Source organism: Loxodonta africana, chromosome 14 (genome assembly GCF_030014295.1).
Source record: "Loxodonta africana isolate mLoxAfr1 chromosome 14, mLoxAfr1.hap2, whole genome shotgun sequence".
NCBI lineage: Eukaryota > Metazoa > Chordata > Mammalia > Proboscidea > Elephantidae > Loxodonta > Loxodonta africana.
In genome coordinates, this window is record NC_087355.1 from 26,775,120 (window position 1) to 26,847,208 (window position 72,089).

A 72,089-nucleotide genomic window follows, 5' to 3' on the forward strand; every position below is an offset into this window, starting at 1 on the left:
CTTAGTCTAAAATTATAATTCTGATTATTATAAAGGCAGCTTCATAATTCTAAAGAATTCTAATGTAATGTAACTAGGCTAATAATTAATTAGTACCAGTTTGAAAATGATGCCTGATACAGTTTGAATTATAGAGCTCTTCCTAGGCCGGGTATAAGTATTAAGTATAATATAAGGAAAAGCGGTCTGAGTTTTGGATCAGACATACTGGGCTCACGTTTGTAACGCGGAAGTTGGAGTAACCCTCTTTAAGTGACTTACCGTCTTTGATTCAGCTCTTTCGTCTGTGATTGGCACTAGAATGACTTCTGTGAAGACCAAATCAGGTGGCAGATGATTTGCAGAGCATGCCTGTTTTTCACCAAATGTCGTATCTTCTCCTTTCTACTTTACTAATAAAATTTCTGGACTTAACCAGCCACACAGGCACCTAGGCCAAACCTCTTGCAGCTACATGTGGCCATGTTACTATATTCTATATTCAATGGGAAATCTACAGTTAAAATTTTTAAAAGCTTCCAGGTCTTGTCATAATAGAAATAGAGTAACATCCCTTCTCTTGTCCCTATTTTTTGCTGACAAGGAATTCAGATCTTGGACTATAAAGTGGGAGCTCTGGGTTGAGGACAAGAGCAACAAGACAGGAACTTATACCTCAGCCTCTAAGGAGACACCATAGCCACTTGGAGTATCTTGTATGTCAACACTTCTCAAATGTTAACATGCATCTTGAGAAAACTCAGATATTCATTCAGAAAATCCTGGTGGGACTTAAAATACTACGTTTCCAATAACCACCCAGGAAATTCTTCTGTTGCTGGTCTGAGGACTAAGTTGACTACCAAAAAAATGTACAGATCTTAGTCATGTATGAGAGAGCTATGTGATTACATGTGAGAGAGAGAAACTTCTATCTTGCCTAAATCATTGCTATTTTGGTCTCAGTTATAGTGGAGAATTTAGGTATCAAAATTTACCCATTGCCACTGAGTCGATTCCGACTCATAGTGACCTTGTACCACAGAGTAGAACTGCCATGCAGGTTTCCGAGGCTGTAATCTTTAAGGGAACAGATTATCACACCTTTCACCCAAGGAGTGGCTGGTGGGTTCGAACTGCTGACCTTTCAGTTAGAAGCTGAACACTTAACCACTGAGCCACCATGGCTCCTTGAGATTTTAGATACTATGTAATAAAATGTGTAAATGTCTTCATGTAGTGCCTGTTTGAGAAGCCCCCAATAAGTGATTTATATACCTGTTTTAGCCCTACTGAAATAGAAAAATAATGCTTTGAATATTTATTTTTTGAAAAATTGTAGAATTTTCTATCAAATGATCCAAAAACTATTTTCCAATCAGGAAATACTCTCTTCTTGTACAGATATGCCTGTACACACAAGCATATACATATATTAAAATATTTTATATATATATATGTATGTGTATTTTTGTATGTTGTTATATTAAGTAGTATTCTCTAATATTTAGCTGGCAGTCTGTAATTATATTTATTCCTACCATAAGTGATGTGTGAGCCACAATCAAGAGTTGAAAAATTCCTCAGAGATTAGATCTGAAGCATAGCCATTATGAATTGCCCATGCATTGAAATTTAACCTCCTATCCCCATGGAAAACTCAAGGAATTAGTATTCAGTATTATTGGATCAGAATTTAAATACATGATTTAACCATAGCTTTAATGCAATTTAGATTGTAAATTATAAGATATCATGAGCCCCAATTATACTACATAAATAATGGATAGGAGGAATAAAGGTAGAGAAAATTATTATACCAGTAATTTTAAAAGATCTAATTTGATATAACCAGAAAAAAATAGTCCTTAAAGCAACCTTGCCTATACTGCTAAATGGATTGAGATTTAAAAAAAAAAGGGGGGCCTTCTAAGTAAAATTACTCTCTGTAGGTCCATAAATGCTCCATAATTATCCAGCGAAATTATTTATAAAAATTATTATAAATTATTTTCTAGCTGGTTAATTAAGATGAAATTATATTTCAGTGACTATTGCTAAGCCATCGGGAGATAAAGGAATAATGTAGACATTATTTGTAAGGTAAACATGTATTGAGATATCTGTGTTCAGTGATCAAAAATAAGTCATTTGAATTATTAAACTTATCAGTGGACACAGTGATACAAAGCTGAGAAATAAAGGTACGTAATTGTTTAGTGTGGCGTAATAAGTAAATGCTTATCTTTGGCAATGCTAAAAGAAAGAAGAACGAGCTAAAAAGAATTAAATTTCATAATTATTCGCATAAGAAAAAATGGCTGCATACATATTTTTCCAATGTTAAGCAACTAATGAAAAATTGTGTTAAATGATGCAATAAGAGACATTACAGTGTTAGTCGGAATCCCATTACTTCTAGCCTCCATTTTCTCTCTTTTCTGCCTCTCCTTTTCATATGTCAACTCACTATAATCTGACTTTTGCCCACACTATCGTAGCAAAATCATTCATTCAAAAGACACAAATAATCCCAAATCTAATGAAAAATATTTAGTTCTATTTGACTTTCTACAACATACTCTTCTCAAAATTTCTTCCTCCCTGAGCTTTTGCAATACCACTCTATCTACTTCTCTAACTGCCCTTTGCAATTCTCCTTCCTACATTGATCTTCCTCGGTCTATCCCTTAAACACTACTGGTTCACTTTCTCATCCCCCTTTCTTCTCACTTGGCTTCTACGGTTTTCAGATCCTTTTGGTTCACTGACTACTTTGAGAATCTGATGAACTATTACCCCTCTCCCTGAAGAAAAATAAACATACACCAAATTTTAAGTGCAATTTCAATAGATGCATAGATCCCCCACGAACTATATGTAAGAAGTCTGTGATGAAGGCAGGCTACTCTATAAATGCTCTGGACTTTCAGGAGTGTGTACATGTGACAAATAGCTCTTTTCTAGTTCAGTCCAATAGCTCCAACCATAGCTCCAGTTTTCAATGAGATGGCTCCTTTAGAATGTCAGGCTGATGCCTCAAATTAAGCAAATGCTCGTAAATTAATTTGGCATAGTCTCCCACTAAAATCTCTATCTCAGTTGATTGCTTAATGTACACTAAGAAATACTTTCGTCCTTGACAAGTTACTAAGTCACTAGATGTGGTTTGCTGGTTTTTGTTTCTCTAAGATATTATTTACTTTTGTTTCCAGCTGTCATAACTACTACAACCTCTGTCCAGGCTCTATTCATCTTCTAAATTATTAAAATAATATCTAGTGTCTCCTTATGGTAGCCTCTCTCCTCAAGTGCACTGGGTTTGATCAGTTTAACTTGCTTAACAAGCTTCAATGGCTCTCCATTCTCCACAGGATAAAAAGGAAAAGAAAAGAAAGATGGAAGGAAGGAAGAAAGGAAGGGAGGGAAGGAGGAAAAAAGAAAAGAGGAAAATAATGCATGCTTTTTTTTTTTTTTAGGCATCTAGTTAATGTCCTAGGCATAGCACCACCTATTTTACATAACTTACTTTTTTGATAATAAGTAGTAGAGTGAGGATTTAACTTAAATCTCTGTATAAAAGATGGTTCTCTTTTCATTGAATCTCACCCACCCAGACTCACTGCTGTTGAGTTAATTTCGACTCATAGTGACCCTGAATCTCAAAGCCTCAGTAAATTCTGACCCCATCATGATATACACGAACCTTTAGAACCTGATTACCTCCTCAACAGTCATTACTACTTCCTTTAGTTCTTGCCCTTTTCCCCTATAAAAAGGCAGATACTTCCTTTCCCTACTTCCATTGCAGATTGATAGAGGCAATCATGTGATTCAGTTTTGGACAAAGACATCAGCAAGAATCTTCTGGGCAGAAATTTCCTCCATGATAAAGAAAGAGAGGTATGTGAAAAAAACCCACTTGGCTCTCTTCCTCACCCTTCTGCCTTGTTTGCTATTGGAACACACTGTCTGAAGCTTCAGCATCCACCATTTTACCACAAGATGACCAGTTCTAAAATGGAAATCAACAGTCTTTCATGGTGGAGGGGGAAATAGGAAGTGCTTGGATTGTTGGTGATGTCAGCAAACCTCTGAACTACCTCTACTGTTTGAGCAAATAAGCATTTTTATGGTTTAAATCTGTTAGTGGTTTTCTTATTACTTGTAGCGTAAACGATAGCAAATGATATACTGCTATTCCAATCTCAACTATCTTAACTTTTTCCAGGGTTGTGCAAACGGTTTGTGTGTGCTCGTCTATTAACCTAAAGGCTGGTGGTTCAAACCCACCCAACGATGACTCGGAAGAACGGCCTGAAAGTCTGTTTCCACAAATACTACAGCCAAGAAAACCCTACCCACAACCCACTGCCATCGAGTCGATTCCGACTCATAGCGACCCTATAGGACAGAGTGGAGCTGTTTTACTCTGTAACACATGGAGTTGCCATGTGTTGCAATTGACTTAATGGCAATGTTTTATTTATTTTCCCAGTGTACCATATCTGCAAACAAAATTAAACAGCATTTTCCAAACATGATAAACATTTCCATACCTATAATAACTTGTAGGATAACTTCCTGTCCTGATCCCCACTTATATTTCTAAATTACCCAATCCCAGTTCCTGTTTAATAACTGGTAAGATTTCACCACTTTCAAATCGTTCTATACATTACTGGAGCTTTCTATGTTACCACGGTCCATTTGGACAGTTTTTTGGGATGATGAGGGCACTTAGACAATTTGTGTTTGTTTACGTAACTATCAACCCTCTTAGATTCTGTCTCCTTGGGGTTGAGAATTTTATTTTTTCCCCTGTCTTAACAAGTGCCCACACTTAGAGTTCTAGAAGTGCTAGAGGAACACATGAATTCAAAACGTAAGTAGTTCTTTGCATTTCATCACAGCCTTTTCTGTATGTTTTCCATTATTTTGTTTTGGAAAGCTCAAAATTATTTCAGAGGAATTTTCTGGGATATTTTCTAGGGCAATCCATTTCCAATGGGCTCAAATATGAACCTATCACATTAAAAATGGATGCATTTAAGAAAAAATTCCTCTTCTCTGAAATAAGAGGGCATCTTTGGGCTCTGACTCTTCATGGAGAATATCAGCTGTCATCTCCTTAAACGGGCTTCGCCTAAAGCTACAAGACAAGGCTTTTCATAGCATATGGTATTTCACCTCTCACAAGACTTACCATTTATCACTACATTATAATAAAAAAAAAAAACCCAAAAATATTGCCATCAAGTCCATTCCAACTCATAGCGACCCTGTAGAACAGAGCAGAGCTGCCCCATAGGGTTTCCAAGGTGTTCCTGGTGGCTGTGAACTGACAACTTTTTGGTTAGCAGCTGAACACCTAACCATAACAGCTATTTAATTTGTCTCCCTCGCTAGATTTTATGTTCTCTGAGGGCAAAGACTTGGTCTTATTCACTCTGGTATCACTCATACTTAGCACGAAGTCTGGATAATATTTGCTAAATTAAGAACTGCTTTCTTTCAATTTTATTCTTAAATTATAATATCAAAATATATCATCTCTACAAGTTAAAACCCATTGCCAGTGAATACACTCCAACTCATAGTAAGATTATAGGACAGAGTAGAACTGCCTCATAGGGTTTCCAAGGCTGTACTCTTTATGGAAGCAGACTGCTACATCTTTCTCCCCCATGCCAAGTTGCTGGTGGGTTCAAACCTTCAACCTTTCAATTAGCAGCCAAGCAACTAACTACCACGCCACCAGTGCTCCTTCTCTATAAGTTATTTTTAAACCTAAAACGAAATGCACCTGTGTAAAATTCTATTGTTGCATCTACTGAATAAATTTTGAGAAAAAGTTTAATTTTTATAATATCCCAGAGTTTTGTAACTAATTCACTACTGATACCTTTTAAAATGACTACAGAGGCATAGTTGCAATGTGGTCATTCACCCAGGAAAAGGTAGCTTATACAAGACAGGACAACCTGCTCTGGATACTGTACCCTACTTCCATAAGACGTTAAGCCCCCGCCAATTTCTATTTTCTCTTCTCAGAGATTGCAAACCTCATCTCCCCAGGGTTTACAATCCCTGCCGGTCTATAAACCAGCAGGTATAAATTCTGCTTCTAATTTGCAATTACTGGGTCCACATCCCACCGAGATAGATAAGGCATTATTGAGATTGCCTTAATTTAATTAGTGGACATGTTTCTGTCTAAATATAAAAGAATACAGTTTACAATATAATGCTTTGAAGCCTCAAAGTTGCTTTTTAGGTCACTTTTTTTTTTTTTTTTTGTGACCATTGTTCTGTGATTCTCTTGCTGGGTCTATGTTATCCCATAGCTTATTACCACTAACATTAATAACACTCAATTCTATGCATGTATTTCAAGAAAATTTGTTTTTCGCTAAAGAAAACAAGGATAGCAGCTTGTAAAATGGAGACAGGCTGTCAGATCTTGAATTTTTATCCCTTCTCTGTGAACAGTCCCTATTATTAATGTATATTATTACTTCAAGTATGTCAGAAACTGAGACAAACAGTCGGAGGCAGGAATTTCTCCCTAATTCACTCTGCCTAGCCAGCAAAATGTAACGCAAAATTATTCAGGGGAAAAATACAATTTTCTGTCATCTCTGTCATACACTGATAACAAAGCTACAGGCTAATATGTTTTGATATTTTTGTCACTCGTTTATCATGTGACCTTCCATGCTGTCATCAATACAGCTGAGGGACAGAGCAGATACCCTGAAATAAGGGTGTGGAGAAGTCAAATTGTGTCTCTAACAACCAACGGTCAGTCACAGCAGTTTATGCTTTTCTCCAACACAGCCCTGACTAAAGAAGCAGAATTGTTATTAAAATTTGATATTACTGTCTAGGCTCTGCCACCTAGAATTTGCAACTTTTAGCAATGATGGGAATACTGGAGGGTTAATAAATTTCCCTTTGAATTATGATATTAATGCAATACAACATGCCTGTTCAGATATTCAGAGCATATATATGAAAAAATATGTCCTAGACATTTGAACATTGACGATTAGTCATACTCTGATTTGGTAAATCCAGGGAGCGCATTAAAATATTATCGTTGAAATTGCCCTGCATGTGTTCAGCAAAAACTGTTGATATTTTTAAAATATGGATAAACCAAAATAATTTGTGGTACTGGAGATTGTATTATGGACACCAGAAAGTTTAATACATCTGGTGTTTTCTTTGACGATAAATGATACCTGGTTTAAATTTGCATCCAGCCTAGCACTCTTTCTGACAATCCTCTAGTTTTTATGTTGCCCGTAGAGGTTGGACTGTTCAAATTTCAATATAAAACTAATTTATACTTGACATTAATGGTTAAGAAATGTTTTATATAGTACATCAAGACAGGGAAAGAACTTTACAGGGTTATACTAAAATCAAATTATGTCTGAATACTGCTGTTATGTGCAAAAAAAAGAAAAATCCTTGCCCAATCTAAGCTATTTGCTGTAGAAAACTCTATGTTTTTAGTGTTTGTTATTAAGGCAACCATTTTGTTTTTGTACATTATATAGGATTATGATAATATGAAGGCAAAGTATTAACATTTTAAAGTATGCACATCTATAAAGGTGATGTAAAAAAATAGGGTTTTGTTATAAAATTATGAATACTAGCCTAAATATTCCTTTATTAAACAAAACAAAAAAATTCATATGATTCTGTCGCTAAAGAATATTTTTAAATACAAATAAATCAGAAAATGACCTTTTCATAAGAAAGAAAAAACAAGTAACGATGACAGTTTTATATACGAGAATTGTTAAGCAGGTCCCAGAGAGACTGTGAACTTATATAGCGAATTCTTAAATCCTATTAAAATATGTATTATGTAAGTTACAGAGCATATTTTTAGTCTCGAAATCAGCACTTATTTATTAATTAGGTAAAACCACTCAATTTTTTTTTTCTAGTGTGGTGGTTTAAATTTTCTTTGGAATTCTTATTTTATATTTATCTTAATATTTGGCAAAATAACACAAGCTTTATACCTCAAAGTAGCTTTATATGTAAAAATCATATTCTACTTGTAATTTGATATCATTTCATCAGAAATCTTTTATTGCATACTTAACTGAATAATGTGATTTAGCTGTGCGCATACCTATGTAAATACACTCATAATCACAAACAAATATAAAAAGTTTTAGTAAAATAATATATGAGTGCATCAACGTGAATGAATAGAAAATTTCAGAAAAATGTTACTTTGATAGCTTATGGAATATATTTCACTGTATGACTTCTAATGCACTTCATTAACAAATACAAACTATGTAAGTAATTATATGAAAAATTATACCATTTGATTTATGGAAGATGGCACATAGATGTATTTTAATATATTGTTCTAGCCTCCCTTTGTATCCTTTCATTATACTGTACTCAAGCAAGGATTTGCTGAGAGGAACTTTCATATGACTCCTCTGTCAGGAAAAATAACTTAGACATGGGAGAAGAGCTCCAATCAGAGGGTCAGAGTGGATTCAGTGTCTGCCTGGTTCATCCCCTGAATCCCATGAACAGATTATTCACCAAAGTGAATTTTACAAAATTCCATTTTTCATTTATATCACAGGAGGGCAAGAAGCTGATTACAAGAAGAAGGTGAAATAGGTTGGAGGAAAGAAAATGAATATGAGCGTCTTTCCTCTCAGAAGGCAAATATCCTGCCTATGGAGCACAGACACCGACACCGGAAGAAGTTGTGTTGGGTCATTCCAAAGCGGAATCCAAAGAGCTCAGCCTCTTAGGAGTGCAAACTTAATATGTACATAAATGCTTGCCTAATTACCATTTAAGGCAGTTTATGGAAATACACTGTCATTAGCATAATTTAAAGGAGTTATTATTCTTCATTGCACGTGAATCTTCATTGCATATGAAACTATTATACTGATTATTTGTAGAATTTAACAAAATTTATATATGTATTTTTTCTTTCTGCAGTTGGGGGTAGAGGATCGATGGTGGGGTACAAAGATAAATAGAACAGGACCCTAAGTTAAGCCAAGGCTCCTACATACAGCTTCAATGGAAAATGTGCTCTGCTTTCATTGTATTTGTGACATTCCTTTAAAGCTATGGAATTAAGGCATATGTTTTTCAATTCTATGATAGTATGAAACAGTGATTTCAGGTCTGGTATTCCTGTTTGCATGTAAATAAAGCAAGAGTCACAAACAAAGCCAGCAACCTCACATACTTGCCTTCAGTGGTAAAGGATGGAAAGCCTGCCAGCTACCAATCAGCAAGTGGTTGCTATGGTTACAAGGTCAGGAAATATGCCTTTTCCCCAGTTGTCCAAGGCTTGCACATGTCACTTTTGAAACTATGAATTTTATATACAGGTCAGGAGATGCATACCAAAGAAATAAACAGTGAACTGGACCATAATGACAGCTAACGTTCAAACGTCCTTGGATTTTTTAAATATCTCTCCAAACACATTCTGTTATTTTGAATGGATTGGGTTTTGTTTGTTTGTTTATTACATGTATTTTTGAACAGTTTTTTTTCTGTAATGAAATTTTGTATGGTAGCTTCAGATTATTTCTCATTATTGTAAGCATGCATCAATAGCTTGTTTCAGAAGACTGCTATTTTTTTCTCTTCCTAAAATGGTTTTAAATGACAGCACCGGCATGTTATAAAAACATAACGCCATAGAGCTTGTGAACACAGAATAAAAACTGCTCTCTGGAATAATTAATATTGTTATGTTTATCTCTAAACAACATAGTGCTTAAGCTACTAAGAAGTGCACAAGGTTCTTTTTTTAAAAGACAAATGTTTCTTGCCCACAATGGCAAATTTGTGAGTGCTTAAGAAATGTGCTATTTAAAGACAAATTGTAAATTAGCAAATTATGAAAAAATAATCATGTTTGCGAATCAATGAAAAATTTGTTGGGTAAATTAGTTGCAGAGCCCTCAAGGAAATTAGTGCTTTGCCACATATAAAGCAGGTCAAGGTAATTTAGTAATAATTATTCCAGTTGTTGGCATTATTTTTGTTTGGTTTTCCTGCTATGAAAATTTGTTATAAATCTTTTATTTATATTAAATTGATATTTATATTTAAATAATTATTAAATGTAGACTTTTCTTTTTATTTATAGAAATGATCATTATTATTTCCTTACTTTAAAATATGTGCCATTTCCTGAATGGTAGGCAAAGAAAAAAAAAAGAGAAAGGAAATGTATTTCGAGTGAAACAATGCAATATTATTTACAAAGTGCTAGATAGTTATTTCAAGACATATCTGCTTGGTAGAAATGCTTTACTTGTGTAAGTACACATCTTTATACAGAAAACCCTTATTTCTATGGGACTTGAAGTGATGCCTATTCATTTAACTAATGTGTGCCATTTAAATAATAAGGTACAGTCTGGCATATATCATACATATTATAAATGACTATCAGGTATACGTGATTAAATAGAATTAAAATGATCATATGCAACTTTACAACAGATATTTTTCTTTTTATAATAAAATTACTAATTTTGTACATCTTTTCAATTTGAAGTACATTTTAAATTGTATTAACTGATGCTAAAGCCTAAAAATGGCCCCAAAATACCATGAAAAACAGTATTGGCCATTTTTCTTTCTGGATTGCTGCTTTTGTTCAAATAAACATTTTCTGCCTGTCCTCTCTCTTTCTCTCTCTGGGTCAGGAAAGATTAGTCCTTACCTTGATAACAATCCTTCCTATTTTTTTTTTTTTTTAACAGAAAGCAGAATTCAAATGAGAAACTAAGTACATTTCTTTTCAACAGGCAATTTACCCCATGATGAGATATGCTTTCACTTATTTTTCTTTGACATTCTAGCATCTAGTAGCACAGCAGGTATCTGGAGGTTAGGCTTCAAATAAAGGATAACTACGTTCTTACATTAATAGATGCCATTGTATGACTATGTCATATTATTGTAGCATTTAGTTCCTTTAATTGTGCTTTTAAAAAATTATACATGTTAAGCTGATACAGACAAAGCCAGGGAAATATCCAAATCAATTCTGTTACCATTATAGTTCTATTCGTATACATCTGCTTACATATACGCTTAGCTGTTTTCCAGGTAAATGACTCTTTGGAATTATAATATATTTAGGACCATTTTATTTAAACTTAGTATTTTTTTTTTTTTTTTAGTATATAGTAAAGCTCAAGGTATTTAAATTTCACTGAATGGACGATCTGTTCATTATATTTTTCTCATGGGTACAGAAAAATACACTTGAAAATATAAAGTATTTCTCAATATTAGAGAGGTTGCTGTCTGGAAGAAGAATATAAAGAGTTGTTTGCCAAAAATACCATTTGGAGTGGATGTAGTTTACATGGTGATGTTAATGCTTGTTGGTTTGCTTGTTTCCTTCCTTCTCTTAGTTTCTCTAGGAGACTGCTTCTTGCTGTCTTATGAGCCTTTTCCCCTCTTTTTGGTGACCTTTCTGTATGGCCAAATGAGTCCAGGGTCTATGTCTTGTGGCCTGTGTGCAACCTTGCCCATTAGCCAGTCCGCAAACCTTTGATGTGAACTATCAGCCCTACGATTTCTGTGGTTCATTCATTTTTGTGTTTCTCTAACGATCTCTGCCCCTGCTCTGAATCCTGCCTTTATTGTAGACAGAACTGACAACAGGCAGCCTTGCCTTTCATTTCCTTGATGTACTTTGTACTATGGTATGGCTTTTGTTAGTATTGATGCAAACATTACCATAAACCACCACCTAGGGACTAGAAACAATTGACTAACTGTTTTCAAATCCAATACACTTAAGTTGATCAGACACAAAGTTTAAGTACAGTTAGCTATAACAGCACCAATTCTGTGTGGTCTCAGTCTCTCCAGACTACAAAATAAAGGTCAGTGGGATGCGGATGCTTATGTCAAGGCAGCCTGCAATGAAATTTATTCAAGAGATGAATATTGGACCAAGAGCTCATTCCTTCACTTCTTCAACATGAGAAATACCAATTCTGTTTCCTGTTCTATTTTAAATGATTTTCTCTTTGTCTAGTTCAAAGCTCATTCTTAATAAGAAAAATGGGCTGGCATATAGAGAAAGCAACTCTTTTAAAAACAAGTTCAGATTTTTTAAGAAATGTGCATTTCAATTTGACTGATGTTCAAATTTTTTGCTTAGATTCTAAATTAAAGGCTCACTATCGTTGAACTTGTTATAATTACTGACGCCATGGTATGCAGAAGAATTACAAAGTTAGTTGTTTTGCAAATGCACAACTGTGCCTGACCTTTTTTGTGCTAGGAGCAGAGCCAGGGTCATTTGCTTTTTGAGCTTTGTGAGATCCTAGATTCAAGGCTTTGTAAAAAGGACTATTCAGATTCAGTTTCCCGTATGATGCTTCAAAGATGTCAGCTAAGTCTTTGAAGTTTCTTCCTAAAATAATCAACTGAGAATTAAAAATAAAAAGACTGGAAAAATGGAGTAGTCTTGAGGCACCTAATATTTCTCAACCTGTCTCTTTGTACATTGAACATAAAATATTTTTTATTGAATGCCTAATTACCTTCCTAAGTATTCTAAATGCATTTCAGGTTCCATATATGAAATGTCAGTACATATTTTAGAGATATGTGTTAAAATAATAATATTTCTTTGAAATAAGGTTTTGAGTGAAGCATAACATGAAAGGTTTTTTTATAAGGACACAGATTGAAGGGATTGCGATTTTGAATACAACCCCCTGATGATGTCACATAGCAGTGTGAGGTAAGATCTCTGTGCTTTCTAGTCTATAGATAGCTATACTCTTACATCTTCTATCCTATTTAAAGGAAACCCTGGTGGCCTAGTGGTTAACCAAAAGGTGCTAACCAAAAGGTCAGCGGTTCGAATTCACCAGGCCCTCCTTGGAAACCATATGAGACAGTTCTACTCTGTCCTATAGGGTCGCTATGAGTCAGAATCGACTCCAGGGTAGTTGGTTTTATCTTACTTAAAAATATAAAAGAACGCTAAGGCTTCCAGTAATTTAAAGGTAGTTATTGTGCAACTAAGGAGCCCTGGTGGCATCGTGGTTAAAGCACTCGACCATTACCAAAACATCGTCAGTTGAAACCCACCAGCCACTCCGCGTGAGAAAGGTGTGATATTCAGCTTCCCTAAAGGTTTACAGCCTTGGAAACTCTATGGGGGCAGTTCTACCCTGTTCTACAGGGTCACTATGAGTGGGAATCCACTCGGATGACAGTGGATTTGTTCTTTTTGTTTGTATGCTTGTTTGTTTGATATGGCACAACTGCTATTAAAGGAAGCTTCAAAGCTTACAATGGAAAATTAAATTGGATTATGATACTATGTTGTTGTTGTTGATAGGTGCCATCGAGCTAGTTTTGACTCCTAGTGACCCTATGTACAACAGAAGGAAACACTGCCTGCTCCTGTGTTATCCTCACAATTGTTGTTATGCTTGAGCCCATTGTTGCAACCACTGTGTCAGTTCATTTCATCGAGGGTCTTCCTCAACTATGCCTGACCTTGTTTCTATCTATGTCAAAAGATTTTTCTATGCTACATATGCATTTATTCATAATACATATATATATTATGCATAATTCATAATATATATTTAAATAACGTTTTAATAGTTTTGTGCATTTAATTTTAATACATCCTGTATTTGAGACATTTTTCTGGTGTAATTTTTCTTTTTTTAACTAAAGAATAAGTCACTTGGAATTACTATTCTTTGAAATTGTATTTATTGCATTTACATTACAACTAAATTGGTTGAAGCTCGCTCAGTTATTCTTCAGCAGACAGCTTCACCAAGTTCAATTCATATCACATGGATACGAGAGAGCCAAAGTGATTTAAGTTATGAGTTCACTATGTTATACCCTTCTTGACATCATTTTATTTTTTAACCATCTTCCAATGGACCGTATAAGATATATAGGGGTTGATGGTTTAGGTGACTGAATTTATGTACACAATCTTGTGCTGAATTGCCAAATAATTGTATTCTTAAAATAGATTTGGTAGATTAAGTGCAATTGTCAGCCAGCTGAAAATGTTTACTTAAGAGTCCCATAATATGCACAAATGCTCAAAATATCATTGTCTGTGATTAATAATCTGATGTGGCTAAACTATAATTAAAGGCCTTAAGAACAAATAGCTATGTTAATGCGTTGTAGTTAAATATTGCAGGATCAGACGTGATAAAATGTATTGTTTTCTTTCGTGATTATAGTGACAGTGGTAAGAATTTTAACTAATTTCACAAATGGATCAACGTAAAAATATTTTAGTTCAATCATGCATTCAATCTATCTGTTTAATATATAATTTGCAAGTGATTACTTGATTAGCATGATTCACTCACTAAATGCTTAGAAAATTAAGAGTGCTGCATTCAGGGAGAGAATGGTCTTTAGAGTGTTTTTTATAAGAATAAGTACTTGGGGTACTTGAAACAAGCCCTAGTCTACCTGTTTTTTTTTTTTTTCAGAAAAGCTTTTATTAAGGATTATATTTTTTCCTTCCACAAAACCTTTAGATACCTTTAAACCACTAAATATATATATATTTAGTTTTGTGATAGTATGATAATTCATGAAATGTTTCCTAAGACAATAAATGACAGTTTATTTAAATTATTTACTTTTTTAGAGATTATTTTGTGACCAAAATTAGCCATATCTTTAATATTGTGTTTTAAGTTATCAACTTATCTTTTAAAGGGATAATAACCTGGAGGAGGAATGAAAGTACCATTTTGTATTACGCATGTAGGCCCCACTTGCAAATGTTTCTTGCTAGTCTGTAATATTACATCTCTTCAAAAATGTGATGAAGTTGTTTATCTGAGGTTTAAAGTATTTTTGGTGAGGTATGCTGATTTTTATGTCAGCAAGTACCCCACAGATTGTTTCATCAGAATTCCAAGCCACAACCACTGGAGGAAACATTGGAGGATAGTTAAAAAGCCATAAATGGAAGAAAGAAGATGCTCTTAGGTGTGAAGTGGACACATATACTTTCATTCAAACCCTCTTGCATCAAGTAATGACCATGGGTCAAGTTCAGGAGGTCTGCAGAGAACTGGATGAGCTGGGAGTTAGACAAACAGGAAAAGGCTTTTGGTTATTATTTTACTAACAAGCAGAAGTCAGCATTTAAGATATTTTGTGTGTGTGTGTTTGTGTGTGTGTGTGCTGATGAAGTGATTGCTTAAGCAGAAACAAAAAAGATGAAATATCCTTTGAGATACATGAAAACATTACCACTCCTTTAGTTTGACTTTGTCTTTGTAACTTTGAGATTTTAAACTATTTCGTTTCCTACTCAGAATCTAAACTCTATAGTAAGAGTACACCTACAACAATAATTTTGATTTTTATATAACAGTGAGTCCATTTTAAATAATATTTGACTGGCAAGCAAGAATCAGAATTTGTCACCATATGTTTCAAACTAAGAAAGCATGGTAGAGTTTTTCTTCTATCACCGACACTTCTATCATTCTCTCTCTCGTGTAATCGTAATGAAATTGCATTTTGTTCCCACTTCCTTCTCAGGTAAATATATACCAACAATTCTTACACTAATTTGTAATATTGGCAACATTTTTCAGACTTTCACTTAGAGTTCATTAAGCAAAAATTAATTTTTAAAAAAGTAGCTAAAATACAAAGAAAACTTCTAATTCAATCTATTAAATAAAATGTAATTTCTGTGTATTTACACTTTATGAAGGACAAAACTCAGAGAGTGGTGTTGAGTTGTTCAAGTCATGCAGTGACCCCAGATACTTAGCTCAGGATTTCTAGCCGGAGCACATGACATATCACTTAATCACACAAAATAAATAGAATAAAGAAAGCATGTTTTTAAGACATGTGTTATAAAACCTTTATAAGTTATTAGGTTGTAATCTTTTGGAAGATTAAACATAGTAATTAGTAAAAAGTTGGTAGTCAGTAATTTTAAAGGCAGCCAATAAATAATCGTATTTATATTGTAAATGATTAAGTGATTTTTCAGACCATAATCAGAACGGAATTCTAATCACATTTTTAGTTGAGAATCGTTGTTAATCTTACTGCCTTGATAATATCCTCTCTCCTTCCACTTGTAATACTTAAAGAGAAGAGGCTTTCAAATGTTTTAGATTAGGCTTAGTGAAAACATTTCTCAAGGTAGCCTTGGAAAGACATCTGCATTAGGGCATTCCAGAAAAATATTTATATTGAATACATGACAGTATTAAAGTTCATCACGGCACTTTGGCAGCTGCTCCAGATGCTACCCAATCTAGGGTTTTAAGATTTCAAATAAGAGCTTATGGGCAGTTGTCAAGGTAATTTCTTTTCCAAGAATTTATTTGGGCAATTTCATTACTCCAGTCACTGCAGCTAAGGTCTCTTTCTTAGCCTGAGCATAATTTCTTTCAAATTTAGTCACAGTGTGTGACAAAAACCAAGTAGTGATTTCACTGACATCTGAAAATCTATTTGATACCAAAGACATAGTTTGAGAAGTACTCACTGCACAAGGCCTGATTAAAAGTAAAAAACGGCCAAATATACTATCACTTTTACCCCACACTCTTTTTCTTTTTTTTTGGCACTGGCAAAATCTTTATTTTTCGTTTTACTTTTCCTTGATTACTTAGAAATGTAGTAAAGCTTTTTTATTTTCCCTGGTGCATTTTGCTCTGCTGCTGTTTAAAATGGCCGTTAGGAACTCTTTGTAGAAAAAGCTTTAGGAATAATATGTATTTGTGTGTATAATTACACTTGCATGTGTGTGCCTGGATATTGAACTGCTTCTAAAAAATGTAGAGTATTTCATTTCACAATTACACATGCTGTATACAGATGTCTTAGCACTTCTTGGTATTTTTCCAGTAGAATGTGCTACTGTAATAAAACAGAAATTTCCTGTATTTATGGAGGAGAAAAAGCTGAGGAGGTCCATGGATGTTTAAAGCCACATGTAGACAGACTAGATCAAAACGCTTATCAGTGTTATCATCTTAAAAATGAAGGATGGTAATAGTGGGTCTTCAGTTTAAAAGAAGTACAGTAAAACTGAGAAACTATAATTTGACAAAACCACCTGAGTTACTTGGTGGCTGTGTCTAAAGAGCCAAACTGGAGAGTCATGCAATTGCTGCAGTAATTAAGTCCCCAAGAGCCCAAAACACATTTTGCCTAGATAATCCGGGTAATTCTGACTCAAGTGCCTAAGTGCCTCACTTTAAGATTACCTGGTGTTCTAGAAATCCAAACTTGTGGAACAGCTAAATCAGAGAACAATTCTCTTGTTACAAAAAGATTTATCCTAGCGATTCTCTTATTGTCAAGGAGGATGGAGCACTACGAGAATGAGGAAGATTCTTTGTTTATAAACTCTCGGATTTACTCATACCTGTTGGCCCATCTGCTAGAAGTGAGCACAGAGTTAATGGAACAACAGGCTTAATTTCTGATCCCCTTTATTTTTGCACTCCAGAGCACTGCCTAAGGAGTCAAACGGACCTAGTTCTGTTCCCAGCATCTTCACTGAAAAAAAAAAAACAGCTGTTAAATCTTGGAAAAGTTGCTAATCTCTTTAAGTCTTGTTTTACTCGTGTATTAAAAAAGTACCGCGATAACGTGTACTTTATGTGATTGTTGAGACTAACAACAGAAAAAAAAAATTTTTTTTTTTTTCAGGCTATGCCAAAAACCATACCTGTTGCGGTCGAGTTGATTCTGACTCATATTGATCCTACAGGACAGAATAGAAGTGGCCCATAGAGTTTCCATGGAGCAGCTGGTGGATTTGGAGTACTGATCTTTTGGTTAGCAGCTGAGCTCTTAATCACTGTACCACAAAGGAAAAGCTGCTGATTGCTGAGCCCTATCTGCTTTACAGAAAACCCTGGTGGCACAGTGGCTAAAGCTACAGCTGCTAACCAATAGGCTGGCAGTTCAAACACACCAAGCGCTCCTTGGAAGCCCTAGGGGGCAGTTCAACTATGTCCTTTGGGGTCACTATGAGTCAAAATCTACTCGATGGCAATTTTTTTTTTAATCTGCTGTACACTCCCCACTTGAGGGCAACCTATGTTAGAAAGACACTCCCAAATGAGATCAACTGCATGACTTTGCAAATGGCCATTTTCAAATCTTGTTTTATCCATGATAACTTATTTCTGAAGGTACAATAAGTAGATAGAAAACTATTATTCATTCAGTCCTTGGAAGATTATTTCATAAGTATCTACTCTGTGTTAGTTATTGCACTAGATACTGACCTGTAATAGAAAGATGGTCCTCAGGTCCTCACCTTCAAGAGTGTGCACTCTGGCAGGGAAGACAGATATTTTATTTCAAAAAATAAAAAAAAAGTGGTGTCTTAATGACCCAACTTTTAAAAAACATTCCCAGGATAAAGATAATTTCCCTCTAGAGATTTCTTAGTAATTCTGGATATGTATCCATATACAAATTTCCTAATTTATAATTTTACCTGAATTTTTAAACTGGTAGCAAAGATATCCAAGAAAGCCACGATCTAAATTATTTAAATCAATCTAGATCTCATATCCACACAGGGCAAATATTCTTGATTGGAACAGGACAAATCCACCAGGCGCTCCTTGGAAACCTTATGGGGCAGTTCTACTCTGTCCTATAGGGTCGCTACGAGTCGGAATCAACTCCATGGCAACAGTTTGGTTTTGGTTTAATCCACTGTGAGACCTGGGTAGCTATTTACTGAGATTCCACAATTGATCACATTATTGGGAATGCTAGATCTTCAGGGAGAATGACCCTCCTTTCAATTACCTCCTCCTAGTGTTTTTTTTTTGTTTTTTTTTTTTAGTGTTAGTGTGATTAGTCACTTCTGTACCTGAAAATGGAAAACGAAATGAGCTAAATCATGAGAAAACTCACCAGGTATCATATCAGAGATACCACTACAAACGAACACAACAAAAGAAAAGGGTTTTAGATTTTTTCCTTCTGCTGCTGTGGTAAAAACAATATTTCTGGCCTAGATCATTCATGTTTCACACCAGAAGGCAAGAATCCAATAGCGGCTGACTGGCTTTCAGTGAATCCAGAAGAGTGACAGACATTTGGTTAAGTCCGGGCTTTCAGATTTCAAACCTTATACCTCTAGAGACTCTATAATTAAGGATAACAAATGTCTATGAATATACACATAAACATATATAAGAGTTCTTATTTGTGAAAATAGGTACTTTTAACATTAATATGCACTAAATCCATAATTAATTCATTATTTTTTTCCCTCAAACCCACTGGTAGAGGGTTATAACAAGTTCAATAGCTAGTCCAATAACTAGTTAAGTAATATTATTTTAATTAAATAATTTATCTATCAATAATAATACTTAATTCATTACTTAATCAGTATATTTAAAGAAATGCAAATCTCCCTAGGATTTAACCAAAAGGATCTCATAATATAGTAGATTTAGCCAATGCAGACAACCATTTCACATATAAATGTTGGACAGTGTATTATTAGAAGAATAGCTGACACTTATGAAATACTTACTATATGCCAGGCATACTTTCAAATACTTCACATGTATTAGCTCATTTAATCCTGTCAATAACCATACGAGGTAATAATGTATTAGTGGAGGATAGAATAAGAAGGATAGAATAAGTCAAACCTAAAAGTCACAGTGGTTCAACATAGTATTTATTTCTCACCCCTATCATGACCTATTACAGTCCAGATAGTCTTTATCTATACAGCAACAGTGGGACTCAGGTTCCTTCTATTTGAAGATGTTGTCATCTTGAATATGTCACCTTCAAGTCATGGTGGCATGGGAAGAGAATAGGGAGGACTATAAAAGGGAGATTTTTATGTTTTTTTTTTTTTTTGCAATGGAAATCATATACATCACTTCTATCCACATTTTATTAGCCAGAACTCAGTCTCAGCCCAACTTCAAGCTGTCTGGCAAATGAATATGGCAAGTAACAATAACAAAAATGTAAATATAGTGAGCATAGATTTGGTCTTTACTAAAATCTGCCCTCCTGATCATCAGTTGTTAATTTTCTGTTTTTCCCTGAGGGAGACAAGGTTCCAGACAGTCCTCACATCCAGCAAAAAGTCCCTTATCTCCAAGTGACGCCTAGTCTCTGTCTGGATGTGGCTCCTAGTCCAGGTACTCTAACTACAGAGGCAAAGTATCATCTCCACCCTGCCCCCGCACCCTCCACCGTGGAGTTAGTTGCCATGGAGTTGGCTCTGACTTATGGTGACCCCACGCACAACTGAACAAACGCTGGCATGGACTCAAGCATAACAATGATAGTAAAAATGGCCCAGGACCAGGCAACATTTTGTTTCCCTCAACATACGTATACCCAGTATACAATGGTATTTCAGGGGTGGGATAACCACAATGATTAAACCTTTTCAGCAAAGGAGGAATGGAAGACATGCAGTAGACATTTGTCTAAAGCAATTTTGAAATCTTGTTTGTCAGACATTGGGCAGGCTTCCAACCCTGTCAGAATATGAAGTTCCTTGATTAGGCCCTTCCTCTGCTCTTCTGGAAGATCCTCTTGTTATTTTGCTTCATAGCTTCTGAATCTGCCCTGTGAAAGGCTATTTTAAGGCTACCCTGCCTGAATGGGAAGACCAAACTCTTAATTTGATCTTTACTGCAAACTTGAGTCTTAATGGAATTTTGTAACTCAAAGTCTTTCTCAATTTTATCTCCTACTGATTCAGATCTAGAAGCAGCCTGCTTTTCACAACCTTTAAGACCCTATATTTCAAAACTCTATTTCTCTTCATTTTTGCTGTCAAACTTGCCACTTTTTGTTGTTGTTATTGTTGTTAGGTGCCATGGAGTCAGTTCCAACTCATAGCGACACTATATACAACAGAACACAATGGTGCCCTGTCCTGCATCATCCTCACAATCATTTCTACATTTGAGCCCATTGTTGCAGCCACCATACCAGTCCATCTTGTTGAGGGTCTACCTCTTTTTTGCCTACCCTTTACTTTACCAAGCATGATGTCCTTCTCCAGGGACTGGTCCGTCCTGATAACATGTCCAAAGTAAGTGAGATGAAGTCTTACCATCCTTGCTTCTAAGGAGCATTCTGGCTGTACTTCTTCCAAGAAAGATTTGTTCAATCTTTTGGCAGTCCACGGTATATGCAATATTCTTACCAACACCATAATTCGAATGCATCAATTCTTATTTGGTCTTCCTTATTCATGTCCAGCTTTTGCATGCATATGAGGTAATTGAAAATATCATGGCTTGAGTCAGGCACACCTTAGTCCTCAAAGTGGCATGTTTGCTTTCTAACACTTTAAAAGAGGTCTTTGCAGCAGAAGTGCCCAATGCAATGTGTCATGTGATTTCATGACTGCTGCCAGTTTTTACCTGAGCTCATTTCTGTTTTGGAATATCTTGCCAAACACAGATGAAAGTAGACGATAAATACTAACATTTTTTATTCGTTACAATCACTTCCCCTCAAGCTGCCTTTCAGATTATCGTAGACAAGATTCTCCCAAATGTTTTGTTACCACATAACATGAATTACTATATTTCTGACCTCAGATATTTGTTTTCTTTTTGGTTGTCATCTAACTGCTATGTCACTACCTCATATTACTAGTTTTTGTTATGGCAGTTACTGTAACAAAATAATGTCAATTCTAATTATTCACAGTAGTTATGTTCTGTAAAGTCATCATGAACACTGGATTATCAAATACTAAAGAATTTCTCCCAGCAGAATTACAGGGTTAGGTTCCTGTGATCCTCTGGTCACAACATTTTCATCAGTCAATACATAACTTGGTTTTATGTGTGTTGCTACTTAAAGACACCTAATTTATTATATATTATATATACAGTCAGTAGCACTGTAACTCATGCCTGAACAAAGTTTATCTAACACATGTATTTTCTTTGTAAAGCACATCACAGCTTTCTTGCAGTTAGGAAACACCATATACCACTTCTATTTTATGCTCAGGACCATTTTGCACAGTGAAATCACCAAAAAAAAGTGTGAAAAATGTAGCACTAAATAGACCACAAAAAGAATACTTATTTACAGTATGAAAGTTGAAAGAAGTTGAAACAAGGCAGAGGGGTCACCTTGTTCGACCTCAGCTGGGAACATGTATGTCAATGACTCAGATTTTCGGCACTTTTTTAAGCAGGGCAGTGAACGATGGCCTAAGTGCTGCAAGTTGATTTGGGGGTTACAAATAAATTTTAGCAAGTAGGCAAATGTGGAAATACAAAAATCATGAATAATGAGGACGAATGCATTCAGTATCAATTACAAGGTACCAATTTCTGTTTTAGGCAGATAAGCAAAGCTAGCAGTTGCAATCAATAACACACAGGTCTCTGGGTTAACATCATAGAGCACATTCCTTGTTCATGTCTCAATTTAAGATGAGCCTGCCATCTCTTCTCCAAGAAGTGATCCAAGGACTTAGGCTCTCTCCATTTTATGGTAGTTTATTCTTCAACACATGGCTTTTCAGGTATTTTTAGAATGAGATGAGACAAAGATTGTGTATGAGAGATTTCTACTGGCCAGATTTGGAAAGAGCCCGCATTATTTCTTCCCAAATTCCATTGGCCAGAAATCATTCATAAGGTCTCTAGCAAGTTTCTATTTTCAGAACTCAGATATGTAACATCTTGTCAGCCTATAGTACATTTTCAAGTGAAGAAACCGAGGCATAGATGAATTAAACGATTTGTCCAATTTTATTCTGCTTGAAAGTAACAGAACTGACTTTAGACTCATGAAGCCTAACTCCAGATCCAGATTCTAATCCCTGAGAAATATATTCTAAAAACATGATTCAGATAGAGGATATCAGTTGTCAGAAGCAAAGGAGAATCTCAAAGTTGGAGCTTTAAGAGGGTGAGCCAACACCATGACAGCCTGTCAGATCCAGTTGGATATCTTAGGAGTCAGGGACTGGGATCTTAATGTCCATATGATAAAAGATGACCTTGGGGCCAGACAAGATAAAAGAAACTGAAACTATTATTCCTATACAATGCTGGAAATCTCTTAAAGGGCCCCATTCTATGACAAACAGAATAGGACAGTTTCGAACTTTGGCTTAGGGAAATAAAAGATGAATTTGATTGAGGAAAAATGTTACCTCTTGAAAAGTCAAAAAACAAAGACAATTGCCACTTATAAGTGTTGGGAACCAAATTAATCTTATCTGCATGATACAGGAAGCCCAAGATAAAAACTGATTTAAGACCTTGTCCAGTAATGGTAAAACCTCAGATGTCTCAGCCACAAAGTCAAGAGCACAGTATAAAGATATTCCCACAACTGATAATATGAAGTACTACCTCAGAGGTAAGAAAAGGAAAAAAGTATTATACAAATAAAATTTAAAAATTACACACCATATGAAAAGATTTAACATGAGATAGTCAATACAACATTGCAATCAATAAGCCCCAGATTTTGAGATAATAGAATAGGAAACAAACCATAAAATAATCATGAATAAAATGATTATAGCAATAAAAGAAGAAATAATATTAAACTCTTTAAAATTTTACTATGTAGAACCAGAACAAAAATTATAAATTTTATGGAAATTAAAAATACTATTCAAATACAAAACTAATTGGTTGCACTAACTGACAAAACAGACACAATCAAAAAGAGAATTGGTGAATAAGAAGATGTATCTATGGAAATAATTTAGAATGGAAACCAGAAAGATTCAGAGACAAAGAGGAGCTAAAAGAAATGGATCAAAGAATGATAAAAGGACAGAGCAGCATCAATAGAATACTAAGAGTCAATAAATTAATAGCTGGGTATTTTTCAGAACTAAATAAAATTCATATTCATATATCGCAAAACCTGAATTAGCCCTAAAGAAAATAAATAAAAATATATTCACGTCCATATATAAAATAATGAAAACTGCAGAACTCTGCAACAAGGAAAACATCTTAAAGTACTGAGTTCAAAGGGCACATTATCTACAAAATGATAAAACATAACACTGATAGGAGAGTTCTTTCTTATTAGCAATAATGTGAAATGGAGATAAATTTAATGACAAAAATGTGCATCGTATGTACACTGAAAACTGCAAATCGTTGCTGAGGGAAATTAAAAAGATCTAAATACATGGTGAAATACACCATTTATAGATTTAATAACTCAATAGTTTTAAGGTGTGATGATCCCCAAATTGACTGATAGGTTAAATGCAAATCCAATCAAAGTTTCAAATGACTGAATTTTTTGGTAGAAAATGGTAAATCCATTCTGAAATTCCTATAGAAATGCAAATGAGCTATTTTGCCTATAGTAAAAATATCTTTTTTTTTTTTTAACCCTTTGAATATAGCGTTCTGAGTGAAATCTTAGAATTTCAGAGGCTTCCTAAGGTTGTTTAGTGAGTCTTTGTGATTTTTGGAAACCCTGGTGGTGTAGTGGTTGAGTGCTATGGCTGCTAACCAAGTAGTTGGCAGTTCGAATCCACCAGGCGCTCCTTGGAAACTCTATGGTCCAGTTCTACTCTGTCCTATAGGGTCACTATGAGTCAGAATCAACTCAATGGCAGTGCAGTGGGATTTTTTTTTGTTTCTGTGATTATTATTTTCTGTCTGAAACTGGAACTCTGAGGCTCACCTAAAACTCTACCGATTTCAACAACTGTTAACAGGGGCTGCTTATTTTATGCCAAAGCTTGCCTGGGCTCCCAAAGCTATGGATCATCGTAACATACCTCTTATCGTTTAGACACACATACACACCCACACATGCAAACACACAATAATTACCTCTACAACATGTACAATTGCCAGGCTTGAACAATCAGAAGAAATCCTCTAAAATTATGTATACAAATTACCGCTTACAAACAAAATCTCATCCACCATAGGTTTTTGTATAGCCTGTGAGCTAAGAATGGTTTTCAGATTTTTAAATGATTGAAAAATATCAAAAGAAGAGTAATATTTTTGACATGGGAAAATTATATGAAATTCAAATTTCAGTGCCCATGAAAAAAGTTTTATTGGAACACTGTTACACTCATTTATTTACATATTATCTAGGGGTGCTTTCACACTACAGTGACATTGTTGAACAGTTGCAATAATGTTCATATGGACTGCACAGCCTAAAATATTTAGTATCTGGCCTTTTACAAAAAGCATTTACAGACCCCTGTTTTAAGACTGCATCACCAGTTCAGACCAAGTTCTTTTTGTGATGACTTTTGCCAGTGGTAACACCTGAGGAAAAACACCATACTTTTTTAGAGATGTTTACGAACATTAAGCAAAATGGATAACAATCTTGATTCCTTTTCCCTGGCTACTCTAAGATCAAACTGCAAATTTGTCCACTCCTATTGCAGTGGTTGGAAACCCTGGTGGCGTAGTGGTTAAGTGCTACAGCTGCTAACCAAGAGGTCGGCAGTTCAAATCTGCCAGGTGCTCCTTGGAAACTCCATGGGGCAGCTCTACTCTGTCCTATAGGGTGGCTATAGGGTCGCTATAGGGTTGCTATAGGGTCGCTATGAGTCAGAATCAACTCGATGGCAGTGGGTTTTGGTTTATTGCAAGGGTTTTTATCTCATATACCAACAAGTCCAGAAATTGCTAAAGTTCAGTAGGTGAAAAAAATTGTATGACTAGTTAGTTGCCTTTTATAATAACGATGGTTAATATTTAATGAGCAATCCCTGTGTTCTTATAATGCTCACCAAGACCCTGTGAGGTAAATACTATTCTTTTCTTCATTTTACAAATGGAGGCAGAAAAGTCAGGAACTTGCCCAAAGTAGTTTGTTTATGGCTGAGCCAGGATTTGAACCCAAGCCGTCTAAATCTTTTTTTTGGGGGGGGGAGGGGGGTCTCTGGTGTTGTTACTTCTCTACTTCTCATATGCTGATATCACTAAGTAGGATATACAATGGTCCCTCCTTAAAGAAAATATCTAGGGTTAGTTCCCCTTCTTAAAGGTCTAAGCACCAGATTGGCCTTCAGGAAATGGACACTTGTTCCAACTTCCCCCACCCTAAGGTTTCTGAAAATCCCAGTGTGTTCCTATACAGAGAGCAATGACTGTTTTGAAATGGCTTCGTTTGAGCACATACCAACTTTACATGGAATTATAAAATATATATATATATATTTACAGAATTCCACTCTGTTCCTATAACCAGAAGCAAAAGTTCTTCTGTATTCCTATGTAAATAATTGTTTTTAATTTTTAATTTTTTAATCCATTACCATGTCTTTTCTTAAAGGGCAAATACATTTTTGTTTTAATTAACTTTTATTGAGCTTCAAGTGAATGTTTACAAATCAAGTCGGTCTGTCACATATAAGTTAATATACATCTTACTCCTTACTCCCACTTTCTCTCCCCCTAATGAGTCAGCCCTTCCAGTCTCTCCTTTCGTGAAAACTTTGGCAGCCTCCAACTCTCTCTATCCTCCCATCTCCCCTCCAGACAGGAGATGCCAACACAGTCTCAAGTGTCCACCTGATATAATTAGCTCTCTCTTCATCAGCATCTCTCTCCCACCCACTGTCCAGTCCCTTTCATGTCTGATGAATTGTCTTCGGGGATGGTTCCCGTCCTGTGCCAACAGAAGGTTTGGGGACCATGACCGCCGGGATTCCTCTAGTCACATCCAGACCATTAAGTATGGTCTTTTTATGAGAATTTGGGGTCTGCATCCCACTGATCTCTTGCTCACTCAGGGGTTCTCTGTTGTGCTCCCTGTCAGGACAGTCATCGATTGTGGCCGGGCACCAACTAGTTCTTCTGGTCTCAGGATGATGTAGGTCTCTAGTACATGTGGCCCTTTCTGTCTCTTGGGCTCTTAGTTGTCATGTGACCTTGGTGTTCTTCATTTTCCTTTGCTCCAGGTGGGTTGAGACCAATTGATGCATCTTAGATGGCTGCTTGTTAGCTTTTAAGACCCCAGACGCCACATTTCAAAGTGGGATGCAGAATGTTTTCATAATAGAATTATTTTGCCAATTGACTTAGAAGTCCCCCTAAACCATGGTTCCCAAACCCCTGCCCTTGCTCCGCTGACCTTTGAAGCATTCAGTTTATCCCGGAAACTTCTTTGCTTTTGGTCCAGTCCAGTCCAGTTGAGCTGACCTTCCATGTATTGAGTGTTGTCCTTCCCTTCACCTAAAGCAGTTCTTTTCAGCTAATTAATCAGTAAAAAACCCTCTCCCTCCCTCCCTCCCTCCCTCCCCTCCTCGTAACCACAAAAGTATGTGTTCTTCTCAGTTTATACTATTTCTCAAGATCTTATAATAGTGGTCTTATACAATATTTGTCCTTTTGCCTCTGACTCATTTCGCTCAGCATAATGCCTTCCAGGTTCCTCCATGTTATGAAATGTTCGACAGATTCGTCACTGTTCTTTATCGATGCGTAGTATTCCATTGTGTGAATATACCACAATTTATTTACCCATTCATCCGTAGATGGACACCTTGGTTGCTTCCAGCTTTTTGCTATTGTAAACAGAGCTGCAATAAACATGGGTGTGCATATATCTGTTCGTGTGAAGGCTCTTGTTTCTCTAGGGTATATTCCGAGGAGTGGGATTTCTGGGTTGTATGGTAGTTCTATTTCTAACTGTTTAAGATAACGCCAGATAGATTTCCAAAGTGTTTGTACCATTTTACATTCCCACCAGCAGTGTATAAGAGTTCCAATCTCTCCGCGGCCTCTCCAACATTTATTATTTTGTGTTTTTTGGATTAATGCCAGCCTTGTTGGAGTGAGATGGAATCTCATCGTAGTTTTAATCTGCATTTCTCAATGGCTAATGATCGAGAGCATTTTCTCATGTATCTGTTGGCTGTCTGAATATCTTCTTTAGTGAAGTGTGTGTTCATAACCTTTGCCCACTTCTTGATTGGGTTGTTTGTCTTTTTGTGATTGAGTTTTGACAGAATCATGTAGATTTTAGAGATCAGGCGCTGGTCGGAGATGTCATAGCCGAATATTCTTTCCCAGTCTGTAGGTGGTCTTTTTACTCTTTTGGTGAAGTCTTTAGATGAGCATAGGTGTTTGATTTTTAGGAGCTCCCAGTTATCGGGTTTCTCTTCGTCATTTTTGGTAATGTTTTGTATTGTGTTTATGCCTTGTATTAGGGCTCCTAACCTTGTCCCTATTTTTTCTTCCATGATCTTTATCGTTTTAGTCTTTATGTTTAGGTCTTTGATCCACTTGGAATTAGTTTTTGTGCATGGCGTGAGGTATGGGTCCTGTTTCATTCTTTTGCAAATGGATATCCAGTTATGCCAGCACCATTTGTTAAAAAGACTACCATTTCCCCAACTGACTGACACTGGTCCTTTGTCAAATATCAGCTGCTCATACGTGGATGGATTTATATCTGGGTTCTCAATTCTGTTCCATTGGTCTATGTGCCTGTTGGTCTACCAGTATCAGGCTGTTTTGACTACTGTGGCTGTATAATAGCTTCTGAAATCAGGTAGAGTGAGGCCTCCCACTTTCTTCTTCTTTTTCAGTAATGCTTTGCTTATCCAGGGCTTCTTTCCCTTCCATATGAAATTGGTGATTTGTTTCTCTATCACCTTAAAAAATGACATTGGAATTTGGATCGGAAGTGCATTGTATGTATAGATGGCTTTTGGTAGAATAGACATTTTTACTACGTTAAGTCTTCCTATCCATGAGCAAGGTACGTTTTTCCACTTAAGAATGTCCTTTTGAATTTCTTGTAGTAGAGCTTTGTAGTTTTCTTTGTATAGGTCTTTTACATCCTTGGTAAGATTTATTCCTAAGTATTTTATCTTCTTGGGGGCTACTGTGAATGGTATTGATTTGGTTATTTCCTCTTTGATGTTCTTTTTGTTGATGTAGTGGAATCCAAGTGATTTTTGTATGTTTATTTTATGACCTGAGACTCTGCCAAAGTCTTCTATTAGTTTCAGTAGTTTTCTGGAGGATTCCTTAGGGTTTTCTGCGTATAAGATCATGTCATCTGCAAATAGAGATGATTTTACTTCCTCCTTGCCAATCCGGATGCCCTTTATTTCTTTGTCTAGCCTAATTGCCCTGGCTAGGACTTCTAGCACTATGTTGAATAAGAGCGGTGATAAAGGGCATCCTTGTATGGTTCCCGTTCTCAAGGGAAATGCTTTCAGGTTCTCTCCATTTAGAGTGATGTTGGCTGTTGGCTTTAGATGCCCTTTATTATGTTGAGGAATTTTCCTTCAATTCCTATTTTGGTGAGAGTTTTTATCATAAATGGGTGTTGGACTTTGTCAAATGCCTTTTCTGCATCAATTGATAAGATCATGTGGTTTTTGTCTTTTGTTTTATTTATGTGGTGGATTACATTAATGGTTTTTCTGATATTAAACCAGCCTTGCATACCTGGTATAAATCCTACTTGATCGTGGTGAGTTATTTTTTTGATATGTTGTTGAATTTTATTGGCTAGAATTTTGTTGAGGATTTTTGCGTCTATGTTCATGAGGGATATAGGTCTGTAATTTCCTTTTTTTGTAATGTCTTTACCTGGTTTTTGCATCAGGGAGATGGTAGCTTCATAGAATGAGTTTGGGAGTATTCCGTCCTTTTCTATGCTCTGAAATACCTTTAGTAGTACTGGTGTTAACTCTTCTCTGAAAGTTTGGTAGAACTCTGCAGTGAAGCCATCCGGGCCAGGGCTTTTATTTGTTGGGAGTTTTTTGATTACCATTTCAATCTCTTTTTCTGTTATGGGTCTATTTAGTTGTTCTACTTCTGAATGTGTTAGTTTAGGTAGGTAGTGTTTTTCCAGGAATTCGTCCATTTCTTCTAGGTTTGCAAATTTGTTAGAGTATAATTTTTCGTAATAATCTGATATGATTCTTTTAATTTCATTTGGTTCTGTTGTGATGTGGTCCTTCTCGTTTCTTATTCGGGTTATTTGTTTCCTTTCCTGTATTTCTTTAGTCAGTCTAGCCAATGGTTTATCAATTTTGTTAATTTTTTCAAAGAACCAGCTTTTGGCTTTGTTAATTCTTTCGATTGTTTTTCTGTTCTCTAATTCATTTAGTTCAGCTCTCATTTTTATTATTTGTGTTCTTCTGGTGCCGGATGGATTCTTTTGTTGCTCACTTTCTGTTTGTTCAAGTTGTAGGGACAGTTCTCTGATTTTGGTTCTTTCTTCTTTTTGTATGTGTGCATTCATCGATATAAATTGGCCTCTGAGCACTGCTTTTGCTGTGTCCCAGAGGTTTTGATAGGAAGTATTTTCATTCTCCTTGCATTCTATGAATTTCCTTATTCCCTCCTTGATGTCTTCTATCACCCAGTCTTTTTTCAGGAGGGTATTGTTCAGTTTCGAAGTATTTGATTTCTTTTCCCTAGTTTTTCTGTTATTGATTTCTAGTTTTATTGCCTTGTGGTCTGAGAAGATGCTTTGTAATATTTCGATATTTTGGATTCTGCAAAGGTTTGTTTTATGACCTAATATGTGGTCTGTTCTAGAGAATGTTCCATGTGCGCTAGAAAAAAAGGATACTTTGCAGCAGTTGGGTGGAGAGTTCTGTACAAGTCAATGAGGTCAAGTTGGTTGATTGTTGTAAGTAGGTCTTCCGTGTCTCTATTGAGCTTCTTACTGGATGTCCTGACCTTCTCCGAAAGTGGTGTGTTGAAGTCACCTACTATAATTGTGGAGGTGTCTATCTCACTTTTCAGTTCTGTTAAGGTTTGTTTTGTGTATCTTGCAGCCCTGTCCTTGGGTGCATAAATATTTAATATGGTTATGTCTTCCTGATTAATTGTCCCTCTTATCATTACGTAGTGTCCTTCTTTATCCTTTGTGGTGGATTTAAGTCTAAAGTCTATTTTGTCAGAAATTAATATTGCTACTCCTCTTCTTTTTTGCTTCTTGTTTGCTTGATATATTTTTTTCCATCCTTCGAGTTTTAGTTTGTGTCTCTAAGTCTAAGGTGTGTCTCTTGTAGGCAGCATATAGACGGATCGTGTTTCTTTATCCAGTCTGAGACTCTCTGTCTCTTTATTGGTGCATTTAGTCCATTTACATTCAGCGTAGTTATAGATAAATAAGTGTTTAGTGCTGTCATTTTGATGCCTTTTTATGTGTGTTGTTGACATTTTCATTTTTCCACATACTTTTTTGTGCTGAGTCATTTTTCTTAGTAAATTGTGAGATCCTCATTTTTGTAGTGTTTGACTTTATGTTTGTTGAGTCGTTACGTTTTTCTTGGCTTTTTTCTTGAGTTATGGAGTTGTTATACCTCTTTGTGGTTACCTTATTATTTACCCCTGTTTTTCTAAGTAAAAACCTAACTTGTATTGTTCTATATCGCCCTGTATCACTCTCCATATGGCAGTTCTATGCCTCCTGTATTTAGTCCCTCTTTTTGATTATTGTGATCTTTTACATATTGACTTCAGTGATTCCCTGTTATGAGCATTTTTTTTTAATTAATCTTAATTTGTTTGTTTTTGTGATTTCCCTATTTGAGTTGATATCAGGATGTTCTGTTTTGTGACCTTGTGTTGTGCTGGTATCTGATGTTATTGGTTTTCTGACCAAACAATATCCTTTAGTATTTCTTGTAGCTTTGGTTTGGTTTTTGCAAATTCTCTAAACTTATGTTTGTCTGTAAATATCTTAATTTCGCCTTCATATTTCAGAGAGAGTTTTGCTGGATATATGATCCTTGGCTGGCAGTTTTTCTCCTTCAGTGCTCTGTATATGTCATCCCATTCCCTTCTTGCCTGCATGATTTCTGCTGAGTAGTCTGAACTTATTCTTATTGATTCTCCCTTGAAGGAAACCTTTCTTTTCTCCCTGGCTGCTTTTAAAATTTTCTGTTTATCTTTGGTTTTGGCAAGTTTGATGATAATATGTCTTGGTGTTTTTCTTTTTGGATCAATCTTAAATGGGGTTCGATGAGCATCTTGGATAGATATCCTTTCGTCTTTCATGATGTCAGGGAAGTTTTCTGTCAGGAGTTCTTCAACTATTTTCTCTGTGTTTTCTGTCCACCCTCCCTGTTCTGGGACTCCAATCACCCGCAGGTTATCCTTCTTGATAGAGTCCCACATGATTCTTAGGGTTTCTTCATTTTTTTTTAATTCTTTTATCTGATTTTTTTTCAGCTATGTTGGTGTTAATTCCCTGGTCCTCCAGATGTCCCAGTCTGCATTCTAACTGCTCGAGTCTGCTCCTCTGACCTCCTATTGCGTTGTCTAATTCTGTAATTTTATTGTTAATCTTTTGGATTTCTACATGCTGTCTCTCTATGGATTCTTGCAACTTATTAATTTTTCCAGTATGTTCTTGAATAATCTTTTTGAGTTCTTCAACAGTTTTATCAGTGTGTTCCTTGGCTTTTTCTGCAGTTTGCCTTATTTCGTTTGTGATGTCTTGAAGCATTCTGTGAATTAGTTTTTTATATTCTGTAACTTATCTGATAATTCCAGGATGGTATCTTCATTTTGGAAAGATTTTGATTCTTTTGTTTGGGGGGTTATAGAAGCTGTCATGGTCTGCTTCTTTATGTGGTTTGATACGGACTGCTGTCTCTGAGCCATCACTGGGAAACTAGTTTTTTCAGAAAATCCGCTAAAAAAAATGCAGTCAGATCCCTATCAGAACTGCCTTTGATTATAACCGCCACCTTGTTCCCTGTAAGGATGAAAGTCTGAGATTTGGATCATATATGCTTGGCTGTAGCTGGTTCTGTGTTTTTAGTCCAATTAGGGGTGGATTTTTGGTCCCTGGGTTTTTTGTGTTTCCTTCTCTCAGACCGGAAGAGTGGGTTAGGAAAAGACCAAAAGAAAAAAAAAAAAGGGGGGGTGGGGAAGCAAAGCCGCCACGGAGCCGGAGCCGTTCTCCCTCTGGCTCAGGAAATTCCAATGTTAATGAAGCCACCTGGGGAGGGTGGGGGAGGGTTCAGAGAGATAGGAGAGTAGCACCTCAGAATATAGCCAGAGTTGCTTGTCTTGCTTGGAATGACTATTTTATCTGAGATTCCAGAGGGGCGTGTCACCTATGTGTGCTGGCTATGTGGAGATTGCCCCCGGGGATCTGGCCCACTGAAGCCTCGATCAGATCCTCCGCTGCCAGTCCCACGCCCAGCGTCAAGGTTCCCCTACTGGGATGGTGCACTCCCGACTCCAAAATCAGTCGCTGCCTCCCGGGGACTTCTCCTCCCGCCAGCCACATCACCACACCGGCTGGGCCCCCTCCTGGGATTAGTTCAGGGGAGTGGAGCAGCTCTTCGTGCTCGCGCCGTGACAGTGCCCAGTCAAATGCCCGGCGGCAAGATTCCCCGGCTGGGACGCTGCACTCCCAGCTCCAAGACCAGTCCCAGGGTGAGTTCAGGGGGGTAGGGCTGTGCCCCTTGCTTGGGCCCTCAGCTCCCCTGGGCCCTGCCTTAAATCGGGCGCCCAAGTTACCTGACTGGGACGCTGGATCCAGGCTCCGAAAACAATTGCAGCTTCCCTGTATTTGTTCATTTTCCGTCTCTAAATCTGTGTTTGTTGTTCAGGGTTCGTAGATTGTTATGTATGTGATCGATTCACTTGTTTTTCCGAGTCTTTGTTGCAAGAGGGATCCGAGGTAGCATCTACCTAGTCCGCCATCTTGGCCCCGCCTACATTTTTATATAAAATAAAATCTGCTGTAATATATACACTCCTGGATTCAAAGACATGAGATCTAGATTTCTGAAATATAAAATTTAAACTCACTTGTGTTTGCAATGAATGTGAACCTCCCAAGAGTATGTACTTAATAAATTTTAAGTGTCAAAATTGAAGCCAGAATTTCTGAATTCTTTATTATTTTTTGCTCTTTATTATTTTTTTATTATTCTTTAATAATAATTGTATTTTCCATGGTATTGTTTTCTTTTTATATATGAGGAGAAACAATTCTAATTCTTTAATAAAACATTTTAACTTATCTATCTATTCTTCTTGCCTTATTATCCTTAATCTTTTTTGTCCAGCTAATGACACTTTTTTATGTTGGTAATGTTACCAACATGATATTGCTGGACTATTAGGTGGAAATAATATTTTCTGGAACATAAAAATGTCATCAAGGTTGAGTGCATACGCAGTGGAATCTGAGTTGGGACAGGAAAGCTTCCCTTGGTCAAACTCTTCTTGATGAGCTGTGCCTACCAGGCCAAGAGGGACTTAACATGCATTTAGGCTGTGGCAGTGGCTTGTGGTGTGTAATGACTAAGTCACTTGTGACTACCATCTTCTCCTTCCCTCTCTCATTAATTCCTGTTAATGGTGACTTTAAGTGCTTTTAGCATAACTTTAGTAATCATTCATAATGTTTCTGCAATTAAGAATAAGTCAAATTTTTTTAAAAGAACATTTAAAATCTAAACTCTTTGCTTTTTTGCTACCCTAAGGAATTAACTATACCTTTTATTTAAGGAATTAACTATACCTTTTACTTAGGTCTGATTGTATTTGAATTATCATCATCCAAAAAAAAAAAAAAAGGCCTGCTTTAACAATATAGACTAAAAAAGTAAAAATACCAATTGTGTGAGAGTTCTTTTCTTTGAGAACTTAAAATTGGCAAAGTTCAATAAGAATTTGTTTTTGAATGACCTGGTAAAACACAGTGGAAGGAGAAGTTTGGATTCTCAGAAAGGACAACAGAATTCTCATTGTCTACCCTCGTTGGTGTTTTTAGATGGCTCAGTGAGTAATATGTCCTTTCTCTGCCTGAGTTTGGAACCTATGAAGAGACAGCCAGACCAAAGTCAGGCAAGTATGACACCTTTATGAAGGTGATATTGAAACACATGAGCTTCGTTTGGGCAACCTGAGGAAAATCCAAAGAGAGGAGCCATGGGGGAAGCCCACCAAAACCAAACCCATTGCCATCGAGTCGATTCCGACTCATGGCGACCCTACAGGACAGGGTAGAACTGCCCCATAGAGTTTCCAAGGAGTGCCTGGTGGATTTGAACTGCCGACCTTTAGGGTAGCAGCCGTAGCACTTAACCACTACACCACCAGTGTTTCCACAGGGGGAAGAGCTGGGAAAACTTTCTCTCCCCAACTCACTAATTGCCTAATTCACTTTGGCTCCTTGGTGGAGCAGTGATTAAGAAACCCCTGCTAATCAAAAGATTTGCAGTTCAAATCTTCCAGCTGCTCCTTGGAAATCTATGGGGCAGTTCTATTCTGTCCTATAGGGTCACTGTGAGTCAGAATCGACTCCACTGCAATGGGTTCCTTGGATGGGGGAAGTTTAATTGGAGGGGCAAGATACTAGGAATTATAAAGACTCCCTCATAATGGAAACCCAAGGATTGGGAAGAATATTACTATCCCCAGACCTTGTTCCCCAAAACTGCATTGGAATATAGTCTTTAAAAAGAAAAGAACTACTATTATATCCTTTTGGAAGTTTTAGTTCAGTTGAGGATTTGAAATAAAGAGAAAAAAAAGGAGTTCACAACCTTAAAATAAAATACAATAATAAAATAAAATCTGCTCAGGCATACTCTTCCTAAAAAAATAAAATAAAATAAATTATCAATTGCTTCAGTCTTCATCATAACAGGGTCACCTCTCTGGTCTAACTCCAGTGATGATAAGGGTTTGCCTGTTTTTCTCATCCTGCTTGCGCATTGTAGTGCCTGCTCTACAATGAGGATGATGTAGGACCAGGCAGTATTTTGTTCTGTTGTGCATGAAGCCACCTTGAGGCAGACTTGACAGCAACTAACAACATCAATTAAAGAATATATGCATATCTATATCTACACACACACATATATACACATACGTACCACACACATACACATATATATGTAAGTAAAGAATATAAGTATCTACTAACTGTAATGTGTATAAATAAATTTTGCAGCTTGCTCCTACTTTTAAAAGTATGTTGTTAAAAATAATTTCCTTCAAAAGCATTACTCGGGTAATAGTATCTTCATCATCTATTTTATCAGCATTCTAATACTTAGTGGACTCCAAAACCAGTTGTCGGCAAGTCAATTCCAACTCATAGAGACACTATAGGACAGAGTAGAAATGCCCCATAGGGTTTCCAAGTAGTGGTTGGTGGATTCGATCTGCCTACCCTCTGGTTCAACCCTGAGCTCTTAACCACTGTGCCACCAAGGCTCCACTTAGTGGACAACTACTACTAAATAGATAGCCATTTTCTTTTGACTTAAAAAAAAAATCATCGGATTCAAATAGATATTAGAAAGCTCCACCATTATTGATGAGTCTCTTGAAGATCAATATCCTCTATCATGTTAAATCCAAACGATGTTTTCCAGTTCTCATATCTCTTTATGCCTCAGTAGCATTTAGATTGTTGACCATCCTTGCCTTCTTGAAAAACAATATCCATGGAATTTTGACGCCGTACTCTCCTAGCTTTCTACCTAACACTCTGGTCATTTCTTTTTAGCCTCTATTTCTGGAAAAGTGACATAGTATTTATTGGGAGGAGCCCTTAAAAAGAGACATTGTTTCTCTCAATGCCGAAGGATAGGTCTGCTTTGAATCATCACTTATTATCAAAAATGCATTTGGACATTAGTGTTCAGAATGCTCTTCTAACTTCAGCCTCTCCCCACACAGGGTGAGTGTACCAGCTCTGAGAGCAAATTAAAAGGTTTTAGCCTGTTTGTGTTCTTTTGCAGAGAACATGCTTCTCCAAAAGATACATTTTCTATTCTTTATAAACTACAGGATAATGCATCTGGAGTAACTATCCTGGTACTTTCAGAATTAGCCAGGCAAGCCTTGTTGCTGCCTTAAGAGATTTTTAATTATATAGTTTATTTCAGTAATTGCTTTATTTTATAGTGCACTTACTTCCTGTAAGTGCACTTTGTGTATGTGGCAACTGTTGTTCCTTTAATTATAAGGTTAAGTATCATATAATTACAGAGTAAACACAGTTATTTCTGTTGTGTGTGCCAGTGTTTAGGTAACTTCGTATTTGTACAAAAGAACCAAATAGTACTTAGGAGTCTTTCATTTAATTCTCATATAAATTGACTCCAGCACAAAATTTGGTCATGCATTATTTTTCTTTTAAATCATTTGCAAGTGCCAGACCAAAGTATATCTCTCTGAAATAAGCTATGTCACCATGATAACTAACATCATAGGCTTTTTTATACTGTCACGAAAGCTTCCATTTGAAAAAGTATCAAGGAAAACATTTATTGGGGTATGTTTAATGCTTCCAATTTCAAGTTTTATCTTTCATCATTGCTATCTAATTTTACCTTAAATTTACTTCATTCATCTGGAAAGCTGAAGAAAAAGAAAAGAAAAAGAAATGCAATGTCAAAATTCAGAGTATATTCAGGTACTAGTAAGTTCACAGACAAAAACAATAAAAATAAAAAAAGTTGGATATTTTCATTTCAGCTTCTTTAACTTTTACCATAGTTAGTGATATTTTTATTTTTTATTTGCATAACTAGAAAATTTTCCTCTTTGAGCCAACTTCTACAATAATTTCAGAATTTCAAAGATTTTTTTTTCCAAATGATTTGTTTATATTTCAGTATATCATCAGGGGCCCTGATGGAGCAAATGGTTAAGCACTTCCCTGCTAACTGAGACGTTGGCAGTTCAAACCCACCCAGTGGCCCCTCAAGGAAAGACTTGGCAATCTGCTTTTGTAAAGATTACAGCCAAGAAAACCCTACAAGGCAGTTCTAATCTGTCACATGGGGTCTCTCTGAGTCCAAATCAATTCAATGCCACCCATCAGCAACAAGAACATATCATCATTAATCACACTTAAAAAACAAAAGATACGGTTCACAAATCAATTCATTCTGTAGACATTTATTTGATGCTTACTATGTTCTAGGAGGAAACCCTGGTGGCTAGTGGTCAAGTGCTACGGCTGCTAACCAAAGGGTCGGCAGTTTGAATCCGCCTCTGCCAGGCGCTCCTTGGAAGCTCTACGGGGCAGTTCTACTCTGTCTTATACGGTTGCTATGAGTCGGAATCAACTCACCGGCACTGGGTTTGGGTGGGTTATACTCTAGGCAGAAACCTGGTTAAGAGTTAACGTTGCTAACGAAAAGGTTGGCAGTTTAAATCCATCGGGCGCTCCTTGGAAACTGTGTGGGGCAGTTCTACTCTGTCTTATAGGGTTGCTATGGGAACTGAACATACTGCATTTAATATGCTCATTATCTAGTAGATGAGGTAAATAGGTAAACTAATGTTTGTAATTTGCGTTAAAAGTTCCCCATGTAAGTTAAAACTATTGGTCCCTCCTCATTCAGAGCACAGGCAGCAAAAGAGAAAGAAGGAAACCAAGGACTGATGGAAGAAACTAGTCTGCAGGACAGATAGTCTACATGAACCATGGCCTCTATACTGACCAGAGGAACTAGATGGTGCTCAGCTACCACTACTAACCATTCTAATCAGGGCCACAAAAATGGAGCCTGATAGAATAGGAAAAAAATGTGGAACAGATCTTTGAATTCCTAAAAACAAACAAACAAAAACAGACTTATTGAACTGGCTGAGACTGGGGGACTCCCTGAGACTATTGCCCTGAGATACTCTTCAAACTCTGAACCAAAGCTAACCCCTAAGGTCACATTGTAGTTAAATAACAAATTGACTCACAAAATAATGAATATCACCCGTAAGCTCCTTTAAAAGATCACCAAACTGTCAACAATTACTTTAAAAGAAAAATGAGGATGTAAGGGGGCAGGGAAACTAGAAGAATGGAAATGGAACAACCAGAAATAATGAGAATGTTCATGCATTGTGAATAATGTAACTAATGGCACTGAATGATTTGTATAGAAATTGTTCAATGGGAACCTAAACTGCTATGTAAATTTTCACTGAAAACACACACAAAAATTTATTTAAAAAAAAAAAAAGTTCCACAATATAGAAGATAGAAGGCCTAGATTTTGCACAAAGTAGGGAGTCATCAGTTATAATGAGGGCACATGAGTGTGACACCTAGGAGTGCTTCATAGGGTAACTGGATCTGGAAAGAAGAAAAGATATCCTCCACGCAGGAAAGATGGATTTTCAAAGATAATATATATTTGCCTATGATTTCAGATATTACAATAGTGTCCTCTACCTATTTGAAGCATTGGTGGGTTAGTGGTAGAATTCTTGCCTTCAATGCTGGATACCTGGGTTTGACTCCTGGCCAATGCTACTGTTACCACCCATCTGTTAGTGGAGGCTTGTGTGTTCCTATGATGCTGAACAGGTTCCTGTGGAGTTTCCGGACTAAAATAGACTAGGAAGAAAGACCTGGTGAGCTACTTCTGAAAATCAGCCAAATAAAACTCTACAAATCACAACACTCTGACCTGTAATGGATCATGGGGGTAGCTCAGGACAGCATTTCAGTCAATTGTGCATGGGATCACTGTGAGTTGGGACCAAAGCTATGACAGCTAACAATAATAATGACAACTTATTTAAGCTAGACAGAAATAAAAGTACCATTTTGCAGCAAGTCACATATCTACATGATTCCATTAAGCCTGAAATCCTAATAGTTCAAAGTCTATTAATAAGATTATTTAATGGCAAAGGGGATTATAATTAAGATTCTCTATTAGCCTAGGAATACAACCCTTATAGAAGTAGAACGGGTTGTTCAAGGTTGGTAATTGAAGGGTGTGAATATGTGGAAGCGCTGATGGTCCAAGGAACTTCCTGGCATGGTATGGGAACCACTGTGGATTAAGCCTAGCCCAGTGGACTTTTTTGGCACTTATATAAGCCTATTGCTCCTAAAGGAAGGGAGGAGATCCATCTCTGTGACCCAGCTGATAAACACAGCACAACAAACCAGGTTCACTGATGATCTGGCGTTGGATAAAGAGTTGTACTCTGTCATGAAAGTATTATAGTAAGTACACTACAGTTGTATGCATTGCTCAAGGAGTTCCTGGGTGGCAGAAACAGTTGAGCACTCAGCTACTTACCAAAAGTTGTGGCACCACACCCAGAGGTACCACAGAAGAAAGGCGTGGTGATCAGCTTCTGAAAAATCAGCCATTGAAAACTTTACAGAGCCAATTCTACTCTGACACACATGGGGTTGCCATGAGTAGGAGTCAATTTGGTGGCAACTGCTTTGATTTTTTTTTTTAAATGTCTAATATAGGTAGGATAATAGCTAAGTGCTTGGCAGCTAACCAAAGGGAAAGCGATTCAAACTCACTAGCCACTTTGTGAGAGAAAATACCTGGCAATCTGCTCCTCCAAAGATATCAGCCTAGAAAACCGTATGGAACAGTTTTACTCCATCTGATAGGGTAGATACGAGTAGAAATTGAGTCTACGGCAATGGGTTTGGATTTTTTGAATAGGGTTGCTATGAGACAGAATTGACCAAATGTTACACAACAACAACAATGTGAATTAGAAAAGAAAAGAAAACAAACACAAATGATATGTCAACAGTTAAATTTTCCCATATAATATTAAAAGACCCAATTAAAAAAAGGTCTTGTCCAAAATTCACCTTTTTTGCCTCTAAGAATGATTGCTACTTTTTAAGGCACTTGTTGAATCTGAATTGAATGTTACCTGATGATTCTAAGATCCAGCTTCTTGGACTATTCCTTGGTAGTTCTTGCCATTATTCTTATCAAGTCACAATCAAAAGAGCAAGATCTTCCAATGTGGTTAAGAATTGGAGTAAATCTACTGAAGCAAGGTGGTCTGAAAGAATGCCTTAAGGACTTTTTGAAGCGTGACCACATCTGGCATGGATGGAAGTTTATTGGGAAACAAATACTAGGGAATGCTAATCTTGATACTACGCATTTCTGCCAAGAGACATGATTGCAAGTGAAAGGAGCCTGTATAAAAGGCCATGTTAGCCACACCCTAAAGGGACTTTGTCTTTGCTCAAAGTTGAGAAAATATTTTTTAAGGTTTTTTGTTTGTTTTTAATTGTTATTTTGCTTTGAGTGAAAGTTTACAAGTCAAGTCAGTCTCTCATACAAAAATGTATATACACCTTGCTGTATACTCCTAGTTGCTTTCCCCCTAATGAGACAGCACACTCCTTCTTTCCACTCTCTCTTTGTGTGTCCCTTCAGTGAGCTTCTGACCCCTTCTGCCCTCTCATCTCCCATCCAGAAAGAAGCTGCCCACATAGTCTCATGTGTATACTTGATCCAAGAAGCTCACTCCTCACCAGTATGATTTTCTATCCCCAGTATGATTTTCTATCCCCAGTATGATTTTCATAGTCCAGTCAAATTCCTGTCTGAAGAGTTGTCTTTGGGAATGGTTCCTGTCTTGGGCTAACAGAAGGTCTGGGGACCATGACCTCCAGGGTCCTTCTAGTCTCAGTCAGACCATTAAATCTGGTCTTTTTGAGGTCTACATCCCACTGCTCTCCTGCTTCCTCACGGGTTCTCTGTTATGTTTCCTCTCAGGGCAGTCATCTGTTGTAGCCAGGCACCATCTAGTTCTTCTGGTCTCAGGCTGATGTAGTCTCTGCTTTATGTGGCCCTTTTTGTCTCTTGGGCTCATAATTACCTTGTATCTTTTGGTGTTGTTCATTCTCCTTTACTCTATGTGGGTTGAAACCAATTGATGCATCTTAGTTGGCTTTTCATTTAAGGATTTTTTTTTCAGATAAAACTATTTAAGATAAAATTAAAACATCTTCTAACATATAAAAATACAAATTTGGAGATGTATCATGTGTTAACATTGTTAACACCAATTACTTCTTTAAAAATATGATAGTTCAATTCTCATATAAACCATAAAAACAGTATAAAAAGAGTTATAAGGTGGTTAAGAATAAAAGGTAAATTTACCTGTCAGTAAAAGGAAAGATATATATGAGGTTCTACTTAACATTTCAAAACTAAGAAACATGCTTCCTTAATGCAGTATGAGTTTAAGTTCCATTTTATAACCAGCTGAGTGGGGGAAAGGAAATATAAAAAAGAAGATAAGAAATAAAGAGGAAAAGAAAGAAATGCCTCAGTAATTTCTGCAGTAAATATGTTCATTAGAATTAATCTACTCTTTTTTCGATTTCCTATGTAATAGGGCTATAAGCTGAAAATAAGATATACTCTTTAAAGATCTGCTTTGTTTTTCAAACTGTAATTTATATATTGTCTACTTTGATTTAATTTTTTTATTTATTTTAAAATAAAGTTGAGCAGGGAATGAGGAGTATCACTACATAAAGAAATAAATAAAGTTGATTTCTTATGAAATTCCCAAATAATTGAATAAGAGTGAGATTATAGCTTGGGTCTGCCAAGTTTACTTTCATATTCTCTAAGCTGTGTATTCTCTAAAACTCCTTTGTATTATAAAATTTCATTTATAACCCTGTAAGTAGTCTCTTGAAAAAGGATTACAAGAATATATTCCATAAGTAGAGGATATATGAAAGAACCAGAGCTTATTATTATCAGTTAATTTTTGGTACCATTTGTTTATTTCTGTTTTCAAATCAAAATCATTTTTTTTTATTTTAGTTTGAATAATGTCTTGATAATCGATGTACACATAGACACACATGCGCATGGTACACACAATACTAGAAAATGCTTTCCTTCAAAAATAAGTGAGTTAATCATGACTCACAACTCTTTCATTGTCCTTTTCATTTGTTCAAGTAACTCCTCTGAAAGTCGTAACCACAATAGCCTACATCTCTTCATTGACCAAGAATCATGTTTTGTCTTAACGTGGACTGTAGGCAGACCTAAAACAATGTCTGTTAATTTTTTTTATCAGTTAATTGTATATTCCCTTATCGTTGCTGGTTTCTAACTTGTGCTAGTTACTACAATATTTAAAGAGTAATTGGTAACCACATGTTTTTCACGATAGAAGGAATCTAAACGTCTGAAATTATGTTCCCTCAGTATATTTTGCACTTATGAATTCTGTGTTCTTAATCATGGTGTTTGGACATAGAAGGATCTGTAAATCAGAGATTTCTTTGGGCAACTGTCAACATTCTCAACATTTCTTTCACATGTCTGCCGTGTGTTGCTAGGTGCCATCAGGATAGTTCCCACTCATAGTGACCCTATGTACAACACAAGAAAACACTGCCCAGTCCTTTGCCAACCTCACAATTACTGTTATGCCTGAGGCCATTACTGGAGCCATTGTGTCAATCCACCTTGTTGAGTGTCTTCCTCTTGTCCACTGATTTCTACCTTACGAAGCACGATGTTATCAACGTTAGCCCTTCATAACATTGACGGAGAGAAGAGTTCTGAAATATATACACTACTCATATTTTTATTTTCATGTGCACGTTGTTCCACATCAAACCTAACATTATTTCATTCTCTAAGTGCATGTATGTATTTGCAAGAATATTACTTTTTGGGCAATGAAATTTGTGTAGCTTCCTGGAATTGGACAAACATAAGAGTTTATTTTGCCCTTAATTCAAAATAACTCAGGACCATCCAAAGTTCTCCTTTTACTTCCCCCAAATATTTTAGTTCTTCTGTTTCTATCAAGGAGTAGGTCTGTATTTGGGACTGGTATGTCTTTAGAACCTTTCTTTAATTTCTTAACTTCCCCTTTAACAAAGAGCTTCTGTTCCCAGCCCAGGGCCATTTAGATGACTATAGCAGCCAAGAGGATTCAGCAAGTGGAGATGAAGCAACCCAGAGGAGCATCAATCAATCCAGCACTTGTCATGTTGATAATAAATACTGAAAACTGGGAATCCTGAGTCCACAAACCCAGAGGGTGTCCTGTATTTCATTCTGACTTTGTGGCTGTACTGTCCTTTTCATCTGAATTTCCTGAAGGGCTAGGCAAACATGGTCTTAGCTTTAGTAATTTTGTATGAAGCACAAAGCAGGCAAGTATTCTCATTTCCTACATAGATTCCCATGGGTGTATGCATGTTCCTCAGAGAATATCAGGTATTTCTACTATGACAACTCAACCAGATGTGTGCATTTCTCTACACATATGACAGAAAGTGTAAGAATGAGGTTATAAAAGCAGCACCCGATAGAGGCTACGTTCCCTCTCCCCTCAATTCCTTGTGCAGTCATATCCTTGTCCCCAAGGCTCCCTCAAACAACAAATGGAATTTTCTTGAGACCCCAGGATTTCTTGACTATTGGAAAAGAGTCAGAGCATCTCTCACTTTGTAGAAACACTCAGCAGCTTTAGAATGTGTGAGGCTATCCTTGCTGCCAAGGACATTTCTTTGTGAAATATTTGTTGATTCCTTGGTAAAGCAAGTTAGTACTAGGAGCTTCTAATAGAAAAATAAATAAAAATTGGTTCCAGCCATCAAATAAACCACAGCCTACTGGATGAAAGAAAAACAAGTGTATCTCTGGCACCTAGAACAATGGTTGCCTCATTAGCTCCTCTCATTATATATTTAATATATAAATGTGTAATTCGACAAGAATAAAATATAAATACATATGGGACAAAGGCACAGAAGTGAGAAAGAGCAACTCCGTTTCATTGATGAAGTAACTGAGGCTTAAAAAAATTTTTTTTTTGAGGCTTAGAGACCTTTAATAACTTACACAAGGTATATATTTACTAAATATCAGAACTAATGTACTTTGTTTCTAGAGCTTACTCTTTTTGCAACTATCTTGCAATGCCATGGTCTAGGGAAGAGGTGATGAGGGTCTATGCACACAGCTTAATTGAGCTGACTCTTCTAACTCAATGTCCCTGGGCCTGTCCTTCTCTATTCCCTCCAAGGTGGCTTTTGAAAATTATTTGTTCATTAATTGAGCAGGTCTGACCCATGCCTGTGCTTCACTATCTTCTTCTTGCATCTGGGACATGGTGTTTGCAGCATTCCTCTTTGCACTGGTGAGATGGGGACTCTCCCCCTACTTTTTTCTCATTCTGAGTATCTTAGTTATCTATGCTGCTATAAAAAAAAAAAAAAAAAGAAACCCACAAGTGGACGGCTTTAACAAAGATAAATTTATTTTCTCATAGTAAAAAAAATAGTAAAGTAGGCTAAAAATTCAAATTCAGGGTGTTCACTTCAGGGGAAGGTTTTCTATCTCTGTTCACTCTGGAGGAAGGTCCTTCTCATCAATCTTCCCCTTGCCTAGGATTTTCTCCATGCAGGAATCCCAGGCCCAAAGGACAAGCTCTGTGCCTGGCACTGCTTTCTTACTGATATGAGGTTACCCTCTCTCTCTGCTCACTTCTCTATTTATACCCCCCCCCCAAAAAAAACTAGCTCAAGACACAATCCAATCCAGTAGATAACATAACAGGCATCATCAACATAACAGCCACCCACCCCTGCTCATTAACATCATAGATGCAGGATTTACAACACATAGGAAAATCACATCAGATGACAAAATGGTGGACAATCACACAATGCTGAGAATCATAACCCAGCCAAATTGATACACACATTTTTGGGGAACACAATTCAGTTCATGACACTGAAATTTGAAACCCCTGGATGAGTTCCTTAGCGGGGAGGAGGAGAAGGAAGGAAATTAAGAATCTCAATGACTCTCTTTGGCCAACTGGTGGTGCTGTTTCCTGCTGAGTCTTTCTGGTTGGTATCCAGGTTTCTGGAACAGGTAAGTAATTATGAGTTGTTTATGTGGGTGGTTCACCAGTTTTCACTATCATGACGTTCACCTTCACCTGAAGGATGGGCTTAGAGCATTCATTAAGTGATTATAAATAAACAAAAGCTTAATAGATTCAATACACATTTTTTTAAATAAATTTAGATTTATAAGACAATTGCAAATATAACCCATTTTCAATGAGTCAATTCTGACTCACAGCTGCCCTATAGGACAGAGTAGAACTTCCCCATAGTGTTTCTGAGGGTATAATCTTTATAGGAGCAGACTGTCATATCTTTCTGCTGCAACTGCAAATACAGTCTAGTAAAGAGAAATTCTGTATATCCTTCACCCAGTGCCCTAATTTTAACATCTTACATAGCTATGGTACATTTATCAAAACTAAGAAACTAACCTGTATTTGAGACTTATAAAATTTTACTGAGAGCCATAAAAGATGCACTAATTAATGAAGATAAATTCTGTAATTTTGTTAGGAAGACTTAATATTGTAAAAATGTCATTGCTCTCAGGATTAATATATAAATTTAAGACAATCACTAAGAAAATGCAGGTAGGATTTTCTTTAGAACTTGGCAAAATTATTTTAAATTTCATTTTGGAAAAGTAGAATAATAACAGAAATTTACCCTATTAGAGATTTAAATACGTTACTAAATTATAACAACTTGGTATTGATGGAGAAATAAACAAAATACATAGGTCAAAAGCAAACTTCAGAAATAGATACAGGTAAATACAAAAATATAATAGATATTGCAGTTGAAATCATTTGAAAATGAGGGAGCATTTCACCCTTAGATAAGAATGACTACAGCATACTTTTGATTTTGAGAACATTAAATCAAAATAATCGCATAATGATTTGAAAACATAATTGTTAAACGGTGGAAGAGTAGTATGTGTGTGTATTTTTGTGTTTGTGTGTGTATGTGTGCCTATGTATTTGTGGTGAGGAAAAGTGTAAAAAGTTACAACAAAGGCAGAAATCTGAAATTTAATCATTATTGCATTATGTAAGTTTTAACATGGAAAAGGGAAAAAAAAACTATATTCCAAATATATTAAACTTCCATTAAAAAAAAAACCCTATAAATTCAAAAATAGATTTAAGAATCCAAACATACAAGGGGTTAATATCCTTAAACTATAAACAGTGCTTAAAATCAAAATGAAAAAAAAAAATTAAAATTCCATTTAGACTAAAAAAGGAACATTAATAAGAATGGTACAGAAGATATAAAAACAGACAATAAATACATTTTAAAAAACAGACTCAGAAAGACATGCAATTAAACAAGAAGATTCCACGTATCATCTAGCAAATTGGGGAAGATCTAATTAGAAAATAACTATAGCCAGCTTTGTCTTTTTTTTTTTTTTAGTTTATTGTGGTTTAGGTGAATGTTTACATAGCAGATTAGATTCCCATCAACAATTCAGACACAGATTGTTTCCTGACGTTGGTTACCATCCCAGCACTGTGTCAGAAGTCTCACCATTTCCACCCCACCTGCCCCATTTCCATCCATCCAGTTTCTCTGCCCCTCCTTGCCTTCTCATCTTTGCTTTTGGGTAAATGTTGATTGTTTAAAGGAGTACATTCCGCGTGGGTATTTTTGCTTATTTTATAGGTCAGTCTGTTGTTCCGCTGAAAGGTGACCTCAGAGAGTGGCTTCAGTTCCAGGTTAAAAGACTATCTTAGAGTGATAGTGTCAGGGGTTCCTCTAGCCTACCATTACTGTATTGATACAAGGAGATTGCGGAAAGTCAATTCATAGAACCATTCTATGAATCATTTTGGCAATATATTTCTAAAACATTAAAAATTCTGCAATTCTGTATTTAATAATCTATCCCCCAAATAGTTGCATATTAGAATAAATATTTAACCAAAAAGTATTCATTGCTGCATTCTTTAATAGATAAAATCAGAAGTAATCTAAAGACCCTTCAATAGGAATTGATGGATAAAAAATGTGTTTCATTTATGTGTTGATACACCAGAAATACATAAAATTATTTTGAGGAAATATATTTATTGATTTAAAAAATGCTCACAATATGTTGTCAAGTGAAAAAACACATTATAAAGTACAACTACATAAATACATATCTACGAAAGTCTGGAAATGTATACATCACCATGTTAATGATGTTTTTCCTGAATAATTATAGTAATAATGACTTTTGTTTCCTCAGGGTTGCTTACTGATATTTTTCTTTGTCTGTAAATGTAGTATGCATTTTAATATTTAAATCAAAAATAAAACAAGTCATAGTCATAATCACATAAATTAAACAAGCAAATAGATATCACACAAGTTTTCTTTGTACTACCAGCGACTACTGAGTAATCTTTTTCCTAAGCAATGGCATGAAAGGGTTTTAAAAAATTTACAGGAAATGAGAATGTGTTCCATCATTAATATCATTAGAATTAAGTTAAAAAGCCAGATAAGGCTCTAAGGTCACATGGAGTCTTTAATGGAGCATATGCTTGATTCAATAGAAATGTTATGGCCAAAACATTTGCATCAATGAACTACACATGAATTAAAGATAAGTGAATCAAAAACCTTAATGTACTGATTTGGAGTCACAAAATCTGTATAATTGTTAAATGTTTCATTAATTTACCAAATGGTTCCTAGTTCATGTCTTTTCCTATTTGCAAATTAGAGACAGTACAAAATACATTCAGTCTCTGCACCATACAGAATGTTAAGCTGATACTTAGAACACACTAGACATCTGTGGAAGAAAGTAAAATGGATATCAATAGAAAGAATATTTAACAAGAGAAAGGCTTATGACTACAGATAATTTTTGAAATCATACTACTTTTTTTTTACTGAACTTCAAATGTACTTATTCTAATAATATTAATAATGGTACAAATAATAGGGCATTGTCGAAATAAAACTGTTTTGACCTATGATATTTCATTTGATATTCACATCAAATCTGTGCAATAAAAGTAAATGTTATATATATGTTTGTGGAAAATGGAAGGCTGGAAATGCTAAGACATGAGATATATTTCTAGACTGGTTAACATGAGTGGTTATTGGCATCTCTCTAAAAGAGTTCTTGACAGAACTTCACAGGCAGTCAATAAGGTTTGAGAAAAAGACATTATTTCCTATAACATCAGCTGAGAAAGCTGAAGATATTTAGCTTAGAGAAAAGATGGTTCTGCATGCAGATGAGAGCTGGGCTGAAATGTTGATATGCTGGGTTAGATAACAGAAAATCTCACATTTACTTTTGTTTTGTTTTGAATATAGAGACACCTGGGTTTACAGCTTGGTTCTACCACTTAGTGACTATGGGACCTGAGGAGTCTTGGTTTCTTCTTAAAAATGAGGATATTGATACTTATCTCTATATTTATGGATAAAATGTAGATTTGGTTCTGAACTTGAGAAATAAATACAGATACTCCCCAATTCAGGCTAGAGAATGCTTTGAAACAATAATAGCCAATTTACCAAAATCAAAAACATCAACCACATTAAAAAAAAAAAAGAAGTTGTCATTAGTCAATTCCGACTCATAGCAACTCTATAGGACAGAGTAGAACTGCCCCATAGGGTTTTCAAGGAGTGCTTGGTGGGTTTGAAGTGCTGATCTTTTGGTTAGCAGCTGTAGCTCTCAACCACTACACCACCAGGGTTTCCTCCACCATATTGTGAGGGTATTATTTTCAAAAATAGTTTAGCTGATTAGAACAGTGCCTGGCGGACAGTACCCAAAAATCCTAGTGCACAGTAGATACTCAGAAAATTTAGCTAATACTAAAGTCATCTTTATAAGATTTTCACTGGCTAAATCTTTTCAGAAGTAAACTGCCAGGTCCTTCTTCTTAGTCTGTCTTAGTCTGGAAGCTCAGCTGAAACCTGTCCACCATGGGTGATCCCGTTAGTATTTGAATATGGTGACATAGTTTCCAGCATCACAACACGCAAGCCCCCACAGTATGACAAACAGACACAAGTAGACCAATAAGCAACATCATGATAAATCGGGAAAAGACTGAAGTTCTCAAGCATTTCATTTTATTTGGATCCACAATCAACACCACAGAAACAGCATTCAAGAAATCAAAAAACACATTGCATTGGGCAAATCTACTGCAAAGACCTCTTTAAAATATTGAAAGTCAAAGATACCACCTTGAAGACTAAGGTACGCCTAACCCAAGCCGTGGTGCTGGATGATGAAAAAAGATCAAGGAAGAATTGATGCCTTCGAATTGTGGTGTTGGAGAAGAATATTGAATATACCATGGACTGCCAAGAGGACAAGTGAATTTGTCTTGGAAGAAGTACAACCGGAATGTTCCTTGTAAGCAAGGATGGTGAGACTATGTCCCACATACTTTGGACATGTTGTCAGGAGGGATCAGTCCCTGGAGAAGAATATCATGCTTGGTAAAGTAGAGGGTCAGCTAAAAAGAGGAAGACCCTTAATGAGATGGATTGACACAGTGGCTGCAACAATGGGCTTAAGCATAACCACAATTGTGAGGATGGCGCAGGACTGGGCAGTGTTTTGTTCTGTGGTACATAGAGTTGCTATGAGTTGGCACCGACTTGATGGCACCTAACAAGAAAGTTATTTTGGTGCTTTTGATGTCCTATAAAGTTACCACATCTTTGTTGAATTTGATTTTGATCACTGACTATTATTTCAAATCGGATTTCCCAGGTTAAAAGTCCAACACCTCAGCTCTTAGGTGACTATCTTCGGTATGCCTGAATTTGAGAACAAGTATTACTTGCTCTGGTTAATTTAGGAGAGCTACAAGTCTCCATCAGATTCAGCACCTACTGCTGTAGCAAGCCAGACCCCGGCTCTCATTGCTGATGGAAACATCCCCAGGCACTATACATGGGTGATGGGTAAAGTGTATACCCAGTTGCTGGTGTCTGGCCAGAAGAGGAGAACATCACCACTTACCTCCAACCCATGTAAAGTGCCTGATTCATGAGGCTTTCACAGAGATGCAGAAGAAACAACTGCCATCCTGGAAACAGCAGAAGCTGCTCAGGATGTTCCTTTGCAAAGCCTCATTCAAATCAAACCAAACCTGTTGCCGTCAGGTGGATTCTGACTCAGTGAACTTAAAGGTGCACTAAATCAAAAAACCCATTGGCGTAAGTCAATTCCAACTCATAGTGACTATATAGGACACAGTAGAACTGCCCCATAGAATTTCCAAGGAGCACCTTGTGGATTTGAACTGCTGACCTTTTGGTTAGCAGCCATAGCTCTCAAGCACTACACCACCAGGGTTTCCTAACTACCCTCCGCATAAAGGCTGGGCATTTGGCTTCAACTTGCTCCCCGTAGCTGACTCTGTGGGGGTGGGGTAGTCTGGGGATCTGGCAGAAGTTTCCAATGCCTTGCCAGCCCCTACCAGCTGGGAGGATGGGCCTCCTGAGCTCCTCGTGCATTGGGAATGTCTTGCTAACCCCAGCCTCGGGGGCTAGGGCTGACAGAATCTGTGGTTTGCCAACCCTAGCAGCAGAAACGTCATGCCAGCCAGAGCAGAAGCCCTGTGCAGTGCCCACACTAGCTCCCAGTTTACTCAACGCCCCAGGCCATTCTCATGTTTACTCACTACTGCCAGATCCCTGGGCCTGACCTGGGGATCAGTCCTATTCCAGAGTCTGTGTGTCTGAGCGTGACAGAACATGCCTTAGGTGATGGCACAGACAAAGCCTCCACCATCTGGCCAGACCCACAACTCAGTGTACCCACGGGCTCCCTGGGTGGCAGGCAGGGGCCAACACTCAAGGGTTTTTTTCTGCAACTATGCGGCTCTGCTATACATTCTAATCCTATGCTTTTGCCTTTTTAATTTTTGACATTGGCGCATGCTGGCTCACTCCCAGGCCTGTGGAGGGATTTCTGCTGAGGCCAGGAAGGTAGTAAGCAGCAGGAAACGTGGGCAGAGCCTGACCACACTGTCTACTCCTCACCTTCACTTTTTTATCCCCCATCTGGCCTGGTCCCATCCTGCTTCCTCCAGACTGCTGACCACCTGCCCTCCCCCAAGGGAGCAGACATCCCCAGAGACAAACTGACCCACTCCCTGTGGTGCCTACTCAGAAACATGTGACATTTGGGGAGAAGTGAGCAGGTTATATAACCTACTATCTGTAATATTATTTGAGAGGAGCTGGGAAGAAGGGGGGCGTGCTGACAGGAAGAACCTCCCTCTCCTGTCCAACTTTCTCCCTTCCACATTTCCAATCCCTGAGGACAAAATTCACCTTCTTCTCCCTCACCTCTTTGCTCCTTGTTATCAGAGGTTCTCTACAATTAATTTCTTAGGTCTATTTAAGATGCAAGGATTCAAGATGGTTTAATGGTGGAATTCTCACCCTCCATCCAGGAGATGCGGTTGGATTCCAGTCCAATGCGCTTCATGTGCTGCCTCCACCTACCTGTCTGTTAGTGAAGGTTTATGTGTTGCTACCTATGGGGCAGTTCTACTCCGTCCTATAGGGTCGCTATGAGTCGGAATTGACTTGAGGGCACTGGGCTGGGTATGATGCTGAACAGGCTTCAGCAGAGCTTCCAGACTCAGATGGACTAGGAGGAAAGACCTAATGATCTACTTATGAAAACTGGCCAAAGAAAACGCTATGGCTCACAACAATCTGATCTGAAACCATTCATGGGGCTAATATAGAACCAGGCAGTGTTTTGTAAGCTGTGTATGGGGTCACCATGAGTTGTGGTCTCCATGAGTCAGGGTCTGCATGAGTGAGATTTGACTCTTTGGTGGCTAATAACAACATTTAGGACACATATTTTTATAGTTCTTAGCAGTTTTTTCTGATTACGTCCTCTCATTGAATCCCTAGACCTCTCTCTGAGCCAAGACCCTGGCAAGGGAAGCCTCAATTTTAGAGGAGAGAGGACAGAGTTCCCCTCCTACAAACTCCCCCCCCATGCTATTTCCCCCAGCCCTGGCTTCCCTAGAAACAGAGGCTGAAGTTGAGGGGCTAGGGCACCCAATGAGGTCAGGGAGTCTGCTGCCTTAACATCCCGTTTCCACACCCCCCCACCCCCGCCCCAACTCCCAGGTTTGGTTTGTTAAAGACTTAGGGGTAAGGAGTAGGTAAAGAATATTATTTGCAGTTTCTTTCTCCACGTTCCTTTTCTTTCAGTCTTTACCTGCCTCCCATTATGTTATGACCTCAATTAAGTAGAACACTATATCGCAATCTAGACATTTATCCCAGCCCCAAAGTCATACCGGCCCTCTAATTCCTATTCCTACTGAAGGCTTGTGTTGCAGCCCAGGTGAAGGGAGGGGATTAGAAGTTCAGACTGTGGAGAAGCCAAGATTTCCCTTTTCCAATGCTCTCTTTTTCTTCAGCCTACTCCTTCTGAATGGGACAGCCTCAAGCTTTTCACATTGAAAAGGGGGGAAAATATATATATATATATATATATATATATATATATATATATATATATAAAATTTTTAGAAAAATATTATAAATAAATTCTGTTATGAATACTGCTGTGCAAAGCTAAAGGGGCAAGGCAAGCAAATTTTACCTTCATTGTTATCTACTTAGTAAGGGCCAGAATGAGTCCAGTTCCCAGTCTTTGCCTTCCCAAATCTCCATTCTTCATCACCAGCCACTTCTATGACACACTCTCTCTAACCCTAACCACTCAGAGTTAAGTCAGACCTCAACCCCAGCAGCTCTGAGCCACTCTGGACCAGGTATCAAGATCAGCCATAAGCTGAGGAGTCCACACAGCTCTCTGCACTTCAGACTAGTCGGCCCCTCTCTTTCTCTCTAGCCACCTGGGGCAAGGTTAACAGCTTAGAATAATTCTATCCTTCAGAATCAACTGCCAAATAGGCAGCAGATACCAGCCTCTGCTTGTTCTTACTGCTCTTTGTGGGTTGGCTAATTCTCTAGAATGGCTCACAAATTCATGAAGACTATTAACTATACTTATAATTACCCAGTTATTGCAACCAGGAAAGGTACAAACGAAGGAACACACCAGGCAAGGTCTGGGAGAGGTCCTGGCACAAAGGTTCTACTGTCCCCAGGGATGTGCCACCTTCTCCCATGCATGAAATTTCTCACCAATCCAAGATGCCCCCCCACTTCCACATTAAGGGTCTCTTATAAGAATCACCCAGGTCAGTTAGCTGATTAGGGTCCATGCCCTGGAGCAGTCGAGCCAATGAAACATACTCCAAGCTAGAAAGTGAGAAAGTTTATTAAGGAGATGCGTTCATTACCAGGGACCTGACAGCAACACAGGCTGTCTCTATGGAGTCCTAAAGAGCAATTTTACATTAGAGCTTATATAGAGTCTTACGAGGGTTACAGGTGTCTTTGTAGTCCCTTGCCACACATTGGCTAAGAATATTCATTTCAGATACCTGGGCTCTGATTTTTCTGTGGGGGTTGTAGGCCACCGGTGGTCAGACATAATAAAAGGTTATTTGCGTCAGTTTAAAACAAAGAACAAAGTCATTAACATTTGGTCAAAACAAAGTCATTAACAGAGGTATATGAAGGAGAAGGCAGGCAGAGCAAGAAGAACTTATTGGTTCATCATGGCCTTAGTTATGTTAAGCTCTCAGTTGTCCATTTTGAAAAAGGAGAAAACATGCTGGGGGGTATTGGGGTCACCAGTACCCAGTGCCAATTGGGGTCACAAGTATCATTAAATACAGATGATTGGTGCCTTAATGCATATACATCATTCATCAAACAATGAATAGGCACGACTGATTACATCTTGCCCCACTCTCTCCCTGATGTTATTTGCCAGGTGTGGTCTTTTGGGCTCCTAGAAAAACAAACACACATTGATTGCTCCAAAAATTCCAAGGACTATTTTCAGGAACCAGAGATAAAACCTCTCAACTGCTACTTCAATAATTCCTAGAGCCTTGTTTTTCACAACTGCCTTCAGTGCAGCTTGGACTTCTTCCTTCAATACCATCGGATCTTGATCATATGCTACCTCCTGAAAGGGCTTAACGTTGACCAGTTCTTTTTGTTTATAGTCCTTACAGTAAATGGCGGATTCGAGCTGCCTACCACAAAGCCAATACTGAGACAGAAGGGAGGTAAGCAGCAAGAGGGCTTTACTGAATACTGTATCCAAGAGACAGAGGGGATAGGTTCCTCCCAAATTCTCTCTGCCCCAAAAGAGCCCACCAAAGGGTTTTGTAGGGAAAGAAGAGCTAAGTCCAAGGAATTTGGAGGATTTTTAATTCCCTTTTGAGGTGGTCTTGCAAACTACCTGCCAGATGTGATGATCTTTTCATGGTATTCTTAGGATCCCTTCTGGCGTTACTGAAGTTTGGTCTTCTGATATCACCATCTCCTGACTCCTTTGTTCCCAGATCCTATCACTTGTTTTTCATCTTTATAGAGAAAATGTAGGTTAACCTCAAACCTTTACAACATTAAAAGAGAACAATCTGAGAGAAAAGAATTGCAAGGTATGCTATAGCTCACAGAGGTTCCATCAATTCCCATAAACATTAACTATTCTACCATCTGGAGGTTCAAGCAGTATTTTCCCATTTCACAGTGACAATGTGTATTCTTTCCAATTTCTTTTGATGATTTCTTCATGGTGCAATATTTTGCCCATCGAAAAAAACCTGTTGCCATTGAGTCAATTCCGAATCATAGTGACAGAGAAGAACTACCCCATAGGGATTCCAAGGAGTGACTGGTAGATTGGAAAAACTGGCTTTTTGGTTTGCAGCCCAGCACTTAGCCACTTTTCTTCAGTTCTTTTGGCTTAAGAAATACTGAGCACATTCTTCCTTTTTGGTTTTCAAACTCTAGGTCTTTGCACATTTCATTGTAATACTTTAATTTGTCTTCTGGAGCCACCTTTTGAAATCTTCTGTTCAACTCTTTTTCTTCATCAGTTCTTCCATTCACTTTAACTACTCTGTGTTCAAGATCAAGTTTCAGAGTCTCTTCTGACATCATTTTGGTCTTTTCTTTCTTTCCTGTCTTTTTAATGACCTTTCGCTTTCTTCATTTATGATGTCCTTGATGACATCCCACAACTCATCTGGTCTTCAGTCATTAGTGTTCAGTGTCAAATCTGTTCTTGAGATGGTCTCTAAATTCAGGTGGGATATACTCGAGCTCATACTTTGGCTCTGGTCCATTCTACTATGAGGAGACAGCTCTTGCCCAATCATATTTTGAGAGCCTTCCAATCTGAGAGGCTCATCTTACAACGACTGTATCAGACAATGCTTTGCTGCTATCCATAAGGTTTCACTGGCCAATTTTTTCAGAAGCAGATCACCAGGTCCTTCTTCCCATTCTGTCTTAGTCTGGAAGCTCTGCTGAAACATGTCCTTCTTGAGTGACCCTGTTGGCATTTGAAATAGCAGTGCACAGCTTCCAGCATCACTGCAACACACAAGCAATCACAGTACAACTAATTGAGAGACGAGTGGAATACCAATTGAGATTTTTCAAAAAATGGAAGCAGCCCTGGAAGTGCTCACTCCTCTATGTCAAGAAATTTGGAAGACAGCTATCTGGCCAACTGGCTGGAAGAGATGCATATCTGTGCCCATTCCAAAGAAAGATGATCCAACAGAATATAGAAATCATTGAACAATATCATTACTATCACAAGCAAGTAAAATTTTGCTAAAGATCATTCAAAATGGTTGCAGCAGTACATCGATAGGGAACTGCCCAAAATTCAAGCCAGATTTGAAATAGGATGTGGAATGAGGGATAGCATTGCTGATGTCAGATCGATCTTAGCTGAAAGCAGAGGTTACTGGACTGGTGTTTATCTGTGTTTTATTGACTATGCAAAGGCATTTGACTGTGTGGATCACAACAAATTATGGACAGCATTGCAATAAATGGGAATTCCAGAGCATTTAATTGTGGTCACGTGGAACTTGTACATGGAGTTCTGTTTGTGCAATGGTTAAGAACTATAGCTGCTAAGGAAAAGATGGGCAGTTCAAATCCACCAGCCGCTTCTTGGAAACCCTATGGGGTAGTTCTATTCAGTCCTATGGGGTCACTATAAGTCGGAATCAATTCCACAGCAACGGGTTTGGTAATGGGTTTTAGAACCTGTACATAGACCAAAAGGCAGTCATTTGAACAGAACAAGGGATACTGCATGGTTTAAAATAAGGAAAAATATGTGTCAAGGTTGTATCCTTTCACCATACTTATTCAATCTGTATGTTCAGCAAATAATCTGAGAAACTGGACTATATGAAGAAGAATGGGGAATCAGGGTTGGAGGAAGACTCATTTAACAACCTGTTTGGAAACCTTGGTGGCATAGCGCTTCAGTGCTACAGCTGCTAACCAAGAGGTCGGCAGTTCGAATCCGCCAGATGCTCCTTGGAAACCCTCTGGGGAGCAGTTCTACTCTGTCCTAAAGGGTCGCTATGAGTTGGAATCAACTCGACGGCAGTGGGTTTTTGGTTATGCAGATGATACAACCTTGCTTTCTGACAGTGAAGAGGACTTGAAGCACTTATCAATGAAGAGCATACACCACAGCCTTCAGTACGAATTACACCTCAACATTAAAAAAAAAAAAATCCTCACAACTGGACCAATAAAATACCTCATTATAAATGGAGAAAAGTCTGAAGTTGTCAAGGATTTCATTTTGCTTGGATCCACAATCAACGCCCATTGAAGCAGCAGTCAAGAAATCAAACGATGTTTTGCATTGGGAAAATCTGCTGAAAAAGACCTCTTTAAAGTGTTAATAAGCAAAGATGTCACTTTGAGAACTAAGATGCATCTGACCCAAGCCATGGTATTATCAACTGCCTCATATACATGCAAAAGCTGGACACAGAGTAAGGAAGATCAAAGAAGGATTGATACCTTTAAATTAGGGTGTTGGTGAAGAACATTGTATATACCATGGACTGCTAGAAAAATGCACAAGCCTGTCTTGGAAGAAGTACAGCCAGAACGCTCCTTAGAAGGGAAGATGGCAAGACTCTGTCTCACATACTTTGGACATGTGATTAGGAGGGACAAGTCCATGGAGAGGGACATCATGCTTGGTAAAGTAGAGGGTCAGCGAAAAAGAGGAAGACCCTCAACAAGACAAATTGACACAGTGCATGCAACAATGAGTTCAAATATAGCAATGATTGTGAGGGTGGTGCAGGACCAGGCAGTGTTTTGTTCTGCTGCACGTAGCATTGCTATGAACAGGAACTGACTCCATGCCACCTACCAACAGCAACAACTGAGATATATTAAGTTCTTTTTCCCACTCAGGCTGGTGTTCTAGGGTAAAAAGATCACAAAGTTATAGTATAGCAAAAAGAAAATTTTTATTTGCCGTGTGTTCAAAGAGGCAAAAGTGGGAAATGGACAAGCATGCTACTACAGCCATGTGTGCCCGAATCCAATCAATATTACGGAATAAGCAAAAGGTAGGAAATGGACAAGCGTGCTGCTAGAGCCCTGCCTGTTTGAGTCCAAGGGACATTACAGAATGATCAGTATATATTAACATTACAAATGGACAAAACCATTGAAAGCTTCACCTTTTCACAGATTAACTAAAAACTATTAAGTTACAGTGATTCCACATTTTGAATTGTCTTTCTCAATAATCATTGGTACAGGCCTCAGCAACGACAGTCAGAAGGGTCCTCGCTGGTCCAACAAATATTATTCACTAAACGCTAATATAAAAAGGTAAGAGTAGTAAGTATGTGGGTCTTTTGTGCTGTGTTATTAGTTTATGTGAAAGGTTCCCAAAGAGATGTTTTCCAAGATTGCCCTAGCTATTGTCTTTATACCCCATGGCTCAGCTGATGTGTCCTTGTAAGTCTTTGTGAGTCCAGCTCCAGCTGGGTCACATTCTAGGGCAGTAAATAATGGCTTCAACACTATCTCCTAAATCACTGGTAATCATTTGATTATATTATTAAGGAGACAAAATGTTGGGGAAAAAGAAAAAAATAATAACAAAAAATTATTGTGAATTCTTCTCTCTTAGCATTTTCATCCTGTTTCCTAAACCTTCTAGTTCCCAGGGTTCTACAGTCCTCTTCCTGCTAGCCCTGGGAAGTGGGATGGACAAGGCTCACCTGACTTGGAATCAGCAGGGTATCCCTCTTATGGTAGCCTCACCTCGCCCCAGCATGTACCATCCTGTTTATTACCGATTAAGATAAGTTAACTCTGCCTGTCACTGGCAGATAGTGAGGGCTATCCCCCTACAAACAAAGGGAGGAAAGACCCAGCCCCTCCGTCCATTGCCCTGCATGACAGCAGACTGTACCAGACACAGCCCTGAACCTCTCCCTCTCCATTCTCTCCCCAACTCTTGTCCCTCCAACATAATTTTGTTCCCCTGTTTTTTCTGTTCCCAGCTCCACTGGCAGAATCAGTTTTGAGGGACTGTGAAGTTTTTCTCGCTGTTGTATTGTTGTTGTTAGGTGCCGTCCAGTTGGTTCCAACTCATAGTGACCCTATGCACAACAGAATGAAACACTGCCCGATTCTGCGCCATCCTCACAATGCTTGTTATGCTTGAGCCCATTGTTGCAGCCACTGTGTCAATCCATCTCGTTGAGGGTCTTCCTCTTTCTTGGTGACCCTCTACTTTAACAAGCATGATGTTTGTCTCCAGGGACTGATCCCTCCTGACAACATGTCCAAAGTATGTGAGATGCAGTTACGGCATCCTTGCTTCCAAGGAGCATTCTGGTTGTACTTCTTCCAAGACAGATTTTTCCTTCTTTTGGCAGTCCATTCAATATTCTTCATCAACATCACAATTCAAAGCCGTCAATTTTTCCTTGGTCTTCCTTATTCATCGTCCAGCTTTTGAATGCATATGAAGTGATTGAAAACATCATGGACTGGGTCAAGCACACCTTATTCCTCAAGGTGACATCTTTGCTTTTTAACACTTTAAAGAGATCTCTTGCAGTCAGTTTGCCCAATGCAATTCATCTTTTGATTTCTTGACTGCTGCTTCCATGGGTATTGATCGTGAATCCAAATAAAATGAAATCCTTGACAGCCTCAGTCTTTTCTCCATTTATCATGATGTTGCTTATTGGTCCAGTTGTGAGAACTCATATCTGCTGGAGTTTCACAGGTTTAATGGTGAAAATCTGTCCTAATTCTCCTGGAATTCAGAATTTTGGCTTTCACGGAGGCTGGGGTAACCCACACAGGACATTGCCCTTAGGTGTCCTTTTGAAACTTGAGACTTGAACAAACTGGCTCCTAGTCACTTTAGAGTCAAACAATGGTCTAGATAAACTAATAAGACTGTTTTGCTTTGGCCTTTGTGCTCTTTTGAAGAATTCAGTCAGTTTGGGGAAACAGGCTCCAAAGGTCAGACTGGGAGCTATGTTTAGGCTAAATCAGTAATTATTTTAATTGTCCTTCAAGACAATGGTATATAAAAACCTTTCCTGACCACAAATTTGTTTATCAGTTCTGTTCCCACCCTCTTTTTTTTTTTTTTTGATATGAGTATTTTGGAAGTTCTTCTTCAGAATATTTTTGACACCGTGATAAACAATGTAAACAGGCAAATGATGAGCTAGAAATAATATATTCACAGAGAATATTAGTTTTTATATTGTCTGCCTAGAATTTGTCACCCTTCTTCTTAGTAAATTTTTTTTTTTTTGTGTGTGTGTACCATTAAGTCAGTTCCAGCTCATGGTGACCCCAAATGTGTCTGAGTAGAACTACGCTCCATAAGTTTTTCAATGACTGACTTTTCCGGAAATAGATTGTCATGCCTTTCTTCTGAGAAGCCTCTGGATGAACTCCAACCTGGCACTTTTAGTCAGTAGTACCATCCTGAGGGACTCCTTTAGTAAATAAACAGACAAACAAATCTGTTGCTGTTGAGTCAGTTCCAACCACGGGTTACAGAACAGAACTGCTCCGTAGGGTTTTCTTGGCTGTAAACTTCATGGAAACAGAGCTCGAGGTCTTTCTTCTGTGGCACTTCTGGGTTGGTTTGAACAGCCAACCTTTAGGTTAGTAGTTGAGCACAAATTATTTGTGCCACTCAGAGACCTTACTGCATTGTATTCTGCTTTTCTTTAAAAAAAAAAAAAAAAAGTCACTACCAAATTGTCAATCTCGTTGTTTCAAGGCATAAGGCACATGAGTGCTCATTCCCCACAACTTCAAGGAGAGGTAGATCTAACCAATTGGGAGTAATTACCAGAAATGAGGCTAGAGCTATGACGGAGGGGGCGGGTGGTGGTGGAAATGTTCTTTCTCCTAGAACAACTAAGCTGGCGAAATGTAAACCCAGAAGCCTTATGGTACCACATGAGGAAACTATCAGCCACAGACAAGAGATGGAAAAATAGTGTCCAGACCACATTCTTCGGTGCATGAATATGCCCATATCTGAGAATCACCCTGGACTTGTCAGTTATATGGACCAATATCTTCCTTGTTTGCTGAAGCCATTTTGAGTTATATTTCATTTAATTGCAACTGAATAACGTTCACTAATACACTCACAAATGAAAAACAAAAGGTTGATATCCATAACAGTTTTAACAAATGAATTAGAACTTATGTCCTTTAATAGATACATGGGCAAAAGATACATTAAATGGCATTTCAATGAACTACAAAGGACTAATACCCATTGCTGTCTATTCTGACTCATAGCAACACTATAGGACCGAGTAGAACAGCCCCATAGGGTTTCAAAGGTTGTAATCTTGACAGAAGCAAACTGCCATATCTTTCTCCTGCACGGCGGCTGGTGTGTACCAACCACCAACCTTTCAGTTAGCAGAAGGGTACTTAACAACGTGCCACCAGGGCTCCTTCAATGGCTAATTAAAAAAAAAAAAAAATTGCTGTTGAGTGGACCTCATAGGATAGAGTAGAACTGCCCCATAGGGTTTCCAAGGAGCAACTGGTAGTTTTGAACTGTCAACTTTTTGATTAGCAGCCGAGCTCTTAACTACTATGCCACCAGAGTTTCCAGATGACTAATACCTAAACCAATCCATTGAGGTGGAATTGATTCATACTCATAGTGACCGTATAGGGCAGAGTTGAACTGCCTCAAAGGGTTTCCACGGAGTGGCTGGTGGATTCCGCTCCTTGGAAACTCTATGGGGCAGTTGTGTTCTGTCCTATAGGGTTACTATGAGTTAGAATAAACTTGACAACAAATGACTAATAAAAACCAAAACCAAACCCATTGCTGTGGAGTCAATTCAGACTCACAGTGACATTGTAGGACAGAGTAGAACTGTCCCATAGGGTTTCCAAGGAGTGCCTTGTGAATTCAAACTGCTGACCTGTTGGTTAGCAGCTATAGCTCTTGACCATTACACCACATGAAAATAGTCAATCTAGTAAAAATAATACAAAAGTAAATTAAAATTTTTATATTCTGTGATTGTTTTTAATTATTGTTGTGTTCTTTGTTTTGTTTTTTGCCTGCAAGATTAGCAAGGATAGAAAAGAATGTTTAAATTCAGAGTTGAAGAGGATTTAGGAAAACAGCACCCTCATACCTTGTTGGAGGATAGGCAAATTTGTACACCTTTCCTACAGTGTACTTTTTCAACATGCACCAAAATATAAAATGTCCATATAATTTATCCAAAGGAGATATTTGAATATGTAAAAATGTATATAAGAACATTATTCTAACAGATTGTATAATAATACAAAATTTGTAAATATCTTTAAAAGGCCATAAAATTATAGCATACTGTCAAACTGGAAAAATAAAAACAGCCATTTATTAAAAACAATGCTCATTACCTACTTTAGAGAAAAGACAAGCCAATTTAATACACGATATGTGGAATCGACTCGACGGCACTGGGTATGTATGGCATGGAGCCCTGGTGGTACAGTAGTTAAAGAGCTAGGCCGCAGGCCAAAAGGTCAGCAGTTTGAATCCACCAGCTGCTCCTTGGAAACCCTATCGGGTAGTTCTACTCTGTCCCATAGGTTCGCTATGAGTCAGAATCGACTTGTTGGCACCTAACAACAACAACATAGTGTGGTCACATTGTCATCAAATATATTGATGAGTGGCTCTCCTGCAAACTAAGGAATAATCGTTGCAAATAAGAACAAGATCAGCTAATATGGTGAGACAGGTAATTGAAATAATGGCAGCGATAAACAAAAAGACCCTCTGTGTATAGGTATTGGTTTTATGTGGAGCCCTAGTGACACAAGGGTTAAGCACTTGGCTGCTGACCAAAAGGTTGGTGGTTGGAACCTACCCAGCAGCTCTGTGGGAGAAAGACCTGTTGATCTGCTTCTGTAAAGACTGAAGCCTAGAAAACATTATGGGGCAGTTTTACTCTGTCACCTGGGGCTGCTATGAGACAAAAAATGACTCAAGGGCACAAAACAAGAAGACAGGTTTTACAGCTTTTATGAAATATACTGTAAAACGTACATGAAAGTCTTAAAACTATATTGGTAAGGACTGTTCTTTCTTTTCTTTTCCTCTCTCCCTCCCTCCCTCCCTTCCTTCCTTCCTTCCTCCCTCTCTCCCGCCCTCCCTTCCTCCCTCCTTCCTTCCTTTTCACCTTTTGATTTAACCTGTTTTTACCTCAACATCAAATTTTTCTACAACTATTTCAGATGTGAGAGATATTGTATATTGCACATTGTCTATAAGATGATGAAGAGCACACTGAGGTTTAATGTCTACAGGAAAGAGATAATAGACAATTTCCAGGGCTCATTTTTCCCCACCAGATTACTAATATTCTCCTTTGACCCAATATTCTTTTCCCTTCATTCCTTTACTTGTCTGTGGTAGTGATCTCATGAAAGGCTTGTCTGACCTGCGGACAGAGACTGGCAGCATCTGTGCCTTTCTGACAATATATTACACTTTCTAATGGGAGAAAAGAAATAGACACAACACTTCCTTTACATGTCTGTTTTAAGAACAACATAAGTAAAACACTGACCTATCAAATATCATTTGCTTCGTTCTCTCTCTTGAAAAGTCAGAGTATCCTCTGGTCTATTTAAAATCCCACTGAGGCTTTTCTTTTGCTTCCTAAGTGGATCAAAAGATAGTAAGACGGTTAGTCTTTCTGTAAGAAACAGCGCAGTTCTGTTCTTTGGGCATTGTTACAAATGACAAGAATACAAAAAGATGATTTGTATTCTTCATTCAAACTGTCTGGAGCTATGCTGATGGTGGTTGATAGTTGACATGACCATGTATTTTTTTTTTAAATAATTTTTATTGTGCTTTAAGTGAAAGTTTACAAATTAAGTCAGTCTCTCACACAAAAACCCATATACACCTTGCTACACACTCCCAATTACTCTCAAAAAAAAAAAATTTTTTTTTTTTTAAGAAGACAGCCTGCTCTCTCCATCCACTCTCTCTTTTCGTGTCCTTATCGCCAGCTTCTAACCCCCTCTACCCTCTTATCTCCCCTCCAGGAAGGAGATGCCAACATAGTCTCAAATGTCCACCTGATCCAAGAAGCTCACTCCTCACCAGCATCCCTCTACAACCCATTGTCCACTCCAGTCCATGTCTGAAGAGTTGGCTTCAGAAATGGTTCCTGTCCTGGGCCAACAGGAGGTCTGGGGGCCATGACCACCGGGGTTCTTCCAGTCTCAGTCAGACCATTAGGTATGGTCTTATGAGAATTTGGGGTCTGCATTCCACTGCTCTCCTGCTCCCTCAGGGGTTCTCTGTTGTGTTCCCTGTAAGGGCAGTCATCAGTTGTAGCCGGGCACCATCTAGTTCTTCTGGTCTCAGGACGATGTAGTCGCTGGTTCATGTGGCCCTTTCTGTCTCTTGGGCCCCTAATCACCTTGTGTCCTTGGTGTTCTTCATTTTCCTTTGATCCAGGTGAGTTGAGACCAATTGATGCATCTTAGATGGCTGCTTGCTAGCTTTTAAGACCCCAGACGCCATTCTTCAAAGTGGGATGCAGAATGTTTTGTTAATAGATTTTATTATGCCAATTGACTTAGATGTCCCCTGAAACCATGGTCCCCAGACCCCTGCCCCTGCTACTCTGGCCTTCGAAGCATTCAGTTTATTCAGGAAACTTCTTTGCTTTTGGTTTAGTCCAATTGTGCTGACCTCCCGTGTAGTGTGTGCTGTCTTTCCCTTCACGTAAAGTAGTTCTTATCTACTATCTAATTAGTGAATGCCCCTCTTCCCACCCTCCCTCCCTCCCCCTTCTTGTAACCACAAAAGAATGTTTTCTTCTCAGTTTAAAATATTTCTCAAGTTGTTTTAATAGTGGTCTTATACAATATTTGTCCTTTTGCAACTAATTTCACTCAGCATAATGCCTTCCAGGTTCCTCCATGTTATGAAATGTTTCACAGATTCCTCACTATTCTTTATTGATGTGTAGTATTCCATTGTGTGAATATACCATAATTTATTTATCCATTCATCCGTTGATGGGCATCTTGGTTGCTTCCATGTTTTTGCTATTGTAAACAGTGCTGCAATAAACATGGGTGTGCATATACCTGTTCGTGTAAAGGTTCTTATTTCTCTAGGATATATTCCAAGGAGTGGGATTGCTGGATCATATGGTAGTTCTATTTCTAGCTTTTTAAGGAAGCGCCAAATGGATTTCCAAAGTGGTTGTACTGTTTGACATTCCCACCAGCAGTGTGTAAGTGTTCCAGTCTCTCCACAGCCTCTCCAACATTTATTATTTTGTGTTTTTTGGATTAATGCCAGCCTTGTTGGAGTGAGATGAAATCTCATTGTAGTTTTGATCTGCATTTCTCTAATGGCTAATGATCGTGAACATTTCCTCATATATCTGTTAGCTACCTGAATGTCTTCTTTAGCGAAGTGTCTGTTCATGACTTTAGCCCATTTTTTAATTGGGTTGTCTTTTTGCAGTTGAGTTTTTGCAGTATTATGTAGATATTAGAGATCAGGCGCTGATCAAAAATGTCATAGCTAAAATTTTTTTCCCAGTCTGTAGGTAGTCTTTTTACTCTTTTGGTGAAGTCTTTGAATGAGCATAAGTGTTTGATTTTTAGGAGCTCCCAGTTATCTAGTTTTTCTTCTACGTTCTTTATAATGTTTTCTATACTGATTATGCCATGTATTAGGGCTCCTAACATTGTCCCTATTTTTTCTTTCATGATCTTTATCATTTTAGATTTTATATTTAAGTCTTTGATCCATTTTGAGTTAGTTTTTGTGCATGGAGTGAGGTATGGGTCTTATTTCATTTTTTTGCAGATGGATATCCAGTTATGCCAGCACCATTTGTTAAAAAGACTGTCTTTTCCCCATTTTGGGGCCTTTGTCAAATATCAACTGCTTATATGTGGATGGATTTATGTCTGGATTCTCAATTCTGTTCCATTGGTCCATGTATCTGTTGTTGTACCAGTACCAGGCTGTTTTGACTACTGTGGCGGTATAATAGGTTCTAAACTCAGGTAAAGTAAGGCCTTCTACTTTGTTCTTCTTTTTCAGTAATGCCTTATTTATCCGGGGCCTCTTTCCCTTCCATATGAAATTGGTGATTTGTTTCTCCATCTCATTGAAGAATGTCACTGGGATTTGGATCGGAATTGCATTAAATGTATAGATCGCTCTTGGTGGAATAGACATTTTTATAATGTTAAGTCTTCCTATCCATGAGCAAGGTATGTTCTTCCACTTATGTAAGTCTCTTGGTTTCTTGCAGAAGTGTACGGTAGTTTTCTTTGTATAAGTCTTTTATATCTCTGGTAAGATTTATTCCTAAGTTTTTTATCTTCTTGGGGGCTACTGTAAATGGCATTGATTTGGTGATTTCCTCTTCGATGTTCTTTTTGTTGGTGTAGAGGAATCCAACTGATTTTTGTAGGTTTATCTTGTATCCTGATACTCTACTGAACTCTTCTATTAGTTTCAGTAGTTTTCTGGAGGATTCCTTAGGGTTTTCTGGGTATAAGATCATGTCATCTACAAATAGAGATACTTTTACTTCTTCTTGCCAATCTGGATGCCCTTTATTTCTTTATCTAGCCTAATTGCTCTGGCTAGGACTTCCAGCACAATGTTGAATAAGAGTGGTGATAAAGGGCATCCTTGTCTGGTTCCCGAACTCAGTGGGAATGTTTTCAGGCTCTCTCCATTTAGGGTGATGTTGGCTGTTGGCTTTGTATAAATACCCTTTATTATGTTGAGAAATTTTCCTTCTATTCCTATTTTGCTGAGAGTTTTTATCATGAATGAGTGTTGAACTCTGTCAAATGCCTTTTCTGCATCAATTGATAAAATCATGTGATTCTTGTCTTTTGTTTTATTTATGTGGTAGATTACATTGTTTTTCTAATGTTGAACCATCCCTGCACACCTGGTATGAATCCCACTTGGTCGTGGTGAATTTTTTTTTAGATATATGTTGTTGAATTCTATTGGCTAGAATTTTGTTGAGGATTTTTGCATCTACATTCATGAGGGATATAGGTCTATAATTTTCTTTTCTTGTTGTGTCTTTACCTGGTTTTGGTATCAGGGATATGGTGGCTTCATAGAATGAGTTTGGGAGTATTCCGTCCTTTTCTATGCTCTGAAATACCTTTAGTAGTAGTGGTGTTTACTCTTCTCTGAAAGTTTGGTAGAGCTCTGCAGTGAAGCTGTCTGGACTAGGGCTTTTTTTGTTGGGAGTTTTTTGATTACCTTTTCAATCTTTTCTTTTGTTATGGGTCTATTTAGTTGTTCTACCTCTGTTTGTGTTAGTTTAGGTGGGTAGTGTGTTTCTAGGAATTCATCCATTTCTTCTAGGTTTGCAAATTTGTTTGAGTATAGTTTTTCCTAGTAATCTGATATGGTTCTTTTAATTTCAGTTGGGTCTGTTGTAATATAGCCCGTCTCATTTCTTATTCAGGTTATTTGCTTCCTCTCCAGCTTTTCTTTTGTCAGTTTGGCCAATGGTTTATCAATTTTGTTGAGTTTTTCAAAAAACCAGCTTTTGGTCTTATTAATTCTTTTGATTGTTTTTCTGTTTTCTATTTCATTTAGTTCAGCTCTGATTTTTATTCTTTGTTTTCTTCTGTTGCCTGTGGGTTTCTTTTGTTGCTCTCTTTCTATTTGTTCAAGTTGTAGGGATAGCTCTTTGATTTTGGCCCTTTCTTCTTTTTGGATGCGTGCATTTATTGATATAAATTGGCCTCTGAGCACCACTTTTGCTGTGTCCCAAAGGTTCTGATAGGAAGTGTTTTCATTCTCATTGGATTCTCTGAATTTCTTTATTCCATCCTTAATGTCTTCTATAATCCAGTCTTTTTTGAGCAGGGTATTGTTCAGTCTCCAAGTGTTTGATTTCTTTTCCCTGCTTTTCCTGTTATTGATTTCCACTTTCATGGCCTTATGGTCAGAGAAGATGCTTTGTAATATTTCAACGTTTTGGATTTTGCTAAGGCTCGCTTTATGACCTAATATGTGGTCTATTCTAGAGAATGTTCCATGTGCACTAGAAAAGATAGCATATTTGGTTGCTGTTGGGTGGAGTGTTCTGTGTACGTCTACGAGGTCAAGTCGGTTGATTGTGGCATTTAGATCTTCCGCGTCTTTAATGAGCTTCTTCCTGGATGTCCTGTCCTTCACCGAAAGTGGTTTGTTGAAGTCTCCTACTATTATTGTGGAGCTGTCTATTTCACTTTTCAATGCTGATAGAGTTTGTTTTATGTATCTTGCAGCCCTGTCATTGGGTGCATAAATATTTAATATGGTTATATCTTCTTGGTGTATTGTCCCTTTAATCATTATATAGTGTCCTTCCTTATGCTTTCTGATGGATTTAACTTTGAAGTCTATTTTGTCAGAAATTAATATTGCCACTCCTGCTCTTTTTTGATTGTTGTTTGCTTGATATATTTTTTTCCATCCTTTGAGTTTTAGTTTGTTTATGTCTCTAAGTCTAAGGCGTGTCTCTTGTAGGCAACATATAGACGGATCTTGTTTTTTAATTCATTCTGCCACTCTCTGTCTCTTTTTGGTGCATTTAGTCCATTTATATTCAGGGTAATTATGGATAGGTAAGAATTTAGTGCTATCATTTTGATGTCTTTTTTTGTGTGTTGACAGCTGCTTTTTCCCACTTGATTTTATGTGCTGAGTAGATTTTCTTTATATATTGTCCTTTCCTCATATTTGTTGTTGTTGATTTTGTTTCTGCTGAGTCTATATTTTTCCCTTGTATTTTATTTTGATGAGTAGGATAGTTTGTCTCCTTTGTGGTTACATTATTATTTACCCTTATTTTTCTAAATTCATAACTAACTTTTATTTCTTTGTATTGCCGTACCTTCCTCTCCATATGGAAGGTGTATGATTACATTTCTTAGTCCCTCTTTATTATTTTAATGTTGTCTTCTTTTATATAATAACATCACCATTACCCTGTGTTGGGCTTTTTTTTTTTTTTATTATTTCCCTGTCTGGGTTGACTTCTGGTTGCTCTGCCCAGTGTTCTAGTCTTGGGTCAATACCTGATATTATTGATTTTATAACCAAAGGACTCCCCTTAGTATTTCTTGCAGTTTTGGTTTGGTTTTTACGAATTCCCTCAACTTGTGTTTATCTGGAAATGTCTTAATTTCACCTTCATATTTAAGAGACAGTTAAAAAAAAAAATTTTTTTTTTTTTTTTTTGGTGGATATACGATTCTCGGCAGGCAATTTTTTTCCTTCAATTTTTTAAATATGTCACCCCATTGTCTTCTTGCCTGCATGGTTTCTGCTGAGTAGTCCAAGCTTATTCTTATTGGCTCTCCCTTTTAGGTGACTTTTATCCCCCGCTGCTCTTATAATCGTCTCCTTATCGTTGGTTTTGGCAAGCTCGATTATATGTTTTGGTGACTTTCTTTTAAGATCTACCTTATGTGGAGTTTGAAGAGCATCTTGGATAGATATCTTCTTATCTTTCACAATATCAGGGAAGTTTTCTGCCAACAAATCTTTGACAATTCTCTATGTATTTTCTGTTATCCCTCTCTATTCTGGTACTCCAATCATTCGTAGGTTATTTCTCTTGATAGGGTCCCACATGATTCTTAGGTTTCTTCATTTTTTAAAGTTCTTTTACCTGATTTTTCTTCAACGATATTAGTGCCAAGTGACTTATCTTTGAGTTCAGAAATTCTAGCTTCTACTTGCTCAATTCTGCTCCCCTGACTTTCTATTGAGTTATCTAATTCTGTAATTTTATTGCTAACCTTCTGAATTTCTGATTGCTGTCTGTCTATGGATTTTTCCAGCTTATTAAACTTTTCATTACGTTCCTGCATAATCTTTCTGAGCTCTTCAGTTGCTTTATCTGTGTGTTCCTTGGCTTGTTCAGTGTATTGCCTCATTTCCTTCCTGATGTCTTGAGGGGTTCTGTATATTAAACTTTTGTATTCTGCATCTGGTAATTCCAGGAATGCACTTTCATCTAGAAGATCCCTGGATTCTTTGTTTTGAGAGCCTGTTGAGGTGATCATGGCCTGTTTCTTTATGTGACTTGATATTGACTGTTGTCTCTGAGCCATCTATATAAGTCATTGTATTAGTTTATGCTTGCTTACTATGTCGTAGCTGCTTGCTTTGTTTTGTTTTGGTATAACCCTATGGGTTGCTTGAGCGAGCTAGCTTGATTATTTTCACCTTTGGAGCTCTGGTGTCCTGTCCCCAGCTGGCTAGATCTGCTATCAGGTATATCAGTCTAGGAGTCCATTCAGTTTTCTTGTATGAATTCAGCTCAGGTGTCCAGGTAGCTGATCATCAAGTGTGTGGTACAGGCTCTGTCTTAGAGTCTTAGAGGGGCAGGGGTGATTGGTGTATATACCCGTATCTGATTGCAGCAGGGGGTCACGCTCTGAACAAGGCAGGGGGCTGAGAAGCGACCCCCAAGTGTCTTTGAGGAAAACACGTCTCTGTTTCCTAGAGTGTGCTGGTGGGTGGGTTCTGCAGAGGGACCATGGGCACCCAAAGATTTTGTTGTAAGGACTGGGAGGTACCAGTTATCCCTGGGCCCCTCTCGCGGTGGCTGGGTGACCCAAGCGGAGCCACCAGTCCTTAGGTCCCTGTTGTGGGTAGGTGAGGACCTTGTTTAATAGGCAAATCAATGTCAAACGTCAAACACCCACCTCTCCACCGCACCGCTGAAATGGTTGGAGTTTGCTAACAAGGGCCTATTCTCCCGAAATAGGCCCACACAGGTCCATGCAGAAGGGAAAGGTGCTCAAGGTCCACAGACAGTTTACGCCTGGACAGGAGCCCCTTCTGTCCTGAGCTCCCCAGTTAATGGAGCTAGCAAATAATCTTTTCCCCCCAGTTGCAAATTTTTTCCTTCCCCAAGGCCAGGAGGACGGCTCCAGGTGCTCACCAGGGCCTATCTCAGGCCTAGGGATTCAGCTGCTGAAGCTGAGTTGGGGATGGCGGGGCACGGTAAAATATACGCAAGTACTTAGCTTTTGTCGAGAGCACCCTTCTGCTCAGGTTCCGGAGGTGTGAGTGGGCTACGTGGCTGGCTGCTTCTTCCTGAGGAAACTGCGGCTGAACATCAGGACCAGTCCGCCACCGCCGCTGCCGCAGCCACTCCGGGAATGGTGCCTGAGGGCTCCCTGCGAATCAGGTCCGGCAACTCCTCTCCGTTTCTGAATAGTCTCTTCCTTCCCCTGCCCCTCAGTTCATTGTCTAAGCTTGCCTTTGATGCTCATGGCTCCCAGCTTGTCACAGATATACTCGTTTCACTTGTTTTTTTGGGTCTTTGTTGTAAAGAGGGCTCGACGGAATCATCTGTCTATTCCGCCATCTTGGCTCCGCCCCCTCTCGTGACCATGTATATTTAATTGCAATGCTTTTGAAGATCCAGCGAGAATAAGAGATAGCTTCTACATTCTACCATCCAGACAGAAACTATGGTTATGCAAATAGAGCCATGGCACCAACTCACCAAATCCAGCTTCTGCAGGGGCATGGGAATCTGAGTGACCAAGATGGTAAAAGTGCACACAATTGCAGTAGGTGCTGGACAAGATCACACTCAAGTTTAGAATGAATAGTGTAATATAAAAAAAAAATATACCCATATTAAAATTGCAAAACAGCCAACAATCGGGACATACATAAAGTCAATAGCATCTGTTAGAATTTCTGTTTTCAAAGTGGAAAGAATGCTAATCTTTGATTAAAAAAAAAAAAGAAAGAAAGAAACCTGAACTTAATCTTCTCTTTCTTCATTTACAATTTGTGCAATCATGGGCAAGTCAGGCAACTTGTGTTTGATGCAATGTCCATATAATTGTTAATAATATTGTCTATGGAAACATACAAAGAAATGATTTATGGG